A 72,089-nucleotide genomic window follows, 5' to 3' on the forward strand; every position below is an offset into this window, starting at 1 on the left:
CAGAAGAACAACTTTCAAATCAAAGTTTATCATAGTTTTTAATTATCAAACCCAAAACAGCCCGCGGTGTTACTACGACGGCGTATGTCCAGTTTTACGGTATTTTTCGTATTTCCAGGTTTTAAATCATTAAGTTAGCATATCATATAGATATAGAACATGTGTTTAGTTGATTTTAAAAGTCAAGTTAGAAGGATTAACTTTTGTTTGCGAACAAGTTTAGAATTAACTAAACTATGTTCTAGTGATTTCAAAGTTTAAACCTTCGAATAAGATAGCTTTATATGTATGAATCGAATGATGTTATGAACATCATTACTACCTCAAGTTTTGTGGATAAACCTACTGGAAAAGAGACAAATGGATCTAGCTTCAAAGGATCTTGGATGGCTTGAAAGTTCTTGAAGTAGAATCATGACACGAAAACAAGTTCAAGTAAGATTTCCACTCGAAATAAGATTGTTATAGTTATAGAAATTGAATAAAAGTTTGAATATGAGTATTACCTTGTATTAGAAAGATATCTTACTGTAAATAAGAAAGATTTCTTGAGGTTGGATGATCACTCTACAAAATTGGAAGTAAGCTAGCAAACTTGGAAGTATTCTTGATTTTATGAAACTAGAACTTGTAGAATTTATGAAGAACACTTAGAACTTGAAGATAGAACTTGAGAGAGATCAATTAGATGAATAAAATTGAAGAATGAAAGTGTTTGTAGGTGTTTTTGGTCGTTGGTGTATGTATTAGATATAAAGGATATGTAATTTTTTTTTCATGTAAATAAGTCACGAATGATTACTCATATTTTTGTAATTTTATGAGATATTTCATACTAGTTGCCAAATGATGGTTCCCACATGTGTTAGGTGACTCACATGGGCTGCTAAGAGCTGATCATTGGAGTGTATATACCAATAGTACATACATCTAAAAGCTGTGTATTGTACGAGTACGAATACGGGTGCATACGAGTAGAATTGTTGATGAAACTGAACGAGGATGTAATTGTAAGCATTTTTGTTAAGTAGAAGTATTTTAATAAGTGTCTTGAAGTCTTTCAAAAGTGTATGAATACATATTAAAACACTACATGTATATACATTTTAACTAAGTCGTTAAGTCATCGTTAGTCGTTACATGTAAGTGTTGTTTTGAAACTTTTAGGTTAACGATCTTGTTAAATGTTGTTAACCCAATGTTTATAATATCAAATGAGATTTTAAATTATTATATTATCATAATATTATGATGTATGAATATCTCTTAATATTATATATATATACATTAAATGTCGTTACAACGATAATCGTTACATATATGTCTCGTTTCAAAATCATTAAGTTAGTAGTCTTGTTTTTACATATGTAGTTCATTGTTAATATACTTAATGATATGTTTACTTATCATAATATCATGTTAACTATATATATATCCATATATATGTCATCATATAGTTTTTACAAGTTTTAACGTTCGTGAATCACCGGTCAATTTGGGTGGTCAATTGTCTATATGAAACCTATTTCAATTAATCAAGTCTTAACAAGTTTGATTGCTTAACATGTTGGAAACACTTAATCATGTAAATAACAATTTCATTTAATATATATATAAACATGGAAAAGTTCGGGTCACTACAATTTTGATACGTCGTAGTGGAAGACGGTATTGTGATTGTGAGGTTCCGTCGTGTGACGGTTTTTGTAAAGCGTGGTATGTTTTGAATAAAGATGTTTCAAGATGTTTACTTAGCGAGGTTAACCCGATGTTAAAAAAGAAGGCGATCGAGGCTTTCACATCGGGTGCTTATTAAACTTAAAGATAACATCGACGACTTGGATTACGGGGACGCAATTCAGAACTTGTTTATGGGCCCTCAAGATGGAAGAGATGGTTGCTCATCGGCAATTGGGAGAGGAAACATGTCCGTGGAGGCTTTCGCGGCATTCGACGATATGATGACACGGTTGGCTGGGGAGAGTGCACAGGGTCATGGGTTCGCTAACGTGTTATCTTACAAGATTGAGAATCGGTCCGGGAAAAACTCCTTGAAAGAGACGGTAAATGGAAAATTGAAAAAGGCGGGTCGTCGAGGTTGATTGTTATAGTTCGTCGTGTTTTCTTCGGTTGGTTTCGTTCCTTGTATTTTCGTATATTTCCAGTTTTTTGTTTGGTTATATGTTCGTAAAAAATTTGGGATGTTACGGAGGCTCGCTTATAGATGTTTTTTTTGTTTAGTTGGTTGCTTTTTAGGTGCGAGTCTTCCCGTTTCCCCACAGTCATTTGTACTCTCTGTTGATTGCGTTTACTTTTGGAATACGTCCTCGTTTCTATATGAGTTCTCGTTTTTTCGCAAAAAAAAAAAAAAAAACAACAGAGATGCTTCATTGGCGTTTCAATTTTATTTTACTAATTTTTTAGTTAACAGCAAGTGTCGATTTATTGGCGTCTTGACTGCTGTTTAGAGCCTAAATTGAATTCCATGCAGAATTTAAAACTTATTGAAATTTGATTTTACTTTTTATGGCGTCTCAATTTTATTTTAATTTTTTTTTTTTAAATTCCTATTTATTGGCCGGATGTCCACTCGAAAGCAATCTCTTTATCCTTCAAATAAAGAGGGATGACTTTTTCTACTTTTGAGAGTGTTTCACTCTGAGTAGAGAAATAACTTGTTTTTATCTTCGAATAAAGGAAGGATTGTCTACATCTCACCTTCTCATACACCACTCATGTGGTACTGGGTTCTGTTATTGTATTTGTTGAAGTGGAGATGCTTCATGTGGCTTTACATATAAACGCTAGAATTGTTAACTTTGTGACTTGTAGCATCAACAATTGATATTTATTAAGAGGATTTGCTTTTTTTTTTTTTTTTCCTTTCCTTTTTTTCAAAAATAACGAATACTTATATAATTAACGTAAAACGTTTTTGAAAAGAATATATATCCAATGAAGAATACAAAAGAGAAACCCGATAAAGCTCGTACCTAGGCATTACAAAACAAATTATTCAACCGAGACTCATCTATACAAAACCGTACATAAATTGGAACTTGTTGGGCCAAAGTAAACAAAAATTACAAACAAGAACAAAGGGTCAAAAATCAAAACTAAGGGTCAACCTTGATAAATTTATTATCAATGATCTCCAGTCGAATATCTTTTCCGGAACGATTTCGATCTTGAATCGAATATCTTTTCCGGAACAATTTCGATCTTGAACGAGAAAAACATTTGAGGAGCCGTCTCCATAATGTGCTCGATGAAGGTGGGATTCGACATTGATACGCCAATCTTTTGAAAAAACCATTATTCGTCAAAGCAAGAACCGCATCAATTGAACCATCTTTCTTGACTTCTTACCCGTAAACATCTTCTAAATTGCTTCCCCGAAATCTAAGTCATCTATGTGATCTTTAAGCTTAAAAGAACCCGAAGTGGAAGCTTCATTCGCCTTTTTTCTCGATTTCATATTTACTTCGCCAAGTTGAATTTTCAAAATGTTCATGTTCAAAACATACTACGATTTACAACATCCTTCGCACGACGGAACCTTGCAATTGCAATATTTTCTTCTGCTAGGTCGAAACAAAATCGGTATAGACTTATCTTCTTTCGTATCTTCATTTTGGATAGCCTAGATTCTTCCTTCTTTTTCTTTTTTTCTCTTTAATCTTACCAAGCTTACCGCAAAAGTAACATCATCATCATTTGGTTCTGAACAACCATTAGAGCGGGCGACATTAGTCGGGCCCAGCCCCGGCCCAGAACATGGCCCATTAATACCAACAGGAGCACAACCCTCGTCCATGTTTAGACTCGACTCCCCAGAACGTCACCGACTGGATCTGCCACGTCCAGATCGATTGGACTGCCACAGGCCCAACAACCCCAAAACCGCAATATGGCACATTACCCACAGGCCTATCCAAGCATTTATCCACGTTTAAACAGGGGCCCAAGTCACTAGGATTAATGGAGACGGATTTAAAAGGAGATTAATATGAATATACCATCGTCTTCTGCGTAGCAACAAGCGCGCTAATAGGAGCAATATCCTCAGCTTGTTAAGTATCCAAACAATTAAGCCACAACCAAGATTTTTGACAGCAGGATCAGAATAAACAGAAACGTTGTCAGCAGCCATGTCATCCCCTTGGTTGACAACATGATCAGATTCAATGTTGTCGCCATTAAATCTTTGTCATAAACGTTGTTGACAACCCGATTCGCAACAATGAAATTCGACAACTCGTACACCCAAGCCTCACATCTCTAACAAAACGATTCATCATCCTCAAAATCAACTTCAACAACATCGTGGATATGTTTTAGTTTTACCAATTAATGAAAGCGAAAAGGAAACCAACATTACCTAAAGTTGATGAAGCTATAACAATAGTAACCAAACAATTCGGCAAGTACAATTGCACTTCCTTTAGATGCAAACGTGACCAGGATCCCCGATATTTCTATCCACACGTAACGATGATACGTATGTGACGAGCTTGAAAAAGGGGAATCATCACAAAATTCGACGACCCTGAGTTGATATGGTTGTAGCTCTAGGTATCCTCGCAAATGCAAATACACCCATAGAGCCCGTACTTACAAATATGTGCAACATTGGCCTTGCATGGAATCGAACAAGAAGAGACTTTTGCATCCACTATCGGGACCAAGTCAATCAATATAACGGCCAACAAAATCTGCTTTAGAATTAAACCGTTTCGCCTAACTTTGCACCTTAATTTTGGGTTTGAAGAAAACCAAGTCAGACTCGATGCACCTCCCATAGAAATCTTCGGCCATCTAACGAAGATGGGTCTTCCAAAATTTTTTTAGCTATTTAACTTTTTACAACATTCTTGGCTGTAACCGCCACTAAAAGTAACGAAGGAGTATCTTCTCCCGGCCCAAAACTTAATTTCAGTGATCGTGTACCTTCTTTTGCAAATGTAGATTCAACCATATGGCGAGTCGTCATTTTGACTAGCCGCCCCTATGAACGTCTTTTGAGCAGAATCAGTGTCTTCAGCAGCCTGTCGGCAACCACCTGCAGCCTGACCAAAACAGCCTGCTGCAAGAGAATTGGTTTTCTGGATTTTGAGTAATCGGGTGGGGTTCATCGTCCGATCCCAAAGGTAAATTAGAAGGGCGAATAAAGTCCCCAAAGGTTAATGGAGACGGAATTTGGGAAGTTGAGAAGTTGAAGGTGAAGAGTGATTTTCGAATATAGATGGGTTTGGGGAAGATGAGAATTTAGGGTATTTATTGGTGATGGATTTATAGAATTCCATAAAAGCGATGATGAGAAATATAAATTGAGACGGATCGAGAAGTAGATGTAGTAATAAATGAGGAAAATGTGTGGCGGCACAATGGTGGTAAGCAGTGGTTTATGGTGGTGGGAAAAAAATTTAGAAACTCAGGTGGGGCACAACCACGAGGTTGAGAGAAAAAGCATGTTACCGTTGAAGTACTTTGCTGAAGTAGTGAATAATGAATAATGAATAATGCAACTATGGTTGACACACCACAACTGTATTCAATAGTGTGTTCTCTGTAATAGTTTCCTACTAGTTGAGTGTTAATTGTTAAATCTTACTACTCAACATTGGTGCTCAGGAATTATAGAATAGACCGATGCATGAACAGAAACGTCATATGTTATAAACGAGTAATATATACCCGCGCTCGCTGCGAGGTGGAAAAAAGGTTGAAAAAAAAAAAGTTTCAAAGAAGGTAAAAAAATAATTAAAAAAGGAAAATTACCATTTTACCCCCAAAGTTGGGGTATTTACAACCATGCTATTGTGAAGTTGCAACCACCATTGATCTATGTCTATAGACATCAAGTATTTGTAGAATATATTTTACAAAAAATGACGATTTGCCAGACAGATTAGAAGATCCCATACAAGTAGCCAAGTAGGACAATATTATATTATATTTATAATGTTAAAAAAAAAAAAATTTAGTGGCCCAAGCTGGTGCTATTTTTGCTTAAGCCTGATACTAAAACAAGTAATTTTTACCGTCTAATGAAAGTTTATACTAATACTAATAATACTATAACCAGGGCCTTTTACAAATTGATGAAAACTTGCGTCAAGTGCAATGTAGTTTATAGATTTACCTAACGGGAGATGAAAAGAAAATAACAACAAAATAAACAAAAAGACCTGCAATCAGAATCCCAGCATACATCAGACTTTGTGATGATGCCTGCTTTGGGGACTTGTACTTAATCTCACAGCATCTCATCTTCTCTTTCTCATTCTCCAGTACATGCTCCACATACCTTCATCATTAACATACAACCCAATATATCTTAATCACTTTCACAGACCATAATATTATTATCTTACCAGAAAGAAATTTTTGCATGAACTTACTGTTGGGTGAAAATGGAGGTTTGAAGGATTTCGCTGCTGTTCACATTCGCATCCTGTAGGCGATGATCGTATAGTAGAGAAGATAAATCCACAAGCTGTTCTTCAAGACCCTGGTATTTATTTAACAAAAGACAATGCTCCTTCAGCTTAAAATTAAACTAATAAGACAAGTTTCACCTTTTACTTTTGGAAATATCACATTGATTCTCAAGAGAGACATCTGTGTACAGTTCTCAAATTTGATGATTTACATAACTTTTAGGCATATTTACATAACATAAATTAGGGCAAAACTTACGTCCAAATACTTTTCGAGCTGCTCGACTAGTTCATGGGGGAATGGCTCAGGCAAGTTTGTTTCCTTTTTGTAGAACTTTTCTAACCATAGTTCAGTGGTTGTCTTATTCTTCTTGCCTTTTACTGGTTCACCTAAAGGGGTTCTTAAATACTCTCCAGCAAAAGCTTGTACAGACTATATAAGAAATAAAAGATAGTAAGCACACCAACTGAAAATGTAAATGAAAAAGACATAACAAGAAATACAATGTTTACCTCTGACATCTCTCGAATCCTATGAAGAGCAGAATCTACACGAGCATATATTGAATTTCTCTGTTGGATCAGTGAAAATTACAATCAGCCGGAAAAATCTAAGTACGTAATGAGCAAATCTTTGACAAATTGACAAAAAGAGAAAAGACTTTTAACATAAAACACAGCCTAAATTGACAGGTTGATATATAAATGAACCAATAACGAGTATGGTGAAAGGCGTTGTTACCAGTGCAACATCCTGAAGCAGTTGACTAACTTGGGAAGCATTAGAAAAAGGTCCAAAAGGATGACAACCGGCTGCCAAAAGCCAATTGACAACAGGTCTTTCATGAATGTGAGAAACTTTTTCATATGGTGCGCTTAATCCACCCACAACTGAAGCTAATCCAGCCACTATATGACGTTGAGCTTGAGATGGAACAACGTGCCTTCTCTCCGTTTCCGAGACGTAACTGAACAGCAAAAAAAAAAAAAAAAAAAAAGTGAACTTCAAATTATGTAAAAAAACAAAACATGACTTAAGTTGACAATTGTCAACCTTAGAGGTATTTTGTCACTTTGATGTTGCAATACGATAACGACATCGTTACTTGTCCACAGAAGGCTTTCATCATCCATCATAAGGTGTGGATCCACATCAGCTAATGATAGAACAAAACTGCAAAGGAGGCATACAATCTTATTTAATATTTATATTTGTTTAGCAAAAAAAGATTTAAGATGTGATATGATTACTCACACAGGAACAACTCTCGTTCCGTAAGTACGATGCAGGTCCCCTTGTTTCTTTTGCACTGTCTTCGTTTTCTTCCTTCGAGATTTAGGGTTAGGAGCCCAAATAGGTTTATGCTTTAATATTGAATCGCTAATACCATCTGTCTCATCCATCCAGTGCTGTGGAAAATAATATTACTCTCAGTGTACAAGTTTGGCATCAGATACAAAAAAAAAAAAAAAAAAAAAAAAAAAAAAGATCAGGCCAAAAAAGTAGAGGTGGAAAATGGGCAAAGATGGCTATGGGAAAACAAGGCAGAGGGATTGAACTAAAACACTTATTTTCCCCAAAAACCAGTAATTTTAAAAAATATTAGTGTAAAACATACAAACAAATAAAATCTGTGTGAAAACATTTATGAAAATAAATAAAAAAAATCTTTTGGAAACTTTCAATATGTCTCCTTTTAGCTAATCTTTCTTTAACTTTACTCGTTTGACCGATTAAAGATAGAACATAGCCTAAATCAACCCAGTTACACATAAACAGATCAATATTGTCACCTCTAATATATACAAAAGAAAGACAAACTTAAAGATTTTCAGTAAGCACATGTTATTTTAACAAGCGATAGTATGTACGCATAGACTTAGACCAACCTGTCGGATAAAATATTTATCGGAAAGCGATGGCTCAGAGACCTCAAGTAAACCAGCTGCTAATACATCAGCAGATCGTTCCATTTCCTATCGTAAGAATTTCTTGGTAAACGAAATTGTATTGTAGAGAAAAGTATTTAAAGTACAAAGATAAATAAAGATACTTTCATCGGTGTAATTTGGTACCTCTTTAAGGATGGCACCATCAAGATATGTTTTTGTATGCACATGAAAGCGTCCATCTTTTTTTGTTTCTTGGAGTGAATGACCACGTGTAGCTTTTGATACAGCGATCGCCAATTTCTCATGGAGATGTAACGAATGCGAACCACCAACAATCACTACGTCTTCTCCTTTGTGTACCATCTTCTTAACCTGAAAAAAATCAGAAAACAGGTACTAATTAATATCAATCACGATATGACCAGCCAAAAACATTGGAAGACAAAAAGGAAATAGAAGCTTAATTGCACCTCGGATTCAATGGCTCCAATATCTATACTGTAATTCTGGCCTTTCTCCATGATATTATAACGGTTATGATTTTGTAGCACAATAATTGGTACAAGCAACCTTGTTGCAAGATCCACAGTTTCAAACCTGAATCCGCAAAAGATGGATAAAAAATAAAAAAGATAATGAAAAAACGAAAAGAAGCATATTTATATCTTGAAGAAATAATTAAACAGCTTGTTACAAACTTATAAATCTTACTGACACAAATTTTACGGCAACAAACCTGACATCTGGAGCAATAACATGCTGAACTGTAATGCCTATCAAAGCAGCAAGTTGACCAACAAAGTTGTCATGCGTGGTAGAATGTTCATTAGCAGTAATCGAGCTTTTAGGAAACATCGCATTCCGCAAGCGGGGAAGGGTCTTTGAACTAACACTTCCTTCTTCAGTTTCGATTTTTCCGTATGTACACGGGCCTGCTGAAATGTCAATTACAACAAACCTGGCACCATTTGAAATTAGACACAAATGAGATATCAATTAGATTTGAATGAACACTCCAATAAAAAGCCACAGTTTCTTGTCAATATAGTAAATGTACCTGCCCAAGCCAAACCATACTTGAGATACACCACCTCCATTATAATGATAACGATAAATGTAGCCTCCCTCTTGTTGTTTAATATCTTCTTCAGTTAACTGATTCGGTTTTGCATACATCAAACTATCAAGATCAATATCCTTATTTCTAGGATCCATTCTAACCTGAGTATAATAACCAAGCAAGAAACATTAGTCAGAAATATATAAATAAATATATATTCTGATAATAAAAGAAAAGGTGATGTTAATACATACTTTATCAAAATTCACAATAAATATTGCTGTCGGCATAGGTCTGTCCGCTTCCTCAGCATTATATCCCATATTCTCATAATCAAACAAGTAAGAATAAAGCTTCTGAAATTCTTGCTCCACTACTGATGCGTCTACATCGAATGCCGGAACTTCCCTTCCAAAATCAGCCTATATAATCCACATATTATTACTAATTTTATTTTTTATATCAACCTAAAACAACAGATTTCACTTGTCATATTCCTAAGAAATAAACAGTTGCAATTACCTCTCTGGCGGTACCAGCAGGAACCATAGCTGCTTTCAAAGCCTTCTCAAGTGCTATCAGTTCTGGCTGAGCTGCCTGTAATAAAAAGTTATCAAATACTCAAAAAGGAATGTTTCTAAATTACATAAATACGTAATTTGTAAGATGAACCAAGCATGTTTAAAAATAACTTACTGGAAATGCGTTGAACACCATGTGATGCTCAATGTCAAGGGGTTCGCCAGTCTCCAGACATGACGGTCTGTGAGATGGAAAGCCCACTCGAAGAAACTCTTCAAGTTTTTGTGAATCCAATGTGTATCTATAACCTCCATCTCCGCTGAAACCGACCAAAACGACATTTATTTCAAGTGGGACTTGGAAGGGAACCTGCATTCAGGTTACATTATTAATTAAAGTAGATTCTAAATTCTAACTTAGTGACAGCCATCTAACCCGAATCCAGCCTAACCAAATCAAATTCCATATAAAACAACTGCAATCTGTAAAAAGGAAACAGCACTCGCTGCTTCCCACAAGAATGAAGACATATGACTTAGCACACAATTCAATAGACGTGGTTGAGTACCAGCTGAGTGTCCAAAATACCCTCATATAATGGCTTCAAAATTTCAAACTGAAATAACTTTGAGACCAAAGTTAAGCCCACTTAACTCCATAATGACTAGTTACATAAAAGATACTCTTTGTAATCCTCATAAGACATCCCAGTTATTATGGTGATAGAACCATGCACTTTTATCCCAGTTATTTGAAAATAAGCTTCACATCATTTTGATGAAATCAACAATATCCTATACTTATACTTATTAGAATTACAACTAACTAAAGATAGACTAACTAAATTAAGCAACAAAAACATGAAATTCATATTAGAAAATGTGGATCATATAATTCAAGATCAACCAGTAATCAACTTATAAGAATATCTGACACAAACTCCAGTAATAAAACAGAAATTCAGTGATCTAAGATGATAATTTTCAAATTAAAATTATCATTATACCTCTGCGCGAGAATGGAGCATAATACGGACATCGGATCGAACAGTTTCCTTAACTTCCTGAAAAGCACTGTGATGCCATTGAAGGTGACCTGGATCTCTTTTGTAAGCTTTGGGAGAAGAGGCTGATTCTGAAATTTTAACTAAAATTACAATAATTATAAGTATAGATGTGTAAAACAAGTTTCGAATCGAAGCCATTAATGAACATCAATTAGGGGTTTCTTAGAACCCTAATTATAATTTCAGTCAGGCGGAGTAGTGTTTTGGTATTCTGTCCGTCGCCCGGGATGGCGTTTACTGGTGAAGACTAACGCAGTATGGTTTTTATATTACCAAATTACCCTCCAAAAAGAAGTAACGTAACACTATTTACCCTTTCATTTTAAAAACTACGTAAACATCCTCGTGGTTTGCAACTCGCACATCCTCAGTCCCTTTTAAGCTAATATAAATCGTTTATAACCCTTAACATGTACAAAAGGGTAAAATAGTTTTATTAGAATATATATTTTTCAAACACCTTTCTCCTCATCCTCTTTACTCTTTATAATGGTGATGATATGATGGAGTGTGATAAGAGTTTTTTATAAGGTATAATAGTTATAGTTATGTGGTAAATGTAGTGAAAAAAAAATGTAAATAATTCCATCACGATTTCAGTGATAACGATCAATACACTATTCACTGATAATATGTTGTCTTAAAATGTACAAAATGAGAAGATGGACAACGATCACTGTGATGACCCGGAGATTTTCGACCAAATTTAAACTTAATTTTTATATAATTTCGATACGATAAGCAAAGTCTGTAATGTTGAGTCTCGAAAATTTTGGAGACTATGTTCATATATTCAAATTACCCTTTGACCATTTCCGACGATTCACGAACCTTAAATCGTAAATAGAAATGCTTATATATAAATAACTATATATGTAAATAATTATATTATAAATAGATAAATAAAATTATTATGTGATTAAGTATTATGAAAGAAAACTTAAATTTGATAATTAAAACAAAATTAAATATGTAGTAGTTGAAATATACATATATATACATGTATACATGATTGATACGTAATTATTGATTGTATGTATATTATAATATATAAAGCGTATAAGTATTAAACATTCAATATGTGTATTTATTCAATATATATATAAGTATTAAATATAAATAATTAATAATACGTAATATTAGTATATTAAATTTAGGTTTCAAGTTAAAAATATAGTGTTATACTAATATTATTATTTTTTTCATTATTTATATCAATAATGTTAATATTAATATCATTATTATTAATACTATTATATATAATACATAAATATGAAATTGATACACCTAATTTGTTATAATATTACTATTGTTATTGATATTGTTATTGTTATTAATATCATTATTATTTTAATTAGTAGTAAAAATCATGATTTTAGTTATTAATAAGATTATCATTTCTCATTATTTTCCTTCCTAAAATGATTAATAAAATTATAAATATTATTATAGAGATAATGTAAATTATCAGTGTTGTTAGAATAAATATTAATTATTATTATTATAATTATTAGTATTATTAATAATTAATATGCTTATTTATTTATTAATACTAATATCGGATATAAAGTTAGATTATGTATAAATCACGATCTAAAAATGTTGTCTTTGTCTCAAAATTGTTAGCAGTAGAACTCAATAAGTCTAATACAACCAAGAATTAGTTGCACGTCCCAATCTCCTTTTTATATTTTTTTTATATTTTTTTTATTAAATTCCTGTCGAATTTGTTTATACTACAAATCGATCAACACTAGTTGTAATTGGTACCCAATGACATCACGTTATCAAATATCAAAATCAAACACTATTAGCAGCTCCTTGTTATTCGAATTAAAACAGAAGATTTAAAGAACACAGGTTATGTTCTGTTTTTGACTTGATTTTCCAAAAATTCGATTATGCAATCAATTTCAAAAATTATTAATACAGTGTTGTTTAAAACCTTCTACTCAATATATCTGGAAAGTTTCAATCCTCAATTCATTGAATTGAAAACGAATTTACGGGTCAAAGCTACTTGCCCAAAAGTCAAAGTGATTGTTCATCATCAAATTCGACTTTACCTTGATGTTTTAAGTTAAATTGAATTTCCAGAAAGTTTTTAAAGGTGAAATGGAATCACTTTCATGTTATAATCATTAGCTAAAAACATCTATATTTCAAAATCAATAAATGAGTTTATGTGTGTTCTTCAAAAACTGTACAGCGTATTTTTCTTATTTATTTTTTTTACTAATTTAATTCATCTTATAATGGTTCTGTATATATGTTAGATTCTAATACCAAATATTTAATTAATTTTAAGCGTGAAAAAAAAATGATTGGAATAATTTTTGGGTCGATTGATTATTGAAGAAAGGAAGAAGATAGAACAGAAAATAATAATCGGGTTAAATAAATAACAATGGGGCTTTAAATCAGAATGAAACGAATGGTCCAGCGGTTAAGGTGCGTGTTGGGTGTGCGAGAGATCGTGGGTTCGAGTCCAGGCGGTGACATTCTTTTTGAGCTTTCCTTTAAGGGTATAACTCTTTTAATTATTATTATTATTATTATTATTATTATTATTATTATTATTATTATTATTATTATTATTATTATTATTACTACTACTAACTAATATTAGTATCATTATTAATTATTATTATTTTTATGATTATGAATGTTATTATTATTATTATCATTATGTTATTATTGTTAGTGTTATTAATATGATTTCAGGGTTAGTAATCAGGTTAATAAAACTAGTATATAATAAAAGTTGTTATATTAAAAATTATAAAAAATTGTTATAATTATATGAATACACGTAAATTATAATTTTTTATACAAATTAAGGTTATGAGAAGCCATAGTTAATAACTACAAAGATTATAATTATCATGACTATGAAGTTAAAGGTTTTCATAATATTATTAAAATTAAATATAGAAATTTTGATATAAATATTATTATTATGAAAATGACTAGAATTTTAATCAAAATATGATTTAATGGAATTAGTAAAATTACTATAACTATTCGTATCACATTTATTATAATTATGATACAATTTAGTATTATTATCATTAGTTAATATCATTATTTTTATTAACATTATTATTATCACTTTATAAATATTAGAACCATTACTATTAATATAAGTATATTATTAGTATTAATATCATTACTTTTATCACTAATGAAATCATAACATTTATTATCTTAATTAAATTTATTAAGTATTATAATTTTTATCATTTTTATTATTAATATTACTCTAGTATTACTATAACTATTATTCTGTAAACAAAAGATTATGTATATAAAAATAAATATATAATAAAATATATAAATTAATAATATAAAAATTATCACTAACAATAATATAAATATTTGTTCGATTTCGATTATATGTATTAATGAATATACAAATGATATAGGTTCGTGAATCCAAGGCCAACCCTATACTTGTTCAATGTTGTTCTATGTATTTTTACTACAAAATACATTAGGTGAGTTTCATTTGCCCTTTTTACTCTTTACATTTTTGGGCTGAGAATACATGCAAATGCTTTATTAACTGTTTTACAATATTTATATGTGTGAGTTTCATTTGCTCCCTTTTTTAAATGCTTTTGCAATATATATTTTTGAGACTGAGAATACATGCGCTGCTTTTATAAATGTTTTACGAAATAGACACAAGTGAGTAAAACTACATTCTATGGCTGGATTATTAAACCGAATATGCCCCTTTATAGTCTGGTAATCTAAGAATTAGGGAACAGACACCCTAATTGACGCGAATCCTAAAGATAGATCTATCGGGCCCAACAAGCCCCATCCAAAGTACCGGATGCTTTAGTACTTCGAAATTTATATCATGTCCGAAGGAGGATCCCGGAATGATGGGGATATTCTTATATGCATATTGTGAATGTCGGTTACCAGGTGTTCAATCCATATGAATGATTATTTTTGTCTCTATGCATGGGACGTATGTTTATGAGAAATGGAAATATGAAATATTGTGGTCTATTAAAATTATGAAATGATTATTTATGTTAAACTAATGAACTCACCAACCTTTTGGTTGACACTTTAAAGCATGTTTATCCTCAGGTACGAAAGAAATCTTTCGCTGTGCATTTGCTCATCTTAGAGATATTATTTGGAGTCATTCATGACATATTTCAAAAGACGTTGCATTCGAGTCGTTGAGTTCATCAAGATTATTGTTAAGTCAATTATAGTTAGATATATTATGAAATGGTATGCATGTTGTCAACTTTCGATGTAATGAAAGATTGTCTTTTCAAAAACGAATGCAATGTTTGTAAAATGTACCATATAGAGGTCAAGTACCTCGCGATGTAATCAACTGTTGTGAATCATTTATAATCGATATGGACTTCGTCCGGATGGATTAGGACGGGTCTTCACAGTTGGTATCAGAGCGGTGGTCTTAGCGAACCAGGTCTGCATTAGTGTGTATAACTGATAAGTCGTTAGGATGCATTAGTGAGTCTGGACTTCGACCGTGTCTGCATGTCAAAAGTTTTGCTTATCATTAGTGTCGAAAATTATTTGCTTATCATCCTTAAAGTCTAAACACGTCTTACTACCTCTATTGCATAGACAATGTATAGATAAATTCATATCTTAGCGTATCTGTTATTGTTACCTTTGCCTGACAGCTTCCGTAGATTCCTCCGTAACTTATGGGATTTTAGTATTATATATGCATATGTAAATTATGTATTTCAGGGTACTAATCTACATCCTATAATCTATTTCTTATCGAAAATCCTTCATCTGATCGTACGAGATGAATCCTGCAACCCGTTCGAGTCCCTCAGATTCCAATAGCTATTCCGATAGTTATTCCGACAGCTATTCCGACATAGATGTTCACCTAAGCTCCGAAAACAGCGTCATCTGCATGAATCAACCAATCAGCCATTATCAATTTATCTGATGGGTTCGTAGTCGACTTAATTAATGGAAAAGCGCAGAAGGCGATCCCTTCCACTAACCGAATTCACCTTTTGGCGAAGAACCTGAAGCACTTACCGGCGAACCTGTTCGTAACACCATCTTCACCCTCATTTTTCGAATATCTCGCCACGACTATATCATAACTCAGATTCTAAACCTTATTCATCCGCTCGTTCCGACCGACAATCATCCCGGAGTAATCGAAGAAGTCAACGAGCTTCGCGCTCGAGTAATCAATTTGGAGAACATGGTGCAAAACTTACCAGCTTCAGCAACATCACCGACACCAACAGTACCATCAGTAACAGCACCTGTATCATCAACAATCCTTGCCTCAATATCACATTCTGTACTACGAGCATAATCATCGTTCTATGTATCGTTCTATCTATTTTATCTTCGTTCGACATGGCGATTATGTAATCTCTAATGTTTTATAGATTATGTATCTTAGTTTTAAAGGTAAATCAAATGAGATTAATACTATATTAACTCATTAAATCTATAATTACATCTGAAGAAAATATATATGTAAGTATGTTTTCATAAAGATTGTAATTAAAAATTCTTTTGTACAAACTGTTAATAGTGAAAATATATTAACGGGTAGGTAATACCCGAGGAATATTTAGATTTCACATTAATAAATTACACTGTACACTCTTCGAATCTGATTCAACGGTCATTTACTATCCTACCTACATCAACAGATATACGAACCCGTTCACCGCAGAATAATTATTTCTATTCAATTTCATATTTGGATTTTGACTTATCAGAATCCAACAAGTGGCATAATGAAGAAAACATATGACAAAATAAAATTTGTTAGAAACAGACTAATTAATTAAGAGAAATTGTGTTAAGAATCCACGCTAACTGTTCCTAGCTAATTGTTCCTAGCTAACTGATTACATTTTATTTATCGCAATTTAATTATCGCAATTTACATTCTCGCAATTTTATTTATTGTCATTTAATTTCTGTATTTATTTTACGCACTTTAAATATCGGGACACGTATACAAGGTTTTGACATATCATATCGACGCATATATATATATTATTTAGAATAACCATAGACACTCTATATGCAGTAATGATCGAGTTCTCTATACAGGGTTGAGGTTGATTCTATAATAATATATATACTTTGAGTTGTGATCGAGTCTGAGACATGTACACGGGACACGATACGTATTAATTAATTCGAATATTATATATTAAACTATGTATGAATTATTGAATTGCTAACTGTGGACTATCAACTGTGGACTACCAACATTGGACAATTAAAATGAATTAAAATATTGACTATAACATATGAAACTAAACAATTCTTCAAGTTTGCCACTTGATTTCATCTTAAACTTCATTTGTATCTTGACGATTACAATCAGCGTTCAAACCTTTCATGATTCTTGAAAACACCTCAATCGGGAGGATGAATCAACCGCACTCCATCTACGGAAGAAAAGATTTACGCATATAGTTAGGCACCTGAAAAATTCTCGGAACCTGTATAAACGTTTAACACGTATCTGTGCTAGCTCTTTTGGCGTTGTTATCACCGAAAATAACTTTGCAATTCTTTTCCAAATTAGCCAATTTTGTCACAGCTTCAGCAATTCAACTTCGACTTTTTATCTGAAGTAACCTTACTATAAATCCTGATATATACGATTACCCTTTTGATACCGGAGAATTCTTTTATATTCCACCATATTACCAGCAGACGTACTAGGAACCTCATTGCTTCTTGGCTTAAATCTCTCTGACAAATCATTATATTTATTCATTGAAACCCTATCATATACTTATCCACATCTTGTAACGAGAACTGCCATACCAATTACCGGGAATCAGCAATCAGTACTTTGAAAACTCACAGCATATCTACATCAACAGTTATATGTATGACATTTATCGCTTAGAATTATGATCTCTCATTCTGAAATTCTGAAAAGCACTCAGTCACAAATCAATACTCTGAATGTTGAAAAAGCTGAATGAAGCAGCAGAAACCATAGACAACTGTAAACCCCCTTAATCATCGGAAGTTTGATGATAAAAAATAGTATGTTGGAAAAGCTCAGAAAGGTTGGAATTGGAAAACGGATTGAGCTAACCACGAAGGAGACCAAGGACAAATACAAGGACCATACCATATATTCAAAGAATCCAGATAATTATGGATCCAATGAAACCTTCAACGAATATTTTGCTCCGTACTCATGTTAAAATCTTGCGGAAAAATCTTCCTCATCAACCATCGAACTTAGAAATTCCAAAATATCATCATCAATATCTTCGATATTTCTGAGGATATTTTCATAAATATTCTCGTCCGAAATTATATACCTCTTCGTGCTTCCTGTGTATCATTATATTGGAAACATTCAATAGAAAATTTAGTACCGAAAAGCAGATTATGCGAAACTATGAAGAAAGCCGTGGACAAATCACAAAGGATAAGTTTGACTTCAAAGAATCCAAATGATTCAAAGTCTGCTAAAGTCTTTAGTGAATATCTTGCTCCTTACTCTAAACCCTTGCAGACAATAGTTTTTATCATCCTCTGATTTTAGATATTCCAAGATATCATCGTATCTTTCATTATAAATATCCTCCATATTTCTGAAGATATTTTCATAACCATTCTTATCTGAAATCATTAATCTCTTAGTGCTATCAGTGTTGCATCATATAGAAACTGTTAGTTTCTATATTCTCTAAACTTTCGAGCTTAAAATATGAATGTTAATGAAGTAATGTTGGGAACTGATGCATGAGTTAGTATAATATAATGACACTTGATCAACGTAATTATATTACATTAAGTCATGCTGAGTTTCTAATGGGACGTGATGATTCACAGATCATAACGTCATCATGTGCCATGTTACATAACTCTTTCATTCTACTCAACTCCTGAACAAATCAAGAAAATGTATTCTTGATGGTTCTATCTTTCGTGATGTTGATAAATTTGAAAATCAAATCGTGCTATCACGTTCCTTTCTGCTTAGAACATTATAATCATTCGAACCTCTATATCTACAAATTCTGGACCATTATTCGCTTGACTTGAAGTCAGGAAGAGAAAACAAAAGCATAGAGCTTTGAAATTTAAGGGAGAATATAAAGCCCGATAACAACACATAAATTACAAACCGTGTATATCAATGTTTATCGCAACATAAATACACGGGAAAAATTAAAAACATTATAATCCCAAGGGCGAAGTAGAAGAAAGCAGATTCCTCTGGTGGAAGTTGGAAAAGGAGAATGATTGTTGCGATAGTAAGGATGAGGACAAGGATCAGAACTGGATTAAACATTTTCAGAATCTTTTGGATGTATGAAACAAGAAGGAAAGTATAGGAATGGTGAGAATAATGGAACAAAAGAGTTTAATTTATAATAGAAATATCAGACAGAGTAATCGAAGCAGATCACTGTATTTAATTAGAGAGATCTTAATTTCCTTATTCGCCGAAGAATCAAATCTCTCAGATTTCGAAGATTTACTTAAATCCCTTGAATTCCGGAAATTCAATCGCGACTACGTCAAAAATTATGGAAAATCTCCATTTCTTCATCTCGATCTTTTGTGATAACTTCATTTATACGTTTCGATTAATCGAATCATTTCATCCATGTTACTCAATAATAATAAAACTCTATTTATCAACTCATATTCGTCATGAAAACATTTTATTGTTAACCATTACCACCTCACTCAAATTTCGGGACGAAATTTCTTTAACGGGTAGGTACTGTGATGACCCGGAGATTTTTGACCAAATTTAAACTTAATCTTTATATGATTTCGATATGATAAGCAAAGTCTGTAATGTTGAGTCTCGAAAATTTTGGAGACTATGTTCATATATTCAAATTACCCTTTGACCATTTCCGACGATTCACGAACCTTAAATCGTAAATAGAAATGTTTATATATAAATAACTATATATGTAAATAATTATATTATAAATAGATAAATAAAATTATTATGTGATTAAGTATTATGAAAGAAAACTTAAATTTGATAATTAAAACAAAATTAAATATGTAGTAGTTGAAATATACATATATATACATGTATATATGATTGATACGTAATTATTGATTGTATGTATATTATAATATATAAAGCGTATAAGTATTAAACATTCAATATGTGTATTTATTCAATATATATATAAGTATTAAATATAAATAATTAATAATACGTAATATTAGTATATTAAATTTAGGTTTCAAGTTAAAAATATAGTGTTATACTAATATTATTTTTTTTCATTATTTATATCAATAATGTTAATATTAATATCATTATTATTAATACTATTATATATAATACATAAATATGAAATTGATACACCTAATTTGTTATAATATTACTATTGTTATTGATATTGTTATTGTTATTAATATCATTATTATTTTAACTAGTAGTAAAAATCATGATTTTAGTTATTAATAAGATTATCATTTCTCATTATTTTCCTTCCATTATCTTAAAATGATTAATAAAATTATAAATATTATTATAGAGATAATGTAAATTATCAGTGTTGTTAGAATAAATATTAATTATTATTATTATTATTTATATAATTATTATTATTATAATTATTAGTATTATTAATAATTAATATGCTTATTTATTTATTAATACAAATATCGGATATAAAGTTAGATTCTGTATAAATCACGATCTGAAATGTTGTCTTTGTCTCAAAATTGTTAGCAGTAGAACTCAATAAGTCTAATACAACCAAGAATTAGTTGCACGTCCCAATCTCCTTTTTATATTTTTTTTATATTTATTTTTATTAAATTCCTGTCGAATTTGTTTATACTACAAATCGATCAACACCAGTTGTAATTGGTACCCAATGACATCACGTTACCAAATATAAAACTCAAACACTATTAGCAGCTCCTTGTTATTCGAATTAAAACAGAAGATTTAAAGAACACAGGTTATGTTCTGTTTTTGACTTGATTTTCCAAAAATTCGATTATGCAATCAATTTCAAAAGTTATTAATACAGTGTTGTTTAAAACCTTCTACTCAATATATCTGGAAAGTTTCAATCCTCAATTCATTGAATTGAAAACGAATTTACGGGTCAAAACTACTTGTCAAAAAGGCAAAGTGATTGTTCATCATCAAATTCGACTTTACCTTGATGTTTTAAGTTAAATTGAATTTCCAGAAAGTTTTTAAAGGTGAAATGGAATCACTTTCATGTTATAATCATTAGCTAAAAACATCTATATTTCAAAATCAATAAATGAGTTTATGTGTGTTCTTCAAAAACTGTACAACGTATTTTTCTTATTTATTTTTTTTACTAATTTAATTCATCTTATAATGGTTCTGTATATATGTTAGATTCTAATACCAAATATTTAATTAATTTTAAGCGTGGAAAAAAAAACGATTGGAATGATTTTTGGGTCGATTGATTATTGAAGAAAGGAAGAAGATAGAACAAAAAATAATAATCGGGTTAAATAAATAACAATGGGGCTTTAAATCAGAATGAAACGAATGGTCCAGCGGTTAAGGTGCGTGTTGGGTGTGCGAGAGGTCGAGGGTTCGAGTCCAGGCGGTGACATTCTTTTTGAGCTTTTCTTTAAGGGTATAACTCTTTTAATTATTATTATTATTATTATTATTATTATTATTATTATTATTATTATTATTATTATTATTATTATTATTATTATTATTATTATTATTATTATTATTACTAACTAATATTAGTATCATTATTAATTATTATTATTGTTATGATTATGAATGTTATTATTATTATTATTATTATCATTATGTTATTATTGTTAGTGTTATTAATATGATTTCAGGGTTAGTAATCAGGTTAATAAAACAAATATATAATAAAAGTTGTTATATTAAAAATTATAGAAAATTGTTATAATTATATGAATACACGTAAATTATAATTTTTTATACAAATTAAGGTTATGAGAAGCCATAGTTAATAACTACAAAGATTATAATTATCATGACTATGAAGTTAAAGGTTTTCATAATATTATTAAAATTAAATATAGAAATTTTGATATAAGTATTATTATTATGAAAATGACTAGAATTTTAATCAAAATATGATTTAATGGAATTAGTAAAATTACTATAACTATTCTTATCACATTTATTATAATTATGATACAATTTAGTATTATTATCATTAGTTAATATCATTATTTTTATTAACATTATTATTATCACTTTATAAATATTAGAACCATTACTATTAATATAAGTATATTATTAGTATTAATATCATTACTTTTATCACTAATGAAATCATAACATTTATTATCTTAATTAAATTTATTAAGTATTATCATTTTTATCATTTTTATTATTAATATTACTCTAGCATTACTATAACTATTATTCTGTAAACAAAAGATTATGTATATAAAAATAAATATATAATAAAATATATAAATTAATAATATAAAAATTATCACTAACAATAATATAAATATTTGTTCGATTTCGATTATATGTATTAATGAATATACAAATGATATAGGTTCGTGAATCCAAGGCCAACCCTATACTTGTTCAATGTCGTTCTATGTATTTTTACTACAAAATACATTAGGTGAGTTTCATTTGCCCTTTTTACTCTTTACATTTTTGGGCTGAGAATACATGCAAATGCTTTATTAACTGTTTTACAATATTTATATGTGTGAGTTTCATTTGCTCCCCTTTTAAATGCTTTTGCAATATATATTTTTGGGACTGAGAATACATGCGCTGCTTTTATAAATGTTTTACGAAATAGACACAAGTGAGTAAAACTACATTCTATGGCTGGATTATTAAACCGAATATGCCCCTTTATAGTCTGGTAATCTAAGAATTAGGGAACAGACACCCTAATTGACGCGAATCCTAAAGATAGATCTATCGGGCCCAACAAGCCCCATCCAAAGTACCAGATGCTTTAGTACTTCGAAATTTATATCATGTCCGAAGGAGGATCCCGGAATGATGGGGATATTCTTATATGCATATTGTGAATGTCGGTTACCAGGTGTTCAATCCATATGAATGATTATTTTTGTCTCTATGCATGGGACGTATGTTTATGAGAAATGGAAATATGAAATCTTGTGGTCTATTAAAATTATGAAATGATTATTTATGTTAAACTAATGAACTCACCAACCTTTTGGTTGACACTTTAAAGCATGTTTATCCTCAGGTACGAAAGAAATCTTCCGCTGTGCATTTGTTCATCTTAGAGATATTATTTGGAGTCATTCATGACATATTTCAAAAGACGTTGCATTCGAGTCGTTGAGTTCATCAAGATTATTGTTAAGTCAATTATAGTTAGATATATTATGAAATGGTATGCATGTTGTCAACTTTCGATGTAATGAAAGATTGTCTTTTCAAAAACGAATGCAATGTTTGTAAAATGTACCATATAGAGGTCAAGTACCTCGCGATGTAATCAACTGTTGTGAATCATTTATAATCGATATGGACTTCGTCCGGATGGATTAGGACGGATCTTCACAATCACCAAATACACTAATAAAATATAGTGAACTAATAAAATATAGTAGTATTTAAATACCATGTTTTTAAATTAAATGAAGAGAACTACGTGATTGATACATGTGGTTTGTATAATAATGCACAGGTTTCTTTAAACTTCTTTTTAACTTGGTTGGTCACCACCGTGTTTTACACTAGTTATGTGGTTGGTTCTCGACACTAACAACCGCTAGAAAATATGTTCAATTCAGTTATGTGCAAGACATGTGAAGTTATGATTTAGATAAAAGATAATTATTAAGCGTTAAATAATTCAAAATATAAAAGATCGAAAGGTTTTGGTTTTGAATGAGAACAACTTTTATAGTAACCATTGCAAATGAATTAGGGATGGCAATGGGCGAGAAAAAACCCGTGACCCGCGGGTACCCGATCCGTTATGGGCGGGTAAAATCATTAAATCTTACCCGCGGGCACGGGTACGGGTAAAAATCTATACCCGCGGGCGGGTCGCGGGTATATGCTACCCGTTGCGGGTAAAACCGACCCGTGAATACATGAGACTTTTCTAAATTTACCCATGAATTAATACTTACAATTATTAAATGTAAAAGCTATTTTACTAGTATTTGAATAATGATTAAAAATGTAATATTATATACAAGAAAAAACTTAGTTTTCACGTCATTACACATATAGTTTGTACATATAGTTTTATAATTAATAAAAGTATTGGGATTTTCTAATAAATAGTTGTATATTATTATTACCCGCGGGTTTACCGCGGGTCACGGGTATCCGCGGGTCACGGGCATGGGCGAAAAGTTTTTACCCGTGGGCGGGTAACGGGTCTCAACGTGCAAAAAAGAAATCCGATGGGCGGGTCGCGGGTATATAGAACCCGTGCCCATTACTCGCGGGCGCCATCCCTACAAATGATTTTCACATGAATAACTAATACGATTTTAAACCTTGTGTTGTAGCTCATGTGGTAGTGGTCTGCCTCTCTTAACGAGAGGCCTGAAGTTTGACTCCCGTGTGGTGCATCATTGGACACAAGTTTGCCCATTTACCTTTGAGTTCCACCTAAGGGTGCCTTTCGCACATCGCGTTGCGGGGGCAGTAGGGGAAGGAGTTTTTTTTTACCCCCATGCCCTCGGATTGGGCCGAATTTTCTCCTGAGCAGCAGTTGGAGCGAGTTATGCAACTGTGGGAGATGGTTGTCCTCCTGGGTAATCCCATAATGCTGATTAAAAAAATAAAGATGTTGAATAGCTAAATGAGTATTTAAACTTTGAATGATTCAGCACGTAATTATGTCATAAAACGTTAAATGTTGAATAGTTCAAAATACAGGGTTGAGTGAGACAATCAAACACAACACAAGAATAGCATATTGTATATTTGTCACACATATAATGTGATTGTATACATTCTAATTTACTCGACACTAGATGTGTTGAAAACTTGCAATCGCATTAAAATTAGAACATTCATGGAAAAATCTGAGTAATCTCACGCCAGTTTTGTAACGGGACAATATTGTGAAAATGTCTATATGAATTAAACGTTCACCGGATCGAACAAAGAACACGTATCACCCTAAAACTCCAAATGTGCATAAAGTTCTTTATACAATTCTACTAAAAAGTTGTTCACATACTCTATACAAAACAATCGCAAAGTGTTCCTTATGGATCACAAAACAATGGTACATATGTAGTGTCCGGTTAATCATACCGTTTTTCTTGACAACCGTGATCTTTTAACAACAACAACCAACTCGACTTGAGACGTTGGGTCAACAATACACACGTGAAAGAAACATTTGCAAGATAAAAAGGGTCAAAGTGATTTCTGTTTGTCTTGTTTTAGGATTCCTTTTGACTATCGTTTTCTCCGGCAGCAGTGGTGGTGGTAGCGGCAGTTGCGCTCCGTGTTGCTTGAAGTTGAACTGTGAATGTCTTCTGCAAATCTTTAAGTTTTTCTAGTATTTCTTGGAACGTTGGTCGCGATTGTGGTTCACTGAGTCCAAAATAATTTTTTTTTTAGCAAGACTAGGATACAAATGTAACATTGAATAGTCAACAATGTAAAATCAAGTGTAAACGGAAAACGGGTAGCCTGAATAGAGAAAAATTTATCCGTTTACCCGTGTTTACAAGATGATGCAAAACTTTTTTTTTTATCAAAACCAAAAATGTGGGAAAAAAAAAAATTCAAACACCGTTTTCTGTCGAGTTTTCAATTTTCTTAAAGATGTAAACACGAAAAAAAAGAAAGAGTCGCTAAAAGAGGCGTTACTTATAAAATTTAATTGGTAAGAGATAAAAGTTGAACCTGCAGAAACAACTTTCGATAAGAGAAGCCCATTGTGGATCCAAGTCTTTAGGAATATCTAGTCGTTGATTCATGAACCCTACAGCTCCAATTACCTGTATAATACACAAAAAAAGATATTGACTTTTGAGGTCAAACAACAAACTTTCAACAACAACAACAACAACAACAAAACCCAATACCACATGAGTGGGTGTATGGGGGAGGTGAGATGTAGACAATCCTTCCCCTATCCGAGAATATAAACAAGTCATTTCTCCACTCAGAGTGAAAACACTCTCAAAAGTAGAGAAAGTCATCCCTCTCTCTATTCGACGGATAAAGATAAAGAGATTGCTTCCGAGTGGACCTCCGGCCAATAAGTAGGAATTTTTTTTTAAATAGCAAAAAAAATAAAAATAATTGAGACGCCATGAAAATGGCGGAATCAAATTTTCATGGGTTTTAAATCCTGCCTGGAATTTAATTTAGGCTCTAAACGGCAGTCAAGACACCAATAAATCGACACTTACTTGCTGTTGACTCAAAAATAGAGCCAATGCATTAAAAGTAGGACATTCATGGAGAAATCTGAGTAATCTCATGCCGGTTTTGTAACCAGACAATATTGTGAAAGTGTTTATACGAATTGAATGTTCACTGGATCGAACAAAGAACATGCATCAACCTAAAACTCCCAACAAAATTTCAACTACATTGACATTATATACACACAAAAATTATTTGATCCGATAGCACCGACAAAATTCTTACCAACTACAAACAGACATTTCACTTTGTTTCTCATTTCTACTATATACTCAAAAAACATGGTTACAGAGAACTTTGACTTTGACCTTAAAAGTCAAACTTTGGAAGAAAGACTTTACCTGCATTGAGTTGAGACTATCCCAGGGGATTTTCTCGGTAGTAAGTTCCCATAATACCACGCCAAAGCTATATATATCTGACCTACAAATTTTAAACGAATATTATCAAAATGGAAAATAATATTATCAAAATGGAAAATTCATACACATTTAGATGTTACCAAAATAATACGAACGTTATCAAGAGCTTACTTTTCATCTGCCTGTTCATTTCGAAGAACTTCAGGAGCCATCCATTGAGGCTAAACATAAAAAACATGTAACATGTCAACAGATAAAAAAAAATATTTTATTAATCATCACCACATATTAGTATAATATTATATATAATACATGTGTAAAAGTAAAGCTAAAAGGTTATAACAGTAATTACCGTTCCTTTCCCCGTCTTTGTTGTAAGGTACGTTTCATGCTTTATACGTGAAAGGCCAAAGTCCCCAACCTATTTTATTGCGAAAATGTATGAGAAAATTATATAATATTATCAAAATGAATACAACGTAAGTTAGCAGAGAGAATAAAACAAACCTTCACGTTCCAATTTTTATCAACAAGAAGATTTGATGACTTTAAATCCCGATGAATGATAGGTGGGTGACAATGATGAAGATAATTCATGCCTCGTGCCTATAAGATCAACGAGTATAAGAATTTATACTACATTTCATAGCATACAAATGGGACCCACAAAATGATAATAATGAAAGGAAATTTGTACTCACTATATCCATGGCCATATGAATGCGATGTCTCCAATCTAATTTAGTTGTATTTCTTTGAAGTAACCGGAACAAACTGCCACTGCATGTTATAATATAAAAATCCACTTAGCTATTGAATGTATGTGTGTGACTGTGTGCGCACAATCCAGGTTTTTCAGGAGTATGTTTAGTATCCGAGTGCACATAAAATTTGGGTGGACTTGGAGATGGCAATGTAGACCCATTTACTTATGAATGAATTGTTTAGGTTGCAGGGTAAAGTTAAAATTTAAAATTTATAACGGTAACGGTTTAAAAGGGTCAAAAGTTGCTCATATTAATGCTTAAAACCTCTTAAAGTTACAGTTTTTTTTTTTTTTTTTTTTTTTTTTTTTTTTTTTTTTTTTTTTAACCCATATCAGAGTGCAAAAATAATTATTGGAAAAACGGATTTCAGGCTGACTCAGCCGTGTAGCAAAACCTAGTTGTTTTGACCCGCCCCTAAACGTAAAACGTGCATACGTGTAAAGATAATTAAGGACGAACCGGGGAAGGAACTCGGTGACAATGCATAAACGTTGAGGTGAGGTTACAGCACCCATGAACAGTAGAATGTTTGGATGCCGAAGCTTTTTCATGAGTGACACCTTCAAATTCACAATTAACCGATTAGATGAAATTTAAACAATTTTCATGAAAAATGCAACTTTTAGTCTCGTACAACTAAAGCTTTTAAACACAATTGCCCCGTGCATTACCTCTTGTTTAAACGATAATATTACATCATCTGTATAGTCTTGCCTTGAGAAAACCTTGACCGCAACATCCTACAATACATAAACATGCATTAGGTTACTTAATGCCTTCATAAACTTAAAACTTTTTCCATTAAGAGAGTAAACTTTCTATCTACATATTTGCAAGGTTGTAAAAGTCAGTTGGGCGTTGACCAACGTTGACTTTTAGTAATAAATAAATTAAACAAATATATATTACACATAAATATATCAAACATAGACATATGGTACAAAATCTAATTTTAAAAAATATATAATTTTTGAAACTTCGACTTTGACTGACTTTGACCGACTCATACCCGATTTGGCCCAACTCAACCCGACTTTTTAGCGTTGACCGACTTATAGGCATTTTTGGGCAAGTCGCGACAAGGCTAGTCCCCAAACTGACGTGTCGGCTGACTCGGTAGACTTTTACAACATTGCATATTTGGCAATTGTTCTTATTACAATATTAATTACTGAATTACTGAATATTGATTTGAGCCCACAAGATTCCAGTAATTAATGCAAGTTACAACCCTTTAAAAAGCATATGGTTTAACACAAGTGCTCAAATGTCTAAAATACCCTTGACGGGTTCAATATTAACTCAACTGAAGAAAAGTACGGATCAAAATCAACATCATTAACTTTCGCTAATTGTTTAATAAAAGTTGGTAAACAAAAGGAATAAAGTAACAACTGATTTGCAAAAGGGAAAGATGGAGAACATACCGATCCATACCAAAGTGCATGGTATACCGTCCCACACGAACCTATCAAAATACATGCAGAAGTAAAACATCAAAAACGTGCAAAATAGGAAAGACGATTAACTATCATCATATGTCAAATAATACGATTCGATAAACACAAAGTACCATGCCCAGTCTGTTCTCCAATCACTAAATCTTCCCACAAGATTTCACAATCCAAGCTATCGGTATCAATATCTGCTTTATTAATGGTACTACTATTTGTGCTACTACAACTACTCGCACTACTTGTACTATCAACATTAAACGAAGAAGACCAAGGCCCCGAAGCTTCATTCCTATTACTCGTTTCCCACGGTTGACTTTCTACTTTGACCGAACTCGTTTGTTGACCCGTCTCATGTTCTTGATCATTATGTGACCAATTAAACCCAAATCGACCCGTTTTTGAATCTGACGAACCGCCTTCTCTTTCCTTTCCTTTCCATGGCCACGTAATTCCCTTTTTACCCATCCATGCTTCTGCTTTTGAAGATAAAATTTTGTGGATCCCGGGCTTGTTTTCATTCTCATCACCAGAATCTGTTGATAGTTTTACGGTAAACGGTGATTGAGGGATATCGCCCCTTGGGGTGCTGGCCCCACTTGAATATCCATCATCTTTATGATCAGGGGCTTTTACGTCATTTTCTGAATAATGAGTCTCTCCGCTCCCAACTTCATTATCCGTGAAATTCTCTCCGGTTTTCATTTTTGATTTAACCTTGTTGCTAACTTTTGTAGCCTGTTTCATGTTTTCAACTATCAAAATCCTTTATTACATATATAATATCTGGGATTTTTAGCAGTAATCGGTCAATGAGCAGATATAGTAGCAAGGTTGCAAAACTCGCTACTGGGGGTAACCGGTAGGGACTTTCGATGGAGTAATTGGTAATTCGGAGATTAATAGAGGATTAATCGGATTGGACTTTTTATACATTTAAATAATAAATTTCAAAATAAATACGTGTAAATATAAAAGAAAAACAAAAAAGTTTAACATAATCGTCTAAAAACATAATCGTTCATTTGTTCAAAAACTCTAAAATTAAAGTTTAAATTCATCTTGAAATGTCAAACCAATTTTGACTTTGACCGACTTTGGCCAACAAATCCGATTTTGACCCATTAACCGACGTTGTACAATTAATTAGACGGAATATGGAAAGTCGAATCGGTCTGTTCTTAAAAGGACTAATCAAGGATATTAATTGGGAGTAATTGGGGTTTTTATAACAGTGATAGGTAGAAGATCTTATTAGCATAAACAAGTCTTTGACCATAATTTGAGGGTGTAAAAAATCAAAACTATTTCGAACAAAGCATAATATTTTTCACGAGACCCGAGTATTCAAAAGTGGGTCCTTTATTACCCATTCAATTCTCGACTAACAAAAGAAAACTACTTTCAAATACTCAGCAAATTCGATATCTTTGAAGCAATTGCAGTTTGTAGCGGTTGTTGAGGATCAAGTCCGAATTTAGCTGAAGCAATCCTTCTTGGTGCACTAATATTTCCAACGGGTTTCATCTCTCGATATGGGCGTGTATCACTCGATACGCATATAACCCCAACTAACGTCCCGTTTTCATCACGAAAAGGAGTATTTGTGGCTATAATTTCAAATCTCTCGCCTCTTTTGTTCGTGATCGGTGTCTGCCCGAACCAACTTTCTCCCTTTAACGTTCTTTGCAAAATTGCGTCAGCCAACGGTAAATTGTGAGGTTCTATTAGAAGCTCATTCGGTATTCTACCAAGAGCTTCAGCAGCAGTATAACCATAGAGATTTTCAGCCATACGGTTCCTACATAATAAATTCAGGACTTAAGTACATCAAAGGTTCAACCTTTATATATTCTTGAATAACCCTTGATTGAAGAATAAAAATTGAAATAAATTAAATCCTTGGGGGGTGTTTAAATAAGCCTTTTGTAATTGATAAACAGAGTTATTCACCACCAAGCTAAGAACACTTATATGAGGAGTTGAGTTTAATAAGATAAATATTAATTATTTAACTCTGTTTGTTTTTCATTAAACAGAGTTAAATATTGATATTTATCTGTATAAACTCAAATCCTAATATGATTACAGCAATATCATCATATATACTGAACTACATAGTCCTGTTTATAAGGGCTATGTAATTTTTTTAAAGCGAAATCATAGAGTTCGCGAGTTAAATACTCTATGTACTTAAGAATTACTTAACTCGTTATCGACAAGACGACAATCCTTGCTCCTCAAACAAAAGTTGCCAAATTATAAAATCCACATAATAAGCACCAAAGTTCAGCCATAAAGATTCAACCTTTATGTTTTCTTGAATAACCATAAAGATTTTCAGCCATACGGTTCCTACATAAATTCAGGACTTAAATACATCAAAGGTTCAAGCTTTATATTTTCTTGAATAACCCTCACAATTCAAGAATAAAAATTGACACAAATCAAATCCTAAGAGGGTGTTTGAACATTATAAATAAATTTATAATCACCAAAGTTTATTAAAACCAAAGAAGAAATTCAATTAAAATGCTTAACTCACCAGTATATTATGTGACCAGTGTGATCGTATATATGCACAGATTGACCCATTGATTGCAATATATTCAAGTACTGCGTTTCCGTTAGCTTAACAGCTGATGGTCCAACTTCATTACACGTGGCAAGGTTGTTATCATTGCTGTAACTAACATCAACACTGCGCGTTTCTCTCCTCAGTGGCGAAGAATGACGAAAAGAAGTTGAACCCATTTTAAACACCGCCACAGCACCGCCCTCAAACACCCCACCACCACCACCCATGGTTCTCCGGCTAGGGCGGCGAGGAGACACCGAATTTGACCGTTGCCGGTCAGAATTTTGCTGGTCATCGGACATATTAAGATTTGAAATTTCTTGTTTGAGATGAGCATGACTTTCTTCTAAAATTTGGATCTTTTTTAATAGTTCCTCAGCTGGTGGTACTTCATTCTTGTTCTGTTTGTTGTTTTCATCCATTTTTTCAATCAAATACACAAACTTTTTAAGAAACCGGTTCTTTGACTTGCAAGTTTTCATTTTTAAGAAATCACAAATCAAAAAAAGTTAAAATTTCACAAGCACTGATCAAATCAAACTGATAACTTTGATCTTTTAAACCCCTTTTCTGTTACACAATTACAGAAACCTCTATCAAGAAACTAATAAATTGACACCCAATTTTATGTATAAAACGTCAAACATCATAAAACACACTCTATCTCCATCTTCACATACTTTCCACATAAAAACACATTGATCAAGTAACCTAATTTCCTTCAAACCCTTCTCTCAAACTTTTTTTTAGCAAAAACACAATATCAAAAAGCTAGCAAAAACCGATTATGATTGCACCCAAATAGAATAATGATATAAAAACACACAAACTACCTTGAATATACTGAAATGGGTGAAAGAAATAAACTGTGTGCTTTTCTCATTCATTCCCATCGATATATATACATGAATACCATATCTTCTAGTATGTTCTCCCTGACAAACTTTGTCATATTTATGGAATTCATACAAGATATAATATACAAGATATCCTCTACAAATAAGTAGTTGACTAAATATACACAGCTATTACTCCCCGCAGTCGAAGTCTTCGGTAAAGATACGCAGAGACTGGATCGAAATTCATTAAAGAGTAACGTTGGGAGCCCCTTGGTAAAAATATATGCGATTTGATAACGAGTTGGAACGTGTAGAATACGAACCTGCCCTTTTGCAACTTTTTCTCGAACAAAATGAATATCCATCTCAATATGTTTCGTACGCTGGTGGTGAACAGGATTACCCGAAAGATAGATGGCACTTATATTATCGCAAAAAACAAGTGTAGCTTTCTGAATTGGACAATGTAACTCTAGGAGGAGATTACGTAGCCAGCATGACTCAGCTACGACATTAGCCACACCTCGGTATCCGGCTTCTGCACTTGAGAGATATAGATTAGTTTGACGTTTAGAAGACCAAGAAATTAAGTTGTCACCAAAGTAGACACAATAACCCGAAGTTGAGCGCCTAGTGTCGGGACATCCACCCCAATCTGCGTCTGTGTAAGCAACAAGAGTGTTGGTAGAGGACCGGGTTAGATGCAGCCCCAGATGCAACGTGCCTTAGAGATAACGAATAATGCGTTTTAAGGCGTTCATGTGGGTGTCTTTTGGATCATGCATGTGTAGACAAACTTGTTGTACGGCGTATGATATATCCGGTCTAGTAAACATTAAATATTGCAATGCACCAGCTAAGCTTCTATATTTGGTGGGATCAGCATAGGGTCTTCCTTGTTTCGAACTTAACTTGCGATTAGTGTCAACAGGAGTGGAAACAAGATTGCAATCCGTAAGACCTGCACGGTTGATAATGGATTGAGCGTATGCCGTTTGGTTCATAAACAAGCCTGTTGATGTTCGTGTAACCGAGATTTCCAAGAAAGAATGGAGAGGGCCGAGGTTCTTCCATAGCAAATTCACTAGATAACAGAGACATTAGTCGTAACCGTAGGTTCTCATTAGAAGTAGTAAGAATGATGTCATCAACGTACAATAAAAGATAAGCGGTGTCATTGCCATGATGATATATAAAAAGAGAATGGTCACATTTACTGTTAACGAAACCAATAGTTTTGGCGTATTCCGCAAATCGTTGGTACCAAGCATGTGGTGTTTGTTTGAACCCATAAAGTGAACGCTTAAGAAGACATACATGATCTGGAAACCTAGAGTCCCGAAATCCGAACGGTTGGTACAAGTAAACTGTTTCCTTGAGATTTCCATGCAAGAAAGCGTTTTACACATCTAATTGGAGAATTTGCCAAGACTTTGAAACCACAATGTTGAGGACCATTCTAATAGTAGCCGGTTTAACAACCGGAATAAAGGTTTCGTGACAATCAATACCAGGAGTTTGAGAGCGCCCATCTCTAACTAATCGAGCTTTGTACCTTTCAAAGGAGCCATCCGATTTCGTTTTATGTTCGAAAATCCACAGAGATCGTATAACCTGCATGTTAGTTAAACGAGGAACAAGTACCCAAGTATTATTTTCCATAAGAGCCTTATATTCGTTGGTCATAGCCTGTTTCCAATTGGGATCAGCGAGGGCTGCTTTTGGGTTGGAAGGAAGATGTGAGATAGATGTAGTAGCAGAGAGATTAAAGGGAGTTTTGGGTTTTACAATACCTGACATGCTACGTGTATGTATGGTTCGGGTAGGGACGGAAGGAGATGGAGATGGAGATTGAGTGGGGCTAGAATCAGTCGAAGATGTTTCAGAATGTGTTGGGCTTGCGGAATTATTTAATGGACTTTGAGGAGATGAAGTAGGCTGCGATTGAGAAGAGTTAGATGGGCTATTAATATGTGATGAAGGTGGTGGACTGTTTTGATTAGTTGGGCCGAGAGGGTGATAATGCTAAAAACGAACATATATTTCATAGCATTATTCCTCAAGAAAGACAAGCTTTTAGTTGCAATTGTTCTATTTAAAAGTGATATTCGTTTAAATAATAAAAGGTGAAGACAAAAGACAGATTCGACGAATTGAAGACGCAAACGACCAAAAAGCTCAAAAGTACAAAATACAATCAAAGAGGTTCCAATTATTGATAAGAAACGTCTCTAAATTACAAGAGTACAAGATTCAAAACGCAAAGTACAAGATATTAAATTGTACGCAAGGACGTTCGAAAATCCGGAACCGGGACATGAGTCAACTCTCAACGCTCGACGCAATGGACTAAAAATTACGAGTCAACTATGCACATAAATATAATATAATATATAATTAATTCTTAAAATTAATATATATATTATAATATATTTATAAATCATCGGTAAGAAAGAAGCCAAAGGAGGGGGAGCTGTATTTTCAAACTCCGCGACTCGCGGAGTTTGAAGGCAAAAGTTGCCGCGAGTCGCGGAGTACCCCTGAACTCAATTCCCTATAAAGCCAACCGAATTCTGATCATTTTCAATATCCAAATTCAATCTCTCTCTATATATGTATACGTAAATATATTTATATTTATATTTTAATTTTAATTTTAATTATAATTCTAATAATAAGGGTATGTTAGCGAATGTTGTAAGGGTGTAAGTCGAAATTCTGTCCGTGTAACGCTACGCTATTTTTAATCATTGTAAGTTATGTTCAACCTTTTTAATTTAATGTCTCGTAGCTAAGTTATTATTATGCTTATTTAAAACGAAGTAATCATGATGTTGGGCTAATTACTAAAATTGGGTAATTGGGCTTTGTACCATAATTGGGGTTTGGATAAAAGAACGACACTTGTGGAAATTAGACTATGGGCTATTAATGGGTTTTATTTTAACTAAACAATACCTTGTTAATTTAATATACAAACTTATAATTCGACGTATTTATATATAACCACATACGCTTGACTGGGTACGGTGGGCGGGATATCTATAAATACCAATAATTATTCATTTTACCGGACACGGAACTGGATTAATAGTTAATAGACTTGTTGAAACAGGGGTAAATTACATTCAAGGGTAATTGGTGTAATTGTTTACAAAGTAGTAAAACCTTGGTTTACACGCAGTCGATAACCTGGTGTATTCATTAAACAAAGTATTAAAACCTTGTTACAATTCGAATCCCCAATTAGTTGGAATATTTGACTTCGGGAATAAGAATAATTTGACGAAGGCTTTCGCTCTTTATATTTATGACTGATGGACTATTATGGACAAATCCGTATGGACATATTAAATAATCCAGGACAAAGGACAATTAACCCATGGGCATAAAACTAAAATCAACACGTCAAACATCATGATTACGGAAGTTTAAATAAGCATAATTCTTTTATTTCATATTTTATTTCCTTTATTTTATATTTAATTGCACTTCTAATTATAGCACTTTTATTTATTGTTATTATATTTAATTGCACTTTTAATTATCGTACTTTTTAATTATCGCAAGTTTATTTTATCGCACTTTTATTATTCGCAATTTCATTATCGTTATTTACTTTACGCTTTAAATTAAGTCTTGTATTTATTTATTATTTTACATTTGGTTTTAATTGCGACTAAAGTTTTAAAATCGACAAACCAGTCATTAAACGGTAAAAACCCCCCTTTATAATAATAATATTACTTATATATATATTTGTATTTTTATAAAAGTAAACTAATATAGCGTTAAGCTTTGTTTAAAGATTTTCCCTGTGGAACGAACCGGACTTACTAAAAACTACACTACTGTACGATTAGGTACACTGCCTATAAGTGTTGTAGCAAGGTTTAAGTATATCCATTCTCTAAATAAATAAATATCTTGTGTAAAATTGTATCGTATTTAATAGTATTTCCTGCTGAAATTTAAAGCTATTTTATATACACCTCGCATAACATCAAGTTATTTTTGGCGCCGCTGCCGGGGAACAATCTAGCTTAAAAGCCGGAAGCGCAACGCTACATAAAAAAAAAAGATTTTTATTTTTAGTTTACTTTTATTAAAATTCACTTTTGTAAAAATACGTTTTTAATTATTCGAAAATATAAAAAGAAAAACAAAAATTTATATATTTTTAAGATTTTATTAAATATTTAAGTTTTATAAAGTTTCTTTATTTTTATTTTAGTTTTTAAATATAAGTTTTTATTATATAAATATTTTAGATTTTAAAACAGAAAACAGAAAATATAAAAAAAAAAAACACGTCGAATTTTAAACAACCTGTCATTTGAATTTTGGAACCCCGCGACTCGTGGAGTTTACAGCTTCTAATACCGCAACTCGCGGAGACAATCTGACACGCCACACAGGAACCCTAAACAGCATTAATTACGGAGTAATTATTAATTATTATTATTATTAACCCTAATTACTTATTATTATTATAATTAGTTTTATTTTAAGTTTCTTTTTATTTAATTTATATATTTAGTTAAATTAGTTTAATAAAATATAAAATTAATAAGTTTTAATAAATAATTAATATAAAAATAATATTTTTATAAAAATTTGTAACTTTTTACAACTTTTTGTATATTTTTATATTTTGTCCCTTTTTAATCGTTTTAGCGTAATATTTGTATTTTTAGCTCATATTTAGTTTTAAACTTAGTTTTTGCCATAGTTATTTTTACTTCTAGATATTTAGGCTTTGCCGTAGAATTCCTTAAGTGTTTTTCTTTAGACTAAGATTTAGGTACTTTAGAATTTTGCGACGCCTTTTTAAGTTTTAGTTTCTTTTTAAGTTATTTCCATTTGGGATTTAATTTTTCCTGTAAGCTTTAATATTTTTAGACGACTTTTACCTATGTATCAATTATCATTCCAATTAGTAATCTCAATTTGCGATTATAATTTTAAGTTAGTGGTAGTAATAAGGTTGGGTTAGTCTAGTGTTTTTAAGTTCTATAAGTCACTCTTTTTCTTTCTTATTTTTATTTTTCGATCTTTTTCCGACACGCTCTTTTTCTTTCTTATTTCTCGTCATTCTAGTTTTTAGGACTTAGATTTTTATTCTACTTCTTATCTAAATTTCTTAAAATTACGAAAATTTATTTTAAGTGGTTAAATTGATAGACATCAAAATTTTCTGGTTCGTAGTAATAGTTGGATTTGTACGTGGACCGGGTTATTGGAGCCAAACAGTCCTCAATTATATTGAGACCAAACGAATCCTGCCCTTCTGCTGCATCTTTTGGCTATTCGAAACGTGGGCAAAATCAGAAAAGTCTATTAATTAGATAACTTATTATAATTTTTCTTTCTTTTAAAAAAAAAAAAAAAAACTAATAGGATATTCAGTGAATGCACCGAGCAAGACGTTTACCACCTTTTGTACGTTCACCACCTGTAACTAGATCAAGACATTTAGCAAATATTACCGCCGTTGATTTTTCTTTAGAATCGTCATCCAGTCGACCAAGTACTCCAGTTCAAATTTCCGATAATCCATTTTTTGAACCAGACCTCACAATTGAGAATCCGGAGAATATTCAGGGACGATTCATAGATCCTGAACCACTAAACTTTCCTCCGGAACCACCAATCATTCAAACAGAGATTGTTGAGAAACGAACCATTAAATCAGAATCCTCTAGTGATTCCGATTCAACAAATTCAATTATGGAGAATCTAGAACCATTAAGTATGGAAGACCGAATGAGAGCTAAACGCACTGGCCAAGGTCACACAATTACTCATCCAGACATTAATGCGCCAGATTATGAAATCAAAGGACAAATTCTACACATGGTGACTAATCAATGCCAATTTAGTGGTGCGCCGAAGGAAGATCCAAATGAACATCTACGTACCTTTAATAGGATCTGCACACTATTTAAAATCCGAGAAGTGGAGGATGAACAGATATATCTCATGTTATTTCCCTGGACTTTAAAGGGAGAAGCCAAAGATTGGTTGGAATCGTTACCTGAAGGGGCGATTGATACATGGGACGTTTTAGTTGAAAAATTTCTTAAACAATTCTTTCCTGCATCTAAAGCCGTAAGACTTCAAGGAGAAATTGTTACATTCACACAGAAGCCGAATGAAACTCTATATGAGGCGTGGACAAGATTTGGAAAGTTATTAAGAGGATGTCCGCAACATGGTTTAGACACCTGTCAAATAGTACAAATATTCTACCAAGGATGCGACATCACTACAAGGAAAGACATAGATATAGCAGCTGGTGGTTCTATTATGAAGAAAACCAAAACTGATGCTTACAAAATTATTGATAACACTGCATCCCACTCAAATGAGTGGCACCAAGAAAAAGATATCGTTAGATCATCTAAAGCAGCTAGAGCCGATTCTAGCCATGACTTAGATTCCATTTCCGCAAAGATAGATGCTGTTGAGAGATGAATGGAAAAGATGACTAAAGATATTCACTCAATCTGAATTAGTTGTGAGCAGTGTGGAGGACCACATTTGACAAAAGATTGTCTCAGTATTGAATTAACAATGGAACAAAGAGAGAATATTTCATACATAAACCAAAGGCCTGGAAATAATTATCAGAATAATTATCAACCTCCAAGACCTATTTACAATCAAAATCAGAACTATAACAAAAATAATCCATACAACAACCAACAAGGTCCTAGCAATCAACAAGTATCCAATAATAATTACAATCAGCAAAGACCTAATTTTCAAAACAAACCACCACAACAAACCGATGATAAAAAGCCGAATTTAGAAGATATGATGACGAAGCTAGTTGAAACTCAAACGCAGTTTTTCACATCTCAAAAACAAACCAATGAACAAAATGCTCAAGCATTTAGAAATCAACAAGCTTCTATTCAAAACTTGGAACAAGAAGTAAGTAACCTAGCAAGGTTAATAGGTGAAAGAAAACCGGGAAGTCTACCTAGTGATACAAATGCTAACCCCCGGAATGAAACAGCTAAAGCCATTACCACAAAAAGTGGTACAACACTTAAACCACCTGAAATACCTGTAACTTCTGATGAAGCTATTCCTACTCCACAAGAACCACAACCTAATCAAGATAAGGAAAAAGAACTGGTAGTTGAAAAGGTTAATGAAGATAACACAGTTAAGGCTAAACCTTATGTTAAACCATACCAACAACCACTTCCTTACCCGAGTAAAATGAAGAAAGAGAAACTTGAAGCCGAGCAATCCAAATTCTTGGATATGTTTAAACAGATAAATGTAAATCTTCCTTTCATTGATATGATTTCAGGAATGCCTAGATATGCTAAATTCTTGAAAGATCTAATCTCAAATAGAAAGAAAATGGAAGAACTCTCGGCTGTTACTATGAATGCTAATTGTTCAGCAGTGCTGTTGAATAAGATACCAGAAAAACTATCTGATCCAGGAAGTTTCACAATTCCATGTTTTCTGGGTAGTCTTAGTTCAATAGAAGCATTGGCAGACTTAGGTGCTAGTATAAATCTAATGCCGTATTCACTATACACTAAACTAGACCTTGGAGAATTGAAACCAACCAGAATAAGCATACAACTAGCCGATAGATCAATAAAATATCCTAGAGGGATAATGGAGAACATGCTAGTTAAAGTTGGTACTTTAGTATTTCCAGTAGATTTTGTTGTTCTGGACATGGAAGAAGATTCTCAAGTTCCTCTCATATTAGGAAGACCATTCTTAAATACGGCTAAAGCAATGATAGACGTGTTCGGTAAGAAATTGACCCTAAGTATAGAGGACGAGAGTGTTACCTTTTCAGTTGATAGAGCAATGCAACAACCACAATCTGCAGATGATACATGTTATTATATTCAAACTATAGATGCACATGCAGAATTATTAGAAGAATTTCCAGAATTACAAGGAACAGGAGAATGTTCTTTAGGAGAAGGTAATGAACCAATTGATGAAGCTGAAATGTTAGCTACACTTATAGCTAATGGATATGAACCAACAACAGAAGAAATTCAAATGCTAAAAGAAGAAGAAAGATATCGATACAAATCATCGATAGAAGAACCTCCGAAATTAGAGTTAAAGCCACTTCCAAACCATTTGGAATACGCTTATTTACATGGTGAATCTGAATTACCTGTAATAATATCGTCTTCTCTTACTGAAAATGAGAAATCACAACTCATTTCTGTGTTGAAAGCTCATAAACCAGCCATTGCATGGAAGATTCATGATATTAAAGGAATAAGTCCTTCGTATTGCACACATAAAATCCTTATGGAAGAAGGTCATAAAACGTATGTGCAACGCCAACGAAGACTAAATCCTAATATGCAAGATGTAGTTAAGAAAGAGATTATTAAACTGCTAGATGCAGGTTTGATATATCCAATCTCTGATAGTCCATGGGTAAGCCCAGTTCAATGCGTGCCTAAGAAGGGTGGCATGACTGTCATTACAAATGAGAAAAATGAGCTTATTCCTACTAGGACTGTAACAGGATGGCGTGTGTGTATTGATTATAGAAAATTAAATGACGCCACCAGAAAAGATCACTTTCCCTTACCTTTTATTGATCAAATGTTGGAAAGATTAGCCGGAAATAGTTACTATTGTTTTCTAGATGGATTTTCCAGATATTTTCAAATTCCAATAGCACCCGAAGATCAAGAGAAAACCACATTCACGTGCCCTTATGGTACTTTTGCTTACAAACGCATGCCATTTGGACTTTGCAACGCCCCTGCAACCTTTCAAAGGTGTATGATGGCAATTTTTCACGACATGATAGAAGAATGCATGGAAGTTTTCATGGATGAATTTTCAGTCTTCGGTGATACATTTGAATCATGTCTAGTTAATCTGGAACGAATGCTTATTAGATGCGAACAATCAAATCTAGTACTTAATTGGGAGAAATGCCATTTCATGGTTAAAGAAGGCATCGTTCTTAGACATAAAATTTCAAAAGAAGGAATTGAAGTGGATAGAGCTAAAGTAGATGTAATTGCTAAACTTCCACATCCCACCAATGTTAGAGGAGTTAGGAGTTTTCTAGGGCATGCCGGTTTTTACCGACGTTTCATAAAAGATTTTTCTAAAATTGCCACTCCTATGAATAAACTCCTAGAAAAGGATGATCCATTCATCTTTTCAGATGAATGTATCAAATCTTTTAATATTCTTAAAGAGAAACTCACTAATGCGCCGATCATGATAACACCAAATTGGAATCTACCATTTGAACTAATGTGCGATGCAAGTGATTTTGCAATGGGAGCCGTTTTAGGACAAAGGATTGAAAAATGATTTCAACCTATATATTATGCTAGTAAGATGTTACAAGGAGCACAAATGAACTATACAACTACTGAAAAAGAACTCCTTGCTATTGTCTTTGCTTTTGACAAATTTCGATCATATCTCGTTCTAGCAAAAACGGTGGTCTATACCGACCATTCTGCTCTTAGATACCTATTTTCGAAACAAGATGCTAAACCAAGATTAATCAGTTGGATCTTACTCTTACAAGAGTTTGATATTGAAATCCGAGATAAAAAGGGAGCAGAAAATCTCGCCGCTGATCATCTTTCTCGTCTTGAAAATCCTGAGTTAGAAGTTCTAAATGAATCGGCCATACAAGACAACTTTCCTGATGAATATCTATTGAAGATAGATTATAAAGAAATTCCATGGTTTGCAGACTATGCAAATTACTTAGTATGTGGATTCCTTGAAAAAGGATTATCGTACCAAAAACGAAAGAAATTCTTCAGTGATATAAAACACTATTTTTGGGAAGATCCACATCTGTTTAAAAGTTGTCCAGATGGAATAATACGCCGATGTGTATTCGGAGATGAAGCTAGTAAAATTTTAAACCATTATCACACAGGACCAACAGGAGGGCATTATGGGACTCAATTAACAGCAAGAAAAGTTTATGAAGCTGGATTCTATTGGCCTACAATTTACAAAGACGCACACCTTCTTTGCAAATCCTGTGATGCTTGTCAAAGGGCTGGAAAATAAGTCAACGTGATGAAATGCCACAAAATGTCATCCAAGTATGTGAAGTATTTGACATTTGGGGTATTGACTTTATGGGTCCATTTCTAAAATCTCATAATAATCTATATATACTCGTAGCTATTGATTATGTATCTAAATGGGCGGAAGCACAAGCTCACCCAACTAACGATGCACGAGTTGTAGTCAACTTTTTAAAACGTCTTTTTGTAAGGTTTGGAACACCGAAAGCTTTAATAAGTGATCGGGGTACTCATTTCTGTAATAATCAACTTGAGAAAGTTCTTAAAAGATATGGAGTAACTCATAAAATCTCCACCGCATATCATCCACAAACAAGTGGACAAGTTGAAAATACCAACCGAGCTTTAAAACGTATTCTAGAGAAAACCGTAGGATCAAATCCGAAGGAATGGTCCATTAAATTGGAGGATGCACTCTGGGCTTTTAGAACAGCCTACAAAACTCCAATTGGAACCACACCTTTTAGACTTGTTTATGGAAAAGCATGTCATCTTCCAGTAGAAATTGAACACAAAGCATTTTGGGCTTTGAAGACATGTAATCTTGATTTACATGAAGCCGGACGTCTACGATTAAGTCAACTAAACGAATTAGAAGAATTAAGACATGAAGCATACGAAAATTCGTTAATCTATAAAGAAAGAACGAAGAAATGGCATGATAAAAGAATCAGAAGTTCAAAAGAATTTAAAGAAGGAGACAGAGTTCTTCTTTTCAATTCAAGATTCAAGCTATTTCCTGGAAAATTGAAATCAAGATGGTCTGGACCATTCATAGTCAAAAGAGTTTTCCCATACAGAACGATAGAATTAATAAATTCAAATGGGATTGAATTTAAAGTTAATGGTCACAGAGTTAAACATTACATACATGGTCCGATGGAAGTTGACAATGAAGTTAATCATAATTTCACCACCCAAGAAAACCTTCAAAATGAAAACATAAATATGTTATCAACAACATATGAAAAATCAAAATTGGAATATAGGGAGGATTCAAATTTGAGTGATGAAGAAGAATTCCTATACAAACCTCCCATTCCAAGAAACGAAGAAAAATGTGAACAAGAAATTCAAATAGAAATGAAAGAACCAAGGAAAGAACACCCGAAAAAGGTTTACAAACCAACTCGACTTACTAAAGCAGGAGACCCGGGTGAATTTATCATTTCTTGCTTACTTAATGATGGTGCTGTATATAATGGACTCGCAGATTTAGAAGCAAGTGCAAATATTATGCCTCTTTCCTTATACAAAAGATTAGGCATGGGTAAATTAAAACCAACCAAAATAGGTGTTCAATCATTTGACAAAACCATTAAACACCCGGTTGGAATAGCAAATAATTTACTTGTTAACGTGGGAAGTTTGACCTTTGTTGCAAACTTCATAGTGATTAATATGGAGGAAAACCTTGATATTCCTCTAATTCTAGGTCGCCCATTTTTAGCAACCACCAAGGCATTCATTGATGTAAGAGAAGGTAGAATGACACTTAGGGATGGTGATACATCGATAACCTTTGTGAACCGAAAGTTTAGATCTCCACAAACCAAAACTGTTAGACCAATAAAAACGCATAAGTGTGGGGAAGATGAAGAAACACTTAATGATGATCCAATCACAAAGAATGCCATTGATGATACGAAATTAGATGAACCCATTTTTAACAGTTCAACAAAGAAACTTTATAAACGGATTCATGATGCTAAGATTAAAGGAAACTTTAAGTTATATAACCGATTAATATCCAATTTATCGTCAAAAGAAAAGGCAATGTTAGTTGAATTTGTGAAAGTTACGGAGGAAATCAACAAATGGATTGAAGAAAAAGTCAAAGATATACAAGTTGTTGAAGATTCAATTGAAAATAATGTTAATCACAATTTCAACTAAGTATAGGGGGTTTATGTATTTCTGTTAGAGTTAGATTGTCTGTTTTCGTGTAGTTCTCGAAAATGGAACCCGAATGGTCTTTCCCTAGCAGACCCTAAAGAACTAGTCTTCTCCCCTCATTCTGAATTTTTATTTTTTTTAGGTTTTTACAAAATGAAGACTGCCTGTGAACTAAACCATGGTCTAATGCTACACGCTTTGATCACTAAACGTAATAATGACACACTTCCAAGTGAAATAGTATCAGTAATCAGAGAAAGATTGGACGGAGTAAGAAAAGAATCCAGATGCGAAAATAATAAGTTACAATTTGGTAAAGGAAAATCAAAATCCGCAGCGAAAAGAAGAGCACGACACCTTGAAAGATGTCACAAATGCGGAAAATGGTCACATGGAGGTAAATGTTCAAATAATCAAACCTATTCAAATACCGAATTTGTTACTTTATGCAGAGACGGACCGTTCATATGTTTAGAAGAAAAAACACTGAATGCTCGAGGTTACGCCTATGTAGCTATGGAAAACCAATTAAACCGACTATCTTATGAATGAGATAGATCATATAACTAAGAATACTATCTCACAGGTAAGTTTGTACAGTTTTTATTTTTTTATTTTTATTTTAACCTTTTGATAATAAACGCTAATTTGTTCGCTATAAAGTATTAAATTGGTATTGAATAAAATTAGGTTTGGCGACCGAAATTATTGATATCATTCAAAAATTTATTACATCACTGCGAAATTTAACGTTTATTCTTAAGGTATAAATATCTTTAATCAATCAACCCAAAATATTTCAAAAATTCGTCATGAGTTAAATTAGGTCTTGGAACCGAAATTACTTTACCGAAAAGAGGGGCGCATATTTTTGATAATATTTGATTGATTAAAGTGGGATAAAAAGCCAAAAAGATTTTTAATTTTATTTTTACCATGTTTTTAAAATTAATATATAAATCTTAAATTAATATTGTAAACTTTATAAAATCAATATATTTAAAATTGTAAATATTTGAAAAATTAATATAAGTTTGGTGTGAATTTATAATATGAATTTTTAAATTAAGTTTGGTGTGAATTTTTAATTTTTAAAATATGAATTTTATTTTTATGCATTTCAAATTTTAAGTTGATGTGAATTTTTAATATTAATTTTGAATTTTATATTTAAGTTGTGTGAATTTAAAAACAAAAATTTACTTTATCTCATTAAGTTAAAAATATGATTTTTAAAATTCGTCGTAAGTTGAAGACTAGGTTTTTGAACCGAAATTGCTTTACCCAAGGGAGGGACTAGAACTTTTATTATCATTATTTTTAATCTTATTGAATTAAAGTATGCCAAAAAAAAAAAAAAAAAACCCAAAAATCTTAGTTTTTAAAAACAATCGCTACAAAAAGACAAATTTTAAAATTTTGTCGAAGGACGGACTAGGACATCGATCCGAAACGACCTCGTCCTAAATAACAAGGGAAACAAAATTTTAAAATTAATTACTTAATTGTTTTAATTAGTATAAGATATATATATATATATATATATATATATATATATATATATATATATATATATATATATATATATATATATATATATATATAAATACAAACTCCGCGACTCGCGGAGTTTGAAAGGGAAAAACACCGCGACTCGCGGAGTTCCAAAAATACAGAAAAAAATAAAAGGGCCAGAACAGATCAGTCCACACTACCACCCACAAATTCTGCGAAAATAAACCCGAAAAAAACCCTCCCAAAATCACAATTTTTAACCGTTAATCATCAAATCTTTTACTAAAATCATGTTAAGAAGGATGCTATCAAGGAATTACTCAAGAAAAACGGTAAATTTCTACACCTAAACACCATTTGATCCGAAAATTAGTGTTCTTGAGCAATTTTTTCCCCAATTTGATTTTGATGCTTTTTAGTGTAATTATGCTTAAATTGTTTATGTATTATGCTTGTATAACCTAGATTGATGCTATTTAACATGATTAGAAGCCTTAAACTTCAAATTTTGAGTAATCTAGGGTTTGTGTTCTTGAGCAATTTAGGGCTTTTTGATATAAACAGGTTATGGCCGATTTTTGTCATGAATTGTTGCTAAATTAAGTAGTGTAACATGTTTAGGTAGTTAAATGATCCAAACTTTGAGCCTAAACATGATTTTGAGAATTAAAGTGGACTTTTTCAAGTCTAAAAATTCATGAACTTGATTTTTGAGAGATAATGCCATTTGAAACTTGTTTAATTGCTAGTGATGATTATTTTGACATGTTATTTGAGTTGAATGCTTATGAACTTGGCGAACATTTTCGTATATGCTTATTTGAAAAAGTGTAGATTTGATGAAAATATGAAAATGAGCTTAAGTTTAATATAAATTGATCATGTCATTGTAATTATTTTGATTGATGATTTTGCTGACACTAATGCATATTTGAATGCACAAAAATTGTGTTTGATGTGTTTTGCAGACTGAAAGGGGTGAATCTTCATCCCAAGCTCGCAATGCTCCTAATGAGAATGCGGAACAATAGGAGGTGGATAACTACTACAAACAAGATATACCTCATTCAGTTATGACATTTTCTGATATGCACTTGGAAGATTTGCACCCGAACCTGAGATTTGACAGACTTTGGATAGATTATCCAAAATACCAAAGGGGTTTGCATACTCTTCATTCTAAAGTTGTTGAGGTACCTAGGGTCATAGAATGGGGACCATTAGAAGCTGTAGAATTGGCCGGGCCAATTAGGGAATTACTTGCACAGAGGTATGGTAATTCTACTTTTAACGAATGGGTACGTTTATTCACCATGCGTAGACCTGTATATAAAGTATGGTGTGAAGAATTGTTGTGTAGTATAGAATTAAATGATCGGGTAGCTAGTTTAACCGATCGATCTTTTATTAGATTTTTGTTAGGAGGTTCGATGCGCCACATGTCTTTACTAGACATGGCTCAGGCTTTACATATATATACGCCTGAGGAGTTAGCATCTGCCTATTGTAGAGGGTTGATACTAAATGGTAGAAAGATAGATGAAAATTTTGATACACATGGTGTATGGAGTCAAATGACAAGCCATCACCGATTCAAAGGGGGAAATTACTCTTATTTGGATATAGATAGAGCTGAATTAAGAGTAATTCATAGGTTTTTAGCTAATTCGATTACACAAAGAGGTAAGAACAAGGAAAAGGTAAATGAACAGGATTTGTTTTACCATATGTGTATTCGAGACCCACAAAGCGCTGTAAGTATACCTTATTGTGTGGGTTATTATTTATCAGCTATGGTTAGGGGGATGAGACTGCATAGCATAATAGGAGGTGGTATATTTATTACTTTGATTGCTGAATATCTCGGTGTGGATATAAGTCGGGGGGGATTATTAGTCGAAGAACCAGAACCCCGCGATGCAATAGGTTTAAATGTATACCATGGTGCGAAAGTTTTGAAGAGACGAAATAACGCCGCAGTACAATACCATGGTAGACATCCACAGGTTGAGAGAAACCAACAACAATGTAATGTAGGAGGGGGAAATGAAATGCAAGAAATGCAAAGGTTTATAGCTTCACAGGAGTACGAAAATGCTAGACAAAGAGCATTTGAAGATTGGAAAGTTCTTCAAAACCAAATCATAGCTTATTGCCAACATATAGGTAGAAACTATATTCCTACTCCAAAGCCCATATTCCCTCCCTGGTCTATAGAGATTCAACCACCGTATCCTACGTATAACCCAGCCGAAGCATTTTATAGCACCTATGGTTATGCATGGAACCCCTATTGGTATCAGTATCATCCCTAGTTTACTTAGTTTTATTTATTTTGTAATTTGTAATGTTGATACGTTTAATACTTATGTTAATATTGTAATAGTTGTTATAATTTTCTAACTTTTATTCTTAGATTTTAATAATTTTTGAATGTGTGGTAATATACCAAACTTCAAAAATATGTATATATGTTTGCAGTTTATCTTATGTACACAACAGGGTAAAACAACGCATTTTCAAAGACTGGCATTAAGTTCAGCAAAAGCAATTAATTTTGACGACAAGATGCAAAATATATGTGAAATAACAACAAGACGGAATGAACAAATGATGTGCACCATTTATCATTCAGCAAACAAACACAAATATGTTTGGAAACTTTGGTAAAATTTAATCATTTTCACACAAATCACCCTCAATAATTTAAATTGTTACTGATTTCTTGCAAATGAGGGCATTGCAAGATCTTAAGTGTGGGAAGGGGTTAAATTCTTTCGGATTTTAAAATTTTTACTTTATACACTTGGTTACCATTAGAAATACTAGTAAAGTAGTAGTTGTATTAGAATCTAGTGCTCTCTGATAATAAAGAACAGCCATAGTCTTATATACTTACTACCCAATTCTAGTAAAATTTTTCAAAATTTTCAATTAAATGAACTCAAAATCATGTTTATACATATTTATGAACGATAAAACTAGGTTTTAACACCGAAATTATTGTTACCTCGAAAAGGACATAAATTGAGAAACAAACCAAAATGTTAAAATTCATTTAAAATGGAATAGAGGACAATAAAAAGGAAAATAAAAGCCAAGTGTGGGAAAATTCTCCAAGTTATTCAAAACATATGTCACATATTTTTGTACAAATAACTGAAAATACTTTTGCTTTGGACTAAACTAAATTTTTTTTACCTGAATTACTGTAAGAAAGATGGATCTACACGATGAATCAATTCCATCATTAAAAGGAAGTAAAGTCTTACGAAAAAGAAACGCGCTTCTTGATTTAGGTCAGGAAGTTGTCGTCCAGACCAGCTGTAGGTTGACGAAAAACCTAGAAAAGTCATCACTAAAATCAGCAGGAAATCCACGAACCTCAGCATTAAACAGGGTCGCCAAGTGGTCAGATTTATCCTAACCATGAGAAGGATTTATCTCGTAAAATGGGGGGCACCATGCAAATTAGCTGGATAAGACTAATGAATCAGATCCCCAGAAAGGATAATCTCCTTAAAAGATCAAAAATCAGCTTTTAAGCCTGATATTACTCAATCCTTGAGATTGACCTTAAAGATTGAGAATTACAAACTCATGGAATTCAATGATATCTAAACTCGAGCCTGAACGAGAAAATATTTTGATCAAAATTACAAACCGATTTGTTTTCTAAAAACCCATTTTCAATGCGTTCATTACCATTGAACGTAAAATCCTAGGAATTCACCTAGAATTCATTAGGTCACCTGAACTAAATCGGGTGTCAACTGTAAGAACGGTGGTTGCATAGCATGGTCGGAGACAGGACCTTGTGCCAGACCGAAAAATCATAGGATGATCTTTACTATTGCTCCTACAAAGGATAGTAATAGCATCCGACACGTTTATAGACCATAATCAAAAGTAAGTCACGGGACATTGCCTTAACAGTTTCTTGTTCATCGCTTTCCTTTACAACCGGACGGTAGTTTACCGAAAGGTAATATACGGGACAAGTAAACTGGACGTGTTGCTTTCCTAATACAAGGTTAGCAAGTGGGTGACACAAAACCATAAGTTTTGAGCTAAAATTTTCAAATCTGAAACCCACCAAACCCACAAAAATATTTTGCAAACACCGGTGAAGGGTTATTTCGGAAAACTTATCTAGGGTAAAAGCTAGATTTAATTTTCAAAAGATCAAATGTTTTCATAAAGATCCAATTTCCTTAATGGATCTAAATTTTTATAGTCATGTGGGACTGTAAACCATATCGTTACTACCATTGTTTATACCGCCGTATAGAAATCACTGATGTACAAAGTGTGAAGAATAAAGAAGTGATTCTAGTATTTCAAGACTATATTGCTTGAGGACAAGCAACGCTCAAGTGTGGGAATATTTGATAATGCTAAAAACGAACATATATTTCATAGCATTATTCTTCAAGAAAGACAAGCTTTTAGTTGCAATTGTTCTATTTAAAAGTGATATTCGTTTAAATAATAAAAGGTGAAGACAAAAGACAGATTCGACGAATTGAAGAGGCAAACGACCAAAAAGCTCAAAAGTACAAAATACAATCAAAGAGGTTCCAATTATTGATAAGAAACGTCTCGAAATTACAAGAGTACAAGATTCAAAACGCAAAGTACAAGATATTAAATTGTACGCAAGGACGTTCGAAAATCCGGAACCGGGACATGAGTCAACTCTCAACGCTCGACGCAATGGACTAAAAATTACGAGTCAACTATGCACATAAATATAATATAATATATAATTAATTCTTAAAATTAATATATATATTATAATATATTTATAAATCATCGGTAAGAAAGAAGCCAAAGGAGGGGGAGCTGTATTTTCAAACTCCGCGACTCGCGGAGTTTGAAGGCAAAAGTTGCCGCGAGTCGCGGAGTACCCCTGAACTCAATTCCCTATAAAGCCAACCGAATTCTGATCATTTTCAATATCCAAATTCAATCTCTCTCTATATATGTATACGTAAATATATTTATATTTATATTTTAATTTTAATTTTAATTATAATTCTAATAATAAGGGTATGTTAGCGAATGTTGTAAGGGTGTAAGTCAAAATTCTGTCCGTGTAACGCTACAATATTTTTAATCATTGTAAGTTATGTTCAACCTTTTTAATTTAATGTCTCGTAGCTAAGTTATTATTATGCTTATTTAAAACGAAGTAATCATGATGTTGGGCTAATTACTAAAATTGGGTAATTGGGCTTTGTACCATAATTGGGGTTTGGATAAAAGAACGACACTTGTGGAAATTAGACTATGGGCTATTAATGGGTTTTATTTTAACTAAACAATACCTTGGTAATTTAATATACAAACTTATAATTCGACGTATTTATATATAACCACATACGCTTGACTGGGTACGGTGGGCGGGATATCTATAAATACCAATAATTATTCATTTTATCGGACACGGAACTGGATTAATAGTTAATAGACTTGTTGAAACAGGGGTAAATTACATTCAAGGGCAATTGGTGTAATTGTTAACAAAGTAGTAAAACCTTGGTTTACACGCAGTCGATAACCTGGTGTATTCATTAAACAAAGTATTAAAATCTTGTTACAATTCGAATCCCCAATTAGTTGGAATATTTGACTTCGGGAATAAGAATAATTTGACGAAGGCTTTCGCTCTTTATATTTATGACTGATGGACTATTATGGAAAAATCCGTATGGACATATTAAATAATCCAGGACAAAGGACAATTAACCCATGGGCATAAAACTAAAATCAATACGTCAAACATCATGATTACGGAAGTTTAAATAAGCATAATTCTTTTATTTCATATTTTATTTCCTTTATTTTATATTTAATTGCACTTCTAATTATAGCACTTTTATTTATTGTTATTATATTTAATTGCACTTTTAATTATCGTACTTTTTAATTATCGCAAGTTTATTTTATCGCACTTTTATTATTCGCAATTTCATTATCGTTATTTACTTTACGATTTAAATTAAGTCTTGTATTTATTTATTATTTTACATTTGGTTTTAACTGCGACTAAAGTTTTAAAATCGACAAACCGGTCATTAAACGGTAAAAACCCCCCTTTATAATAATAATATTACTTATATATATATTTGTATTTTTATAAAAGTAAACTAATATAGCGTTAAGCTTTGTTTAAAGATTTTCCCTGTGGAACGAACCGGACTTACTAAAAACTACACTACTGTACGATTAGGTACACTGCCTATAAGTGTTGTAGCAAGGTTTAAGTATATCCATTCTCTAAATAAATAAATATCTTGTGTAAAATTGTATCGTATTTAATAGTATTTCCTGCTGAAATTTAAAGCTATTTTATATACACCTCGCATAACATCAGAGGGCCTGTGGTGGTGGTGGTGGGAATCACATGAGTGGGGAGGATTGAATTATATAGAATAGGATTAAACTCGTCAGTAAAGACTTTGTAAGAGGTGGTTTGTTGCGAATTTAATTTAGAGAATGGGAATGTGGATTCGTCAAAAATGAAGTGCCTTGAGATTATTAGTTGTTGAGTGGTGAGATCATAACATTTATAGCCACGATGGTTTGTGGGGTAACCTAGGAAGACACATGGTGTTGATCGAGATTCGAGTTTATTTATTTTGGTAGATGGAAAAAGAGGATAACAAAGAAAACCAAAAACCTGAAGATGGTCGTACGATGGCCGACGATTAGAGTTTTTGTGTAGGAGAAGCATTGTTAAGAAGTTTGGATGGGAGAATGTTGAGAAGATAAGTGGCCATTTCGAGAGCGTGATGCCAAAAACGATGTGAAACATGTGAGTGGGATAATAAGGTTCGTATGACATTGTTTATAGCTCGAATTTTACATTCCGCTTTACCATTTTGTGAGGAGGTGTATGGACAAGAAAAACGAAAAAACATACCATTTTGTTCGCAAAATTTATGGAATGATGCATTATTGTATTCGGTTCCATTGTCGCATTGGAATTGTTTAATATGATGACCGAATTGTGTATGTATGTATGAACGAAACATTTTAAATATGGAGAAGACTTGAGACTTATGTCCTATGGGGAATGTCCATAAAAAATTGGTAAGGTTATCTAGAAATAGAACGTAATATCGATGGCCACTAGTACCAACAATAGGTTACGTCCACAAATCACTATGCACCATATCAAATGGGGAATAAGTAATAGAAGAATAAGTATAAAAGGGTAGTTTAATATGTTTGCCAAAAATACATGATTGACAAATCTTATTACTAGAATTCGATTTAATGTAATCGAATGATTATTCCTAAGAGATTTTAAAACATCACCACCCGGATGTCCTAAACGGTGATGCCATAAATCTTGTGATAAAGCAATAAAGGTAGAAGGTGCGGATAGTTGATGCAACATGGAATAGTGGAGCGGGTAAAGATCACCGGTGCTATTACACCGTAGGATGGTGGCCCCCTTCGGAAAATCCTTCACATTAAAACCAAAAGGGTAAAAAGAAATAGAAAAATGGTTATCAGTCGTTAGTCGTCTAACAGAAATAAGATTTTTAATAAGTTGGGGTGCGTAAAGGACATTAGATAAGAGTAAAGATTTTTTATTTGTAGGAATGTAGGTTTGGCCGGTCCCATTTATTGGAATACGAGATCCATTACCAACTAAAATATATTTAGGATGGCTTGAATGAAAAAAATACGAGAGATTACCTTGTGATCCTGTCATGTGTGATGAGGCACCCGTGTCCATATACCAATTATTATCCTCTGGAGGATGCAAGCTCATACTATACATTGCAGATTCAATATCAGTTGGGCTTGATGACGAAACCGAAGGTGGATATGAATTATTTGCTGGACGTGGGCCTAATAGCCCAGCTTGGCTATTATGGGGAGGCTGCTTGGTCCACTGGACTGTTGGGTATGGACATGGAGAGGGAGCCCAATTAGTTTATTGCCAAGCCCATTGGTTATAGTGGGTATTCGGATTATTATAACCTGAATAAGAGTTTGGGTATCCAGAAGAATTTCTTCCTCTGCCACGTCCGTAACCACCTCGACCTCGATATGAAACCCCGATTGGAACTCCTCCCTTGATTAGCTTGGCCTCCACTTCGATTATTTGTAGGTGATGGATGGGGTTTTGCAGGCGGCGGTGGTGTGTTGGAAACAAGAGCTGTTCCGGCGACAGAGGCGGCAATGGTTGCTTGCTTTGATTTGCGGGTTTCTTATAGAATCATTTTAGATCAAGCCTTGTAGAAGGTTGGAAGCTTGTCCATATGGCTGATGGGAACCGACAGTGTCATACGCTTCATTCAAACCAGTAACCATCTGCAACACTATACGATCATCGTCAATTTCTGGACCAACATTAGATAATTGGTCCGTAATTTGTTTTAATTCTTGGCAATAGGCGGATGCGTTAGGGAAGACATCGATCTTGATGTTATTGAATTCGTGCTGGAGATCCACAAGACGGGTGTGGCGATTGTTATGGAATATGTTTTTCAGGCGATCCCATGCCGCCTGGGCAGTCGAGTTCTTCTTCATGATTGTGCTCATGAGTTCATTAGATATTGTACCGTAGATCCACTGTAAGACGGTAGCATCTAAGCGATCCCAGTTTTCAGGTTTTACGATGGTGGTATTGGTACCAGTTGTGGTTTGAGAAGATTCGGAGGATGAGTCAGGTTGAGGGATTATGTGATCGATAACCATAAAGGCTCGACAATGAATCATGAATAGTTCAGACCATGATTCGTAGAGGCCATCCATTTCGAGTATAATAGGAATAGAGTTGCGGATGTTTGTAACAGTGTACGCAGGATGGATTTTATATTCAGACATTGCTTGTGATGAAGAGAAAGACGACAAAAAAAATATGATGAAGAAGAAATTGAGAGATTAGTATTTAGGGTGATACCATGAAAGAATTAAACTGTGTGCTTTTCTCATTCATTCCCATCGATATATATACATGAATACCATATCTTCTAGTATGTTCTCCCTAACAAACTTTGCCATATTTATGGAATTGATACAAGATATAATATACAAGATATCCTCTACAAATAAGTAGTTGACTAAATATATACAGCTATTAATGGGTACAAAGTACTTTTTTTTTTGAAGTAGATTTCAATTATATATATTCAGATTGTAGATGGATTAATCAACTAATTTATCTTCATTCTTTACTTTCTTCCCATCTCTCTTTTATTTAATCAACAAAACACTCATTCACTGTAACATCCTCAATCGGGCCTATATTTAAGATTACTATTTTTGCCCTTAAGTTAGTAATGTGTTACTATATGCTTTTATTTTTATTTAATATTTATTATTATTTAATGATGTGGTTAGGACCAGTTTGTGACAAGGGTCACAGAACAGGTTTGTTTATTTAATTTGGACTTCGTTTGGGTTGTCAAATGTTGTATGAAAGATATCAGATAACTGATAAATACCCGTGTGTCACACAGTGTGGGAATTAAACCCACTTTAGATGACTTAGGCAGTCTCTCTCTTGAATTTTCCAGATCCTTCCCAAAACACTCCCGTACCTTCCTTTTGAAATGTCCCGTTCTTATTGATTAAAAACGTTCCATATTAATTGATTTCGTTGCGAGGTTTTGACCTCTATATGAGACATTTTTCAAAGACTGCATTCATTTTTAAAACAAACCATAACCTTTATTTCATAGATAAAGGTTTTAAAAAGCTTTACGTAGATTATCAAATAATGATAATCTAAAATATCCTGTTTACACACGACCATTACATAATGGTTTACAATACAAATATGTTACAACAAAATAAGTTTCTTGAATGCAGTTTTTACACAATATCATACAAGCATGGACTCCAAATCTCGTCCTTATTTAAGTATGCGACAGCGGAAGCTCTTAATAATCACCTGAGAATAAACATGCTTAAAACGTCAACAAAAATGTTGGTGAGTTATAGGTTTAACCTATATATATCAAATCATAATAATAGACCACAAGATTTCATATTTCAATACACATCCCATACATAGAGATAAAAATCATTCATATGGTGAACACCTGGTAACCGACATTAACAAGATGCATATATAAGAATATCCCCATCATTCCGGGACACCCTTCGGATATGATATAAATTTCGAAGTACTAAAACATCCGGTACTTTGGATGGGGTTTGTTAGGCCCAATAGATCTATCTTTAGGATTCGCGTCAATTAGGGTGTCTGTTCCCTAATTCTTAGATTACCAGACTTAATAAAAAGGGGCATATTCGATTTCGATAATTCAACCATAGAATGTAGTTTCACGTACTTGTGTCTATTTTGTAAATCATTTATAAAACCTGCATGTATTCTCATCCCAAAAATATTAGATTTTAAAAGTGGGACTATAACTCACTTTCACAGATTTTTACTTCGTCGGGAAGTAAGACTTGGCCACTGGTTGATTCACGAACCTATAACAATATATACATGTATATCAAAGTATGTTCAAAATATATTTACAACACTTTTAATATATTTTGATGTTTTAAGTTTATTAAGTCAGCTGTCCTCGTTAATAACCTACAACTAGTTGTCCACAGTTAGATGTACAGAAATAAATCGATAAATATTATCTTGAATCAATCCACGACCCAGTGTATACGTATCTCAGTATTGATCACAACTCAAACTATATATATTTTGGAATCAACCTCAACCCTGTATAGCTAACTCCAACATTCACATATAAAGTGTCTATGGTTGTTCCGAAATATATATAGATGTGTCGACATGATAGGTCGAAACATTGTATACGTGTCTATGGTATCTCAAGATTACATAATATACAATACAAGTTGATTAAGTTATGGTTGGAATAGATTTGTTACCAATTTTCACGTAGCTAAAATGAGAAAAATTATCCAATCTTGTTTTACCCATAACTTCTTCATTTTAAATCCGTTTTGAGTAAATCAAATTGCTATGGTTTCATATTGAACTATATTTTATGAATCTAAACAGAAAAAGTATAGGTTTATGGTCGGAAAAATAAGTTACAAGTCGTTTTTGTAAAGGTAGTCATTTCAGTCGAAAGAACGACGTCTAGATGACCATTTTAGAAAACATACTTCCACTTTGAGTTTAACCATAATTTTTGGATATAGTTTCATGTTCATAATAAAAATCATTTTCTCAAAATAACAACTTTTAAATCAAAGTTTATCATAGTTTTTAATTAACTAACCCAAAACAGCCCGCGGTGTTACTACGACGGCGTAAATCCGGTTTTACGGTGTTTTCGTGTTTCCAGGTTTTAAATCATTAAGTTAGCATATCATATAGATATAGAACATGTGTTTAGTTGATTTTAAAAGTCAAGTTAGAAGGATTAACTTTTGTTTGCGAACAAGTTTAGAATTAACTAAACTATGTTCTAGTGATTACAAGTTTAAACCTTCGAATAAGATAGCTTTATATGTATGAATCGAATGATGTTATGAACATCATTACTACCTTAAGTTCCTTGGATAAACCTACTAGAAAAGAGAAAAATGGATCTAGCTTCAATGGATCCTTGGATGGCTCGAAGTTCTTGAAGCAGAATCATGACACGAAAACAAGTTCAAGTAAGATCATCACTTGAAATAAGATTGTTATAGTTATAGAAATTGAACCAAAGTTTGAATATGATTATTACCTTGTATTAGAATGATAACCTACTGTAAGAAACAAAGATTTCTTGAGGTTGGATGATCACCTTACAAGATTGGAAGTGAGCTAGCAAACTTGAAAGTATTCTTGATTTTATAAAACTAGAACTTTTGGAATTTATGAAGAACACTTAGAACTTGAAGATAGAACTTGAGAGAGATCAATTAGATGAAGAAAATTGAAGAATGAAAGTATTTGTAGGTGTTTTTGGTCGTTGGTGTATGGATTAGATATAAAGGATATGTAATTTTGTTTTCAAGTAAATAAGTCATGAATGATTACTCATATTTTTGTAATTTTATGAGATATTTCATGCTAGTTGCCAAATGATGGTTCCCACATGTGTTAGGTGACTCACATGGGCTGCTAAGAGCTGATCATTGGAGTGTATATACCAATAGTACATACATCTAAAAGCTGTGTATTGTACGAGTACGAATACGGGTGCATACGAGTAGAATTGTTGATGAAACTGAACGAGGATGTAATTGTAAGCATTTTTGTTAAGTAGAAGTATTTTGATAAGTGTATTGAAGTCTTTCAAAAGTGTATAAATACATATTAAAACACTACATGTATATACATTTTAACTGAGTCGTTAAGTCATCGTTAGTCGTTACATGTAAGTGTTGTTTTGAAACCTTTAGGTTAACGATCTTGTTAAATGTTGTTAACCCAATGTTTATAATATCAAATGAGATTTTAAATTATTATATTATCATGATATTATCATGTATGAATATCTCTTAATATGATATATATACATTAAATGTCTTTACAACGATAATCGTTACATATATGTCTCGTTTAAAAATCATTAAGTTAGTAGTCTTGCTTTTACATATGTAGTTCATTGTTAATATACTTAATGATATATTTACTTATCATAGTATCATGTTAACTATATATATATCCATATATATGTCATCATATAGTTTTTACAAGTTTTAACGTTCGTGAATCACCGGTCAACTTGGGTGGTCAATTGTCTATATGAAACATATTTCAATTAATCAAGTCTTAACAAGTTTGATTGCTTAACATGTTGGAAACATTTAATCATGTAAATATCAATCTCAATTAATATATATAAACATGGAAAAGTTCGGGTCACTACAGTACCTACCCGTTAAATAAATTTCGTCCCGAAATTTTAAGCTGTTGAAGGTGTTGACGAATCTTCTGGAAATAGATGCGGGTATTTCTTCTTCATCTGATATTCACGCTCCCAGGTGAACTCGGGTCCTCTACGAGCATTCCATCGAACCTTAACAATTGGTATCTTGTTTTGCTTAAGTCTTTTAACCTCACGATCCATTATTTCGACGGGTTCTTCGATGAATTGAAGTTTTTCGTTGATTTGGATTTCATCTAACGGAATAGTGAGATCTTCTTTAGCAAAACATTTCTTCAAATTCGAGACGTGGAAAGTGTTATGTACAGCCGCGAGTTGTTGAGGTAACTCTAGTCGGTAAGCTACTGGTCCGACACGATCAATAATCTTGAATGGTCCAATATACCTTGGATTTAATTTCCCTCGTTTACCAAATCGAACAACGCCTTTCCAAGGTGCAACTTTAATCATGACCATCTCTCCAATTTCAAATTCTATATCTTTTCTTTTAATGTCAGCGTAGCTCTTTTGTCGATTTTGGGCGGTTTTCAACCGTTGTTGAATTTGGATGATCTTCTCGGTAGTTTCTTGTATAATCTCTGGACCCGTAATCTGTCTATCCCCCACTTCACTCCAACAAATTGGAGAGCTGCACTTTCTACCATAAAGTGCTTCAAACGGCGCCATCTCAATGCTTGAATGGTAGCTGTTGTTGTAGGAAAATTCTGCTAACGGTAGATGTCGATCCCAACTATTTCCGAAATCAATAACACATGCTCGTAGCATGTCTTCAAGCGTTTGTATCGTCCTTTCACTCTGCCCATCAGTTTGTGGATGATAGGCAGTACTCATGTCTAGACGAGTTCCTAATGCTTGCTGTAATGTCTGCCAGAATCTTGAAATAAATCTGCCATCCCTATCAGAGATAATAGAGATTGGTATTCCATGTCTGGAGACGACTTCCTTCAAATACAGTCGTGCTAACTTCTCCATCTTGTCATCTTCTCTTATTGGTAGGAAGTGTGCTGATTTGGTGAGACGATCAACTATTACCCAAATAGTATCAAAACCACTTGCAGTCCTTGGCAATTTAGTGATGAAATCCATGGTAATGTTTTCCCATTTCCATTCCGGGATTTCGGGTTGTTGAAGTAGACCTGATGGTTTCTGATGCTCAGCTTTGACCTTAGAACACGTCAAACATTCTCCTACGTATTTAGCAACATCGGCTTTCATACCCGACCACCAAAAATGTTTCTTGAGATCCTTGTACATCTTCCCCGTTCCAGGATGTATTGAGTATCTGGTTTTATGAGCTTCTCTAAGTACCATTTCTCTCATATCTCCAAATTTTGGTACCCAAATCCTTTCAGCCCTATACCGGGTTCCGTCTTCCCGAATATTAAGATGCTTCTCCGATCCTTTGGGTATTTCATCCTTTAAATTTCCCTCTTTTAAAACTCCTTGTTGCGCCTCCTTTATTTGAGTAGTAATGTTATTATGAATCATTATATTCATAGATTTTACTCGAATGGGTTCTCTGTCCTTCCTGCTCAAGGCATCGGCTACCACATTTGCCTTCCCCGGGTGGTAACGAATCTCAAAGTCGTAATCATTCAATAATTCAATCCACCTACGCTGCCTCATATTTAGTTGTTTCTGATTAAATATATGTTGAAGACTTTTGTGGTCGGTATATATAATACTTTTGACCCCATATAAGTAGTGCCTCCAAGTCTTTAATGCAAAAACAACCGCGCCTAATTCCAAATCATGCGTCGTATAATTTTGTTCGTGAATCTTCAATTGTCTAGACGCATAAGCAATCACCTTCGTTCGTTGCATTAATACACAACCGAGACCTTGCTTTGATGCATCACAATAAATCACAAAATCATCATTCCCTTCAGGCAATGACAATATAGGTGCCGTAGTTAGCTTTTTCTTCAATAACTGAAACGCTTTCTCTTGTTCATCATTCCATTCAAATTTCTTCCCTTTATGCGTTAATGCAGTCAAGGGTTTTGCTATTCTGGAAAAGTCTTGGATGAAACTTCTGTAGTAACCAGCTAGTCCTAAAAACTGGCGTATGTGTTTCGGAGTTTTCGGGGTTTCCCACTTTTCAACAGTTTCTATCTTTGCCGGATCCACCTTAATACCTTCTTTGTTCACTATGTGACCGAGGAATTGAACTTCTTCCAACCAAAATGCACACTTTGAAAACTTAGCGTATAATTCTTCCTTCCTCAATACTTCTAACACCTTTCTCAAATGTTCACCGTGTTCTTGGTCATTCTTTGAGTAAATAAGTATGTCATCAATGAAAACAATGACAAACTTGTCAAGGTATGGTCCACACACTCGGTTCATAAGGTCCATGAACACAGCTGGTGCATTAGTTAAACCAAACGGCATGACCATAAACTCGTAATGACCGTAACGTGTTCTGAAAGCATTCTTTGGAATATCATCTTCTTTCACCCGCATTTGATGATACCCGGAACGTAAGTCAATCTTTGAATAAACAGACGAGCCTTGTAGTTGATCAAATAAGTCATCGATTCTCGGTAGTGGGTAGCGGTTCTTGATGGTAAGTTTGTTCAACTCTCGGTAGTCGATACACAACCTGAATGTACCATCTTTCTTCTTGACAAACAAAACAGGAGCTCCCCACGGTGATGTGCTTGGTCGAATGAAACCACGCTCTAAAAGTTCTTGTAATTGGCTTTGTAGTTCTTTCATCTCGCTGGGTGCAAGTCTGTAAGGAGCACGAGCTATTGGTGCAGCTCCTGGTACAAGATCTATTTAAAATTCAACGGATCGATGTGGGGGTAATCCCGGTAATTCTTTCGGAAATACATCGGGAAATTCTTTTGCAATGGGAACATCATTGATGCTCTTTTCTTCAGTTTGTACTTTCTCGATGTGTGCTAGAACAGCATAGCAACCTTTTCTTATTAGTTTTTATGCCTTCAAATTACTAATAAGATGTAGCTTCGTGTTGCCCTTTTCTCCGTACACCATTAAGGGTTTTCCTTTTTCTCGTATAATGCGAATTGCATTTTTGTAACAAACGATCTCTGCTTTCACTTCTTTCAACCAGTCCATACCGATTATCACATCAAAACTCCCTAACTCTACTGGTATCAAATCAATCTTAAATGTTTGGCTAACCAGTTTAATTTCTCGATTCCGACATATATTATCTGCTGAAATTAATTTACCATTTGCTAATTCGAGTAAAAATTTACTATCCAAAGGCGTCAATGGACAACTTAATTTAGCACAAAAATCTCTACTCATATAGCTTCTATCCGCACCCGAATCAAATAAAACGTAAGCAGATTTATTGTCAATAAGAAACGTACCCGTAACAAGCTCCGGGTCTTCCTGTGCCTCTGCCGCATTAATATTGAAAACTCTTCCGCGGCCTTGTCCATTCGTGTTCTCCTGGTTCGGGCAATTTCTAATAATGTGGCCCGGTTTTCCACATTTATAACAAACTACATTGGCATAACTTGCTCCGACACTACTTGCTCCGCCATTACTCGTTCCGACACCATTTGTTCCTTTCGTTCTGTTAACCCCTGGTCCGTAAACATCACACTTTGCCGCGCTATGACCATTTCTTTTACACTTGTTTCAAAATTTGGTGCAGAACCCCGAGTGATACTTTTCACACCTTTGGCATAGCTGCTTCTGATTGTTGTTGTTGTTGCGGTTATTATTGTTGTTAAGATGATTGTTGTGGTTGCTGTTGTTGTTGTTGTTGTTGTTGTTGTTGTTGGGCCGTTTGTTGTAGTTGCGATTGATGTTGCGATTGTTAGGATAGTTGTTGCGATTATTGTTATAATTGCTGTTGTTGTTGTATTGGTGATTCTTATCACCGTTTTCCTCCCACTTTATTTTGACTTGCTTCACATTGGCCTCTTCAGCAGTCTGTTCTTTAATTCTTTCTTCAATCTGGTTCACTAGTTTGTGAGCCATTCTACATGCCTGTTGTATGGAGGCGGGCTCGTGTGAACTTATATCTTCTTGGATTCTTTCCGGTAATCCTTTCACAAACGCGCCGATCTTCTCTTCCTCATCTTCGAATGCTCCCGGACACAATAGGCACAATTCTGTGAATCGTCTTTCGTACGTGGTAATATCAAATCCTTGGGTTCGTAACCCTCTAAGTTCTGTCTTGAGCTTATTGACCTCGGTTCTGGGACGGTACTTCTCGTTCATCAAGTGCTTGAATGCTGACCACGGTAGTGCGTACGCATCGTCTTGTCCCACTTGCTCTAGATAGGTATTCCACCATGTTAACGTAGAACCTGTGAAGGTATGCGTAGCGTACTTCACTTTGTCCTCTTCAGTACACTTACTTATGGCAAACACCGATTCAACCTTCTCGGTCCACCGTTTCAATCCGATCGGTCCTTCGGTTCCATCAAATTCCAAAGGTTTGCAGGCAGTGAATTCTTTGTAGGTGCATCCTACACGATTTCCTGTACTGCTAGATCCAAGGTTATTGTTGGTATGTAGCGCAGCCTGTACTGCGGCTATGTTTGAAGCTAGAAAAGTACGGAATTCCTCTTCATTCATATTCACGGTGTGTCGAGTAGTCGGTGCCATTTCCTTCAAAATAGTTAAATGGAACAAGTTAATCATACAGAATATTAAGAGTAGTTAATAGTATTTCGTAGCATAATATGAACTCATTTATAAAAGCTTTTTCTTCATATTAGCGTCTTATAAGTTTAAATTCGGGTAGTACCTACCCGTTAAGTTCATACTTAGTAGCTAATATACAATTCAACTACTACAATTCTATATGAAAAACTGATTATAATAATATTTCGCGTTCAAACTTTTACACAATATTTTACAAACTTACAATACCGCTTATTTTACATATAGCATGAAATATAGCACACAATAAATTTGATACAAGATGGTTGTGAAGATAATTCTAGCTAGTACACAAGTCGTTCAGCAAAGGCAATAAAGACACGTAATTCATACGTCCAGAAACAAGTCATGCATTCTGGTTTTACTAGGATTACTTCCCATCCTTGGTCTTGTGGAACATAACCGTTATGGCCGTTGATAAGACAGCGTGTTGTAACTTCGTCAAAGGGACGAGGGTTACGTAATGTCCAACAGTCCGGTAACAATCTAAAAACCTCATTTCTTACCCCAATTACCGACTCCGTCACTTGTGGGAACGTTTTGTTTAATAGTTGTAGCCCGATGTTCTTGTTCTCACTTTGGTGAGAAGCGAACATTACTAATCCGTAAGCATAACATGCTTCTTTATGTTGCATGTTAGCCGCTTTTTCTAAATCACGAAGTCCAATATTCGGATATATTGAGTCAAAATAATTTCTTAACCCATTGCGTAAAATAGCATTTGGGTTCCCCGCAATATATGCGTCAAAGTAAACACATCGTAACTGATGGATTTCCCAATGTGATATCCCCCATCTTTCGAACGAAAGCCTTTTATAAACCAAGGCATTCTTGGAACGTTCTTCGAATGTCTTACAAACTGATCTCGCCTTAAATAGTTGTGCCGAAGAATTCTGACCGACTCTAGACAAGATTTCATCAATCATGTCTCCGGGTAGGTCTCTTAAAATATTGGGTTGTCTATCCATTTTGTGTTTTTATACTGTAAAATAGACAAGAGTTAGATTCATAAAAAAAAATACTTATTAATACAAGCAATTTTTACATATATCATAAAGCATAAGCACACTATATTACATATATTACACCACACGAATACAACTATCTTATTCCGACTCGCTTGTTTCTTCTTCTTCTTCGGTTTTGGTTCGTTTTGCCAAGTTTCTAGGGATATATGATGTTCCCCTAATACGAGCTGTCGTGATCCACATTGGTTTAGAAAAACCTGGTGGTTTAGAGGTTCCCGGGTCATTGTTACAACTTAAGGACTTCGGGGGTTGACGATACATATAAAGTTCATCGGGGTTGGAATTAGATTTCTCTATTTTTATGCCCTTTCCCTTATTATTTTCTTTTGCCTTTTTAAATTCAGTTGGGGTAATTTCTATAACATCATCGGAATTCTCGTCGGAATCCGATTCATCGGAGAATTGGTAATCCTCCCAATATTTTGCTTCCTTGGCGGAAACACCATTGACCATAATTAACCTTGGTCGGTTGGTTGAGGATTTTCTTTTACTTAACCGTTTTATTATTTCCCCCACCGGTTCTATTTCTTCATCCGGTTCCGATTCTTCTTCCGGTTCCGACTCTTCTTCCGGTTCCTCTTCGGGAACTTGTGAATCAGTCCACGAATCATTCCAATTTACATTTGACTCTTCATTATTATTAGGTGAGTCAATGGGACTTGTTCTAGAGGTAGACATCTATCACATAATATCAAACGCGTTAAGAGATTAATATATCACATAATATTCACATGTTAAAAATATATAGTTTCCAACAAAATTTGTTAAGCAATCATTTTTCAAGTAAACACAGTCGAAGTCCAGACTCACTAATGCATCCTAACAAACTTGATAAGACACACTAATGCAAAATTCTGGTTCTCTAAGACCAACGCTCGGATACCAACTGAAATGTCCCGTTCTTATTGATTAAAAATGTTCCATATTAATTGATTTCGTTGCGAGATTTTGACCTCTATATGAGACATTTTTCAAAGACTGCATTCATTTTTAAAACAAACCATAACCTTTATTTCATAGATAAAGGTTTTAAAAAGCTTTACGTAGATTATCAAATAATGATAATCTAAAATATCCTGTTTACACACGACCATTACATAATGGTTTACAATACAAATATGTTACAACAAAATAAGTTTCTTGAATGCAGTTTTTACACAATATCATACAAGCATGGACTCCAAATCTCGTCCTTATTTAAGTATGCGACAGCGGAAGCTCTTAATAATCACCTGAGAATAAACATGCTTAAAACGTCAACAAAAATGTTGGTGAGTTATAGGTTTAACCTATATATATCAAATCATAATAATAGACCACAAGATTTCATATTTCAATACACATCCCATACATAGAGATAAAAATCATTCATATGGTGAACACCTGGTAACCGACATTAACAAGATGCATATATAAGAATATCCCCATCATTCCGGGACACCCTTCGGATATGATATAAATTTCGAAGTACTAAAACATCCGGTACTTTGGATGGGGTTTGTTAGGCCCAATAGATCTATCTTTAGGATTCACGTCAATTAGGGTGTCTGTTCCCTAATTCTTAGATTACCAGACTTAATAAAAAGGGGCATATTCGATTTCGATAATTCAACCATAGAATGTAGTTTCACGTACTTGTGTCTATTTTGTAAATCATTTATAAAACCTGCATGTATTCTCATCCCAAAAATATTAGATTTTAAAAGTGGGACTATAACTCACTTTCACAGATTTTTACTTCGTCGGGAAGTAAGACTTGGCCACTGGTTGATTCACGAACCTATAACAATATATACATGTATATCAAAGTATGTTCAAAATATATTTACAACACTTTTAATATATTTTGATGTTTTAAGTTTATTAAGTCAGCTGTCCTCGTTAATAACCTACAACTAGTTGTCCACAGTTAGATGTACAGAAATAAATCGATAAATATTATCTTGAATCAATCCACGACCCAGTGTATACATATCTCAGTATTGATCACAACTCAAACTATATATATATTTTGGAATCAACCTCAACCCTGTATAGCTAACTCCAACATTCACATATAGAGTGTCTATGGCTGTTCCGAAATATATATAGATGTGTCGACATGATAGGTCGAAACATTGTATACGTGTCTATGGTATCTCAAGATTACATAATATACAATACAAGTTGATTAAGTTATGGTTGGAATAGATTTGTTACCAATTTTCACGTAGCTAAAATGAGAAAAATTATCCAATCTTGTTTTACCCATAACTTCTTCATTTTAAATCCGTTTTGAGTGAATCAAATTGCTATGGTTTCATATTGAACTTTATTTTATGAATCTAAACAGAAAAAGTATAGGTTTATAGTCGGAAAAATAAGTTACAAGTCGTTTTTGTAAAGGTAGTCATTTCAGTCGAAAGAACGACGTCTAGATGACCATTTTAGAAAACATACTTCCACTTTGAGTTTAACCATAATTTTTGGATATACTTTCATGTTCATAATAAAAATCATTTTCTCAGAATAACAACTTTTAAATCAAAGTTTATCATAGTTTTTAATTAACTAACCCAAAACAGCCTGCGGTGTTACTACGACGGCGTAAATCCGGTTTTACGGTGTTTTCGTGTTTTCAGGTTTTAAATCATTAAGTTAGCATATCATATAGATATAGAACATGTGTTTAGTTGATTTTAAAAGTCAAGTTAGAAGGATTAACTTTTGTTTGCGAACAAGTTTAGAATTAACTAAACTATGTTCTAGTGATTACAAGTTTAAACCTTCGTATAAGATAGCTTTATATGTATGAATCGAATGATGTTATGAACATCATTACTACCTTAAGTTCCTTGGATAAACCTACTGGAAAAGAGAAAAATGGATCTAGCTTCAATGGATCCTTGGATGGCTCGAAGTTCTTGAAGCAGAATCATGACACGAAAACAAGTTCAAGTAAGATCATCACTTGAAATAAGATTGTTATAGTTATAGAAATTGAACCAAAGTTTGAATATGATTATTACCTTGTATTAGAATGATAACCTACTGTAAGAAACAAAGATTTCTTGAGGTTGGATGATCACCTTACAAGATTGGAAGTGAGCTAGCAAACTTGAAAGTATTCTTGATTTTATAAAACTAGAACTTTTGGAATTTATGAAGAACACTTAGAACTTGAAGATAGAACTTGAGAGAGATCAATTAGATGAAGAAAATTGAAGAATGAAAGTGTTTGTAGGTCTTTTTGGTCGTTGGTGTATGGATTAGATATAAAGGATATGTAATTTTGTTTTCAAGTAAATAAGTCATGAATGATTACTCATATTTTTGTAATTTTATGAGATATTTCATGCTAGTTGCCAAATGATGGTTCCCACATGTGTTAGGTGACTCACATGGGCTGCTAAGAGCTGATCATTGGAGTGTATATACCAATAGTACATACATCTAAAAGCTGTGTATTGTACGAGTACGAATACGGGTGCATACGAGTAGAATTGTTGATGAAACTGAACGAGGATGTAATTGTAAGCATTTTTGTTAAGTAGAAGTATTTTGATAAGTGTATTGAAGTCTTTCAAAAGTGTATAAATACATATTAAAACACTGCATGTATATACATTTTAACTGAGTCGTTAAGTCATCGTTAGTCGTTACATGTAAGTGTTGTTTTGAAACCTTTAGGTTAACGATCTTGTTAAATGTTGTTAACCCAATGTTTATAATATCAAATGAGATTTTAAATTATTATATTATCATGATATTATCATGTATGAATATCTCTTAATATGATATATATACATTAAATGTCTTTACAACGATAATCGTTACATATATGTCTCGTTTAAAAATCATTAAGTTAGTAGTCTTGCTTTTACATATGTAGTTCATTATTAATATACTTAATGATATATTTACTTATCATAGTATCATGTTAACTATATATATATCCATATATATGTCATCATATAGTTTTTACAAGTTTTAACGTTCGTGAATCACCGGTCAACTTGGGTGGTCAATTGTCTATATGAAACATATTTCAATTAATCAAGTCTTAACAAGTTTGATTGCTTAACATGTTGGAAACATTTAATCATGTAAATATCAATCTCAATTAATATATATAAACATGGAAAAGTTCGGGTCACTACACCTTTCACCTACAATCAAACCCTAATTTCTAATCCTTGTTTTAGAGCTCGAATCATTTACATCTTTGTGTTCCTTGTGATTTACTGATTCTAACAAGGTAAGATTTATAGCTTTTCATGCTTTAATCTTCAAGAAAATGGAGTTTTTGTGTTAGTTTTTATAAAGTGTGTATTTTGGGTCAAAGTGGTTAGATTTGATGTTGTTTGAGTCCAAATCTTGTGGGTTTATGTTTCTACATGTTTAGTGTCTTTGATTTGGTCAGTTTTGAGGTCATAATCGAGATTTAGAGCAAGAATTGGTAGATTTTGGGTGAAACCTGTCACTTTGTCTTCAGCTTCTGAAGATGAACACAGTCGGCCGAGTGTCTCAAGACACTCGACCGACCGACTAGACCATCGACCGAGTGTGTAAGACCCACGGCCGAGTGTGTCTGTGAGAGACCATCGATCGAGTGACTAGACACTCGGCCGAGTGAGTGTAGACAGTCGGCCGACTGTCTCTGACAGTCGACCGAGTGTCTTTGGCAGTGAAATATTTTACCATGTGTTGATTTCTAGCCGTTATGCTACCCGTGATGTGTGGTAGCCTCGGTAGGAGAGATCAACCTGCGGGTTGGGTTCCTCTGTGGTAGCCTAGACAGCCGTGGTGTATATATATGTGAATGATGCATCCGTCGCGTGTGGATTATGTATATACATACAGTGGTGGAGGAACTTCTGGTAAGCCCCAGTCCGATCAGCTGGTGGTTAATGGTTTGGCCGAGCTGCCAGAGTCTCTGTAGATGGCACTTGGGTGATGTTTGTATGTTAGACTATGTGACATGATTAGTATAACACTTGTGTATGCTATGGCATGTAGTTAGTCGTACTCACTTAGCTTTGTGTTAATTCCCCTCCATCTCCTCCCTTACAGGTAATTACCTTTTGTAGATAATGCTTTTTGGGAGAAGACGGGCATGGCGATGTTATGTTTGACAATGAAGAAACTCCGATGTTGTCTTGCCTTGTTTGAATAATAATCTTTTGTAAACTTGTATTTTGTAATGACACGCGACACTGGTTGTATTAACATAGTTAATGTTATTTTGTAATAAAATAGTAAATGCTTCCGCCACGTATTTAAAAAAAAAATTAGCGGTGTCACAAGTTGGTATCAGAGCTTGGTTTGGCAGCATGTGCATTGTGATTTAAATGTCATGTTCCCAAACTTAGTAAAGTCATGTCAAACATAACATGCTGGGGATGGGTTAAGTGAGTATTAGGACAGGTTATGTGTTAGTTGTTAGTACTAACAGAGTTTATACTAAACTTTGATGTGAGTGTTGTGGTAGTGCAGTAATGGCAGATAATGAAGCAAACGCTACTGGCCCCACTGTCCCTGAAACTGGTATCTTCAGAGCTCCTGAGGAAGATGGACATGTGTCATCGGAAGAGGGAACCTCACAAGAAGTTATTAACCTTCAAAGTCGGTTACTAGAAGCTCAGGAGAAAATTAAGGAACTAGAACAAGAACGGGCGCAATGGAACCCTAATACCACTGCGTTGAACACAACCTTTCCTCTTAATTTTTATACTCAAGCCGGAGGCAGTTCCCAATCGCAGTTTCCACAAAATACCTATCAAAACTATCAAATACCATTTCCGTTTAACCAGACTTTTCCAAATCAAATGATATACCCTTTTCAAATTCCCGAGACGAGAAAGAAGTGTACCTATAAACAGTTTTTAGACTGCAAACCTCCTGAGTACAGCGGTCACACAAACCCTACAATGACCCTGAATTAGCTGAGGGAAGTGGAGAGAGCATTAGAAGCGTGTTTTTGTGAGCATGAATCCATGGTGCTATTTGCTAGTAGGCTTCTTAAGGGTGAAGCAATGGAATGGTGGGATTCTATTACTGCATATTTACCCAAAGAACAGATCAGACAGATTACCTGGGAACAATTTGCTGCTAAGGTTCGTGAGCAGTATTGTTCTGAGTATGAAGATGACAGAAAGTATGACTATTGATGAAGTTTTCAGAGATTTCACATCGAAGTTAAGGTTTGTTCAACAATGGGTACCGACTGAAAAGGATAAAATTCAGCATTTCATGCGGGTGATTAAGCCGGAGTACAGAACAGTTGCGAGATTTGCAACAACCTTGGCACAAGCTCATGAGATGGCTAAGGTTACTGAAGGTGATATAATGGCAGCGAAAAGAGAAAGTTCAATGGGTGGATCTTTTGGGGGAAAATCAGAAAGTCAATCAGGTGGACAGTCGACTCAGCAGTCGAGTAAGCAATCTGGTTTTCGTGGTAAAAGGTCAGGCGGGTTTAAACAGAAAAGTAAATCTGGTATGAGTGGATCGGGTTCTAGTCAGTCCGATTGGTGCAATGTTTGTAAGTCGACCCATGTCGGTCCGTGTTCTCCAATGACCAGAAGGTGTTTGAAATGTGGAGTGTTAGGTCATGAATCAACAACTTGTTCTTTTAAGTCTAATGTTTGTTGGAGTTGCCATCAAGAAGGACATAGATAAGTGAATTGTCCATCTGCGTCAAGAGCCGGTTCTGGGGCAGGGTCAGGGGTGAGGTCAGTAACTTCTTGGGGTTCTTCTGCTTCTACTGCCGGGCAGAAGAGAAAGAATCCTCCAACAGCAGAGGCAAGGGTGTTTCAAATGATGGTAGATGCTGCAACCGCTACCGATGACGTCATTACCGGTATGTTCTTAGTTAATTCCTTGCCAGCTCGTGTGTTATTTGATTCTGGAGCGAATCGATCTTTTATGTCCTTAGGCTTCTGTGATAAGTTGAAGTTGCCTGTTAGGATGTTAGATGAGCCTTTGGGAATAGAAGTAGCTGATGGTAAAATGGTTCCATGCACATCATCTGTGTCTGGAATTACCATCGAAATCGACGGCCATTCCTTTCCTTTAACCTGTTTGTTGATGCCTATACCTAGCTTGGATGTAGTCATAGGCATGAATTGGTTAAGAGCTAATAGGGCTAATATTAAGTGTGATAAGAAGATGATTTCTTTCCGTTTGGCCGACGGATCCCGAGTGATAGCTAGGGAAGAGCGCAGTGGATTTAACTTCCCTATGGTTTCCATAATGAAAGCTCAGAAGGCAATAACGAAAGGGTGTGATTCATTCTTAGCCTACATGATTGATGTTAAGAAAGAGAAGAAACAGGTGACCGATATTCCCATTGTGTCAGAATTTCCCAAAGTGTTTCCAGATGATTTACCAGGGTTACCTCCAGTACGTGAAGTAGAGTATAAAATTGATTTAGTTCTAGGTGCTACATCAGTTGCAAAAGCTCCTTACAGATTAGCTCCGTCAGAGATCCAAGAAATGATGTCTCAGATTCAGGAATTGTTAGATAAGGGGTTTATTCGACCAAGTTCTTCACCGTGGGGTGCTCCTGTTTTGTTTGTGAAAAAGAAAGATGGGTCTCTTAGAATGTATATAGATTACCGCGATTTAAATAAGAGAACAATCAAAAATAAGTATCCGTTACCAAGAATAGATGATTTATTAGATCAG

General features: G+C 33.7%; 2 protein-coding genes across 2 annotated transcripts; both read right to left on the reverse strand.

Moving 5' to 3' along the window:
* Positions 1 to 5,907: 5,907 nt before the first annotated feature.
* On the reverse strand, positions 5,908 to 11,196 carry LOC139863834 (uncharacterized). The gene is made up of 16 exons (XM_071852435.1): positions 10,925 to 11,196; positions 10,093 to 10,287; positions 9,919 to 9,993; positions 9,651 to 9,818; positions 9,394 to 9,557; positions 9,073 to 9,294; positions 8,807 to 8,933; positions 8,520 to 8,708; positions 8,334 to 8,420; positions 7,699 to 7,853; positions 7,498 to 7,617; positions 7,186 to 7,411; positions 6,957 to 7,016; positions 6,703 to 6,876; positions 6,405 to 6,514; positions 5,908 to 6,310 (listed from the first exon to the last, which is right to left on the reverse strand). Exons 1-16 carry the CDS (start codon positions 11,120 to 11,122, stop codon positions 6,142 to 6,144), a joined length of 2,439 nt encoding a protein of 812 aa, XP_071708536.1. The 5' UTR covers positions 11,123 to 11,196; the 3' UTR covers positions 5,908 to 6,141.
* Positions 11,197 to 25,049: 13,853 nt separating this feature from the next.
* LOC139886495 (uncharacterized) lies at positions 25,050 to 32,513 on the reverse strand. Its single transcript, XM_071870331.1, has 13 exons — positions 31,531 to 32,513; positions 30,398 to 30,786; positions 29,105 to 29,740; positions 28,959 to 28,999; positions 28,203 to 28,271; positions 27,991 to 28,091; positions 27,466 to 27,544; positions 27,272 to 27,370; positions 27,117 to 27,185; positions 26,936 to 26,985; positions 26,744 to 26,825; positions 25,875 to 25,969; positions 25,050 to 25,559 (listed from the first exon to the last, which is right to left on the reverse strand). Exons 1-13 carry the CDS (start codon positions 32,043 to 32,045, stop codon positions 25,406 to 25,408), a joined length of 2,379 nt encoding a protein of 792 aa, XP_071726432.1. The 5' UTR covers positions 32,046 to 32,513; the 3' UTR covers positions 25,050 to 25,405.
* Positions 32,514 to 72,089: the final 39,576 nt, after the last annotated feature.

This window comes from Rutidosis leptorrhynchoides, chromosome 1, assembly GCF_046630445.1.
Source record: "Rutidosis leptorrhynchoides isolate AG116_Rl617_1_P2 chromosome 1, CSIRO_AGI_Rlap_v1, whole genome shotgun sequence".
NCBI classification, from domain to species: Eukaryota; Viridiplantae; Streptophyta; class Magnoliopsida; order Asterales; family Asteraceae; genus Rutidosis; species Rutidosis leptorrhynchoides.

Coding starts and splice junctions, on each gene's coding strand:
- LOC139886495 (XM_071870331.1), bottom strand. CDS start 32,045: ATGAAAACTTGCAAGTCAAAGAACCGGTTTCTTAAAAAGTTTGTGTAT. Junction 27,371..27,465: donor TTCATATGGCCATGGATATA/GTGAGTACAAAT, acceptor TTGATCTTATAG/GCACGAGGCATGAATTATCT. Junction 26,986..27,116: donor CAAAGACGGGGAAAGGAACG/GTAATTACTGTT, acceptor TTTTATGTTTAG/CCTCAATGGATGGCTCCTGA.
- LOC139863834 (XM_071852435.1), bottom strand. CDS start 11,122: ATGGCTTCGATTCGAAACTTGTTTTACACATCTATACTTATAATTATT. Junction 10,288..10,924: donor TGCTCCATTCTCGCGCAGAG/GTATAATGATAA, acceptor ACCTGAATGCAG/GTTCCCTTCCAAGTCCCACT. Junction 6,311..6,404: donor ACCTCCATTTTCACCCAACA/GTAAGTTCATGC, acceptor TTAATGATGAAG/GTATGTGGAGCATGTACTGG.